The sequence below is a fragment of the Staurois parvus genome, unplaced genomic scaffold (assembly GCF_062004578.1).
Source record: "Staurois parvus isolate SC_StPar_1 unplaced genomic scaffold, SC_StPar_1.0 ptg000572l, whole genome shotgun sequence".
In the NCBI taxonomy this organism is placed as follows: domain Eukaryota; kingdom Metazoa; phylum Chordata; class Amphibia; order Anura; family Ranidae; genus Staurois; species Staurois parvus.
This window is the reverse complement of record NW_028318368.1, coordinates 5,379,022-5,451,110: the sequence shown is the minus strand read 5'-3', so window position 1 is coordinate 5,451,110 and position 72,089 is coordinate 5,379,022. Positions and strand designations below refer to the sequence as shown.

Sequence of the window (72,089 nt, the reverse complement as noted above, 5' to 3'; positions counted from 1 at the left end):
TTGCATCTCCGATCCCTTGGCTACAGAGTAAAAATCAACCAATGAGAAAAATGTTGCCTGTAAATTACTGTAATTTACTGCTAATCCCTGAATTCTGCATTAAGTAGTACTGACTAGACATATGTGGTTTGCTTTGGTCCAAATTGGAATTTGGACACAATTTTCATTACTCTGAGACTCAAATGTATCTGAATTTCCAAACTTAAGTAGTACCGAATTTAAATGAAGCTGAAATAACGAAACAAAATTCCGTCCAAAAGTCAAATTTAAATCAAATAGAATTCAAATTGAATTTGAAATTAAATCGAATCCGAAAATAAATTTGAAATGTAAACATATTGCTGACTATTGCTGATATCCTTCAAAAACTATGTGTATTAGTGTAAGAATATAGCCATCTTCTGACATTTGAATTTTGTGAAGCATAAAATAAAATAGAGTAAAACTGCAGAGAATAGAACAGAAAATAAAAGAATACATTAAATAGAAAATAAAATAAAGGAATGGAATACAAAATAAAAGAATAGAATCGAATAGAAAAAAATATAATAGATTAGAATAGAACAGAATAAAACAGAATATAACCGACTTCCGAAATTCGATTAGCATAGAACCAGCTATTCTTCGCAATGAATTTGAATTGATTCAATATTTTCAATTCAAATTTGATTTGAATACTTCAAATCACTGGAAAAATTTTAATCCAGTGAAAAATTAATAAATGAAACAAATTTCATTACGAATGCAACAAAACAAATTTAGTAGCTAACAAATCAATCCAAAACTAAACAAAACAAATGCTTTTGTTCTGCACATGTCTACTACAGACCTCTGCACTCTGTGCTACTTACTGCTGACCCCTGCACTCCGCATTACTACTGACTTCTGATAACTCCTGAACATTGCGTTACTTACTAATGACCCCTGCACTGTTTGCTCCTTATAACTTCTGAACTCTGCATTTCTTAATATTGATCTCTGCACTCTACTGTACATTAGCTCAATTTGTGGGAAAAAAGGACGTAAATTTAGTTTGGGTGCAGTGTTGCATGACCGCGCAATTGTCAGTTAAAGTAACCAGGGGCAGATTGACAACTCATGGGGCCCCCTGGCAATAGGGGATCATGGGGCCCCTGTTTCCTTGCCCAAACTCAAAAAAGCTTATGAAAAAGGTACCAGGGGCATCTCATGGGGGCCCCCTACTGACCCCGGGCCCTCGGGCAGTGCCCGAGTTTCCAAATGTTCAGTCCGCCCCTAGACATAACACAAACCAGTTCTGTAACCGCTTCCTGACCGCCCTATAGCATAAATACTGCTACAGGGCAGCACAGGTGCGCAAAATCACACACATATATATATATATATATATATATATGATTTGTGCTCCCGTGGTTTTCACGCCCCTCCCAGATAGCATCAGATTGCCCGTCAGTACACCAGTCATCACATTTTACCCCTTGATTGCCAGGAGCACGCTCATACACAATAAATCTCCATTGCTAGTATAGTGTCTGAACGGATCAATATCTTTGATCAGATCAGCACTATACCAGCGTTCACATTAGTATAGAGTCCCCAAAAATGCAGCGTTAACGGGATCAGCCCCAACACCTGCCAGCACCTGCGTTTAGCCCCTACGCTTACCCCCCCCTTCTCCCCCAGCAAGTGCAGTGTCAGTAGGTCCCTGTCACTTGCTATATTACACACAAAACCGCAGTGTTGGCAGAATCAGGCCTGATCTCTGTTAGCACCTGCCGGTAAATTTTGATGACTCTCATATGCAGCCTCTTAGATTGTAAGCTCCCAGGATCAGGCCCTCCTAACCCTCTTGTATTGAACTGTATTGTTGCTATATTGTCTCCCGTTATATTGTAGCGCAACCACCAAGAATTCGCACACAGGCCCGTAGAGCCCCTAATATCCTTCCGGATGTGCTTGCAAATCCCGATTGGCAGTCCACAAATTTTGCAGCACTTGTACTTCCCTCTTTCATTGCCCAACCCGGAATTCAGGTGGAAATAGAAAATTTAACTACTCCCCTTGATTTTTGGAGCTGTTTTTCACGGAATATCTGTATGCGTTGATTGTGGATCAAAGTAATTTATATGCACAACAATTTATCGCCGCCAACCCAAATTCAAACCTTGCCAGACCATTCGCATGGAAACCCATTACGGTTTCCGAATTTACTTTTTTGGGGGGCCTAACCCTCAACATGGGCATTACTAAAAGAAATGAATTGCGGTTGTATTGGTCCACAGACCACCATATGTCGTGTTCTCTGCTGCCATGGCCAGGCATAGATATGAGAGTATAATGTGTTTTATGCATTTCAATGACAATACACTCTGTCATCCTTGGGGTAACCATGAATTTGACTGGCTACAGAAAATTCAGCCCCTCACAAATCACCTTAACCAAACATTTGCAGATGTCTATACTCCCCAGCAAAACATCTGCATTGATGAGTCCCTCATTAATTTTTCTGGCCGCCTTGCATTCAAACAATTTCTCCCCTGCAAGCGTGCCAGATATGGGGTCAAGATGTAGAAGATCTGTGAGAGGGCAACAGGCTATACTTATACGTTTCAGTTTTACTAGGGAAAAGATAGTCACGTGGAGCCCCCCGGATGCTCAGACTACATGGGGAGCAGTGGCAAGATAGTTTGGGACTTGGTGTCATCCTTTTTCCATATGGGGTACCACTTATACATGGAAAATTTTTATTCAAGTGTGCCACTATTTAGACATTTGTACAATCTTGGAACTGGCGTTTGTGGCAAAGTGTGACCTAATGTGTGCCCACCATTAGAAGTGGGTGGATGCAGGGCGGTATATTTTAATGGTGGGCATACCACACACTTTTGTTTGGCAGAGATTTCTTCTCTTTTTTCATTCAGTCCACAGGCTGCATAAAAAAAACCCCAAAAGAACATAGCATATATACCCAACAAGGACCAGCAACGTACTGGTACATCACTGGACTTTGAGTGGTTATACCAGGATAATGCCTACAGCTGCAGGCATCATCCTGGTATCATTTTTTTGAGCTGGCAATCAGCTTTCATGTAAAAGCAATCCTAGTGGAAAATTAACTGCAGGATTGCTTTTACAAGTAGCGGGAGACAATAGCCCCCCCCCCCCCCCCTGCTGCCTTCCACGGCCTTCTCGGGCAGTCCCAAACCATAGGGGGAACCTGAGAATGCAGCCGGTGTTTCTGCCAGCTGACCATAGAGCTGATTGGAGACCAGAATGGTACCAATCATCTCTATAGCCTATGAAATCAGAAGCTACGAGCATTTCATCACTTCAGTTTCGCAGGATATAAGCAGCACCATTTGTAAATTGGGAAAGCATCTGATCACACCGATTTTGGTTTGAGTAGATAATGTAAGGGCAGAGGAGATATCTAGAGTCTGATAGACCCCAGATTTCTCAAAAAAGAATATATGACAATGCCCATTGAAGTTATAGGGGATATTTGAATTCCCTGTGATAGCATTAAAAGTGATAAAAAAAAATGAAAGAGACAGTGTAAAAATAATTAAACAAATCAAAATAAGTTAAAAAAAAAGTACCCTCGCCCCACTGCGTGCATGGGCGTTGACCCTGTGCCAGTATGTAAACAGCGGTTGCACCATGCATGTGAGGTATCACCACGTCAGATCAAGGGCAGTAATTCTAGCACTAGACCTTCTCTGTAAATCTTAAATGGTAGCTTGTAAAGGCTTTTAAAGTGTTTCCTATAGATATTAAAATGTATGTAGCTTATCGCCATTGCACGGGGCATGTGCAGTTTTAAAGCATGTAATGTCTGGTATCTATTTACTCAGCATAGCATCATATTTCATAAGTTACCAAATAATTGGTCAACATATTGTACAAATTTAAAAAAGTGTGTTTTTTTAAAAAAAAATTGCGTTTGAAAAATCGCTGTGTGAGTACTATGTGGCATAAAAAATTGCAGCACCCACCATTTTATTCACTAGGGTGTCTGCTTTAAAAAGTCTCACATGTGATACCCCCATACTTGGTAGAAGTAGCAGAATGTATTTTGGGGTGTAATTCTACATATACCCATGGCTTTTGTGAGCAATATATCATTTAAGTGAGAACTTTGTGTAAAAAAAAAAAATGTTTGTCATATTCCAAAAACTTGTGGAAAAAATAAATCTTCTGTGGACTCAATATGCCTTTCAGCAGATAGCTTAGGGTGTCTACTTTCTGAAAAGGGGTCATTTGGGGGTGTTTGTACTATCCTGGTATTTTAGCACCTCAAGAAATGTGATAGGCAGTCAGAAACTAAAAGCTGTTTAAATTTCATTACCTATACCATAGTTTGTAGACGCTATAACTTTCACACAAAACAATCAATATACACTTATTGGGATTTTTTTTTACCAAAAACATGGAGCAGAATACATTTTGGCCTAAATTTATGACAAAATATTTTGGATTTTTGAGTTTTTTGGATATTTTTTATGACAGAAATGAGGAAATATTGTTTTTTTTTTTTTCCAAAATTTGCGGACTTTGTTTATAGCACAATAACTAAAAAGTGCACAGGTCATCAAATACCACCAAAAGAAAATTCTATTTGTGTGAAAGAAAGGACATCAATTTGGTTTGGGTACAGCTTTGCATGACTGCGCAACCGCCGATAGCCGAATGACGGCTGCTCTGCGGTCAGCCAGTTCTGGGAGGGCATCATATGATGTCCTCCCAGAATGCGCTCTCCTTTGCGCCCCCGGGGGCACGCACCCGGTGATCTCCATGATCGCTGTGTCCTATAGACACAGCTGATCACGTGATGTGGTAAAAGGTCAATCACAGCGACCTTTTACCACGTGATCAGCCATGTCCAATGACACGCTGATCACTGGGAAATGCAATTGCCGGTTCTCGGGTGCACTTTCCTCACGCTGTCAGAGCGTGAGGAAAGTACTGCCGAGAACTGGCAGTTGTCAGAGCAGGGATCGGCACCGATCATCAGTGCCCTGATGATCGGTGCCCAGCAGTGCCACCGACCAGTTCCGCCCACCTATGCCCAGCAGTGCACCCACCTGTGCCCAGCAGTGCGCCCACCTGTGCCCAGCAGTCCCAAACACCTGTGCCCAGAAGTGCCACCTACCTGTTTCCAGCAGTGCCACCCACCTGTGTCCAGCAGTGCCACCCACCAGTGCCACCCACCTGTGCCCACCAGTGCCATCCACCAGTGCCCATCAGTGCAGCCCAGCAGTGCCCATCAGTGCAGCCCAGCAGTGCTGCCAGTCTGTGCCACCAGTCAGTGCCCAGCGGTTGTGCCAGTCATTGCCCAGCAGTTGCGCCAGTCAATGCCTAGCAGTGCCGCCAGTCAGTGCCCAGCAGTGATGCCAGTCAGTGCCACCTATCAGTGCTGTCTATCAGTGCCACCTATCAGTGCCGCCTATCCGTGACACCTCATTAGTGCTGCCTGTCAGTGCCACCTATCCGTGCCACCTAAGTAGTGCTGCCTATCAGTGCTGCCTATCAGTGCTGCCTATCAGTGCCGCCTATCAGTGCTGCCTATCAGTGCCCATCAGTGCTGCTTCATCAACGCACATCAATGAAGGAGAAAAATTACCTGTTTGAAAAATTTTATAATAGAAACACAGAAACTTATTTTTTTTTTAATTTTTTGCACTTTTTTTGTTTATAGCGCAAAAAGTAAAGCGCCCAGTGGCGATTAAATACCACCAAAAGAAAGCTCTATTTGTGAGAAAAAAATTATAAAAATTTCATATGGGTACAATCTTGCATCCGTTAGTGCTGCCTATCAGTGCCACCTATCTGTGCCACCTAAGTAGTGCTGCCTATCAGTGCCGCCTATCAGTGCTGCCTATCAGTGCCCATCAGTGCTGCCTATCAGTGCCCATCAGTGCCGCCTATTAGTGCCCATCAGAGCTGCCTCATCAACGCACATCAGTGAAGGAGAAAAATTACCTGTTTGAAAAATTTTATAATAGAAAGACAGAAACTTTTTTTTTTCCGATTTTTTGCACTTTTTTTGTTTATAGCGCAAAAAGTAAAGTGCCCAGTGGCGATTAAATACCACCAAAAGAAAGCTCTATTTGTGAGAAAAAAATTATAAAAATTTCATATGGGTACAATCTTGCATAACCGCGCAATTGTCAATCAAAGTGCGGCAGCCCTGAAAGCTGAAAATTGGCCAGGTAAAGAAGGGGGTATAAGTGCCCGGTAGGCAAGTGGTTAAACTAGCACAGTGCTGTATAGCAAAAAATGGAGTAAATTGCAGTATCTATGGGTATACCATAGTTTGTAGATGCTATAACTTATTGGGATTTTTTTTTACCAAAGACATGTAGCAAAATACATTTTGGCCTAAATGTATGACTAACTTTGAGTTTAATATATTTTTTTATAGCCAAAAGTAACAAGTATAATTTTTTTTCAAAATTTTCGGTGGTTTTTAGTTTATAGCGCAAAAAAAAGTGCACAGGTAATCAAATACCACAGAAAGAAAGCTCTATTTGTGTGAAAGAAAGGACATACATTTCATTTGTGTACAGCATTGCATGACCGCGCATTTACCAGTTGAAATAGTGCAGCGCCAAATAGCAAAAAAGGCCTGGTCATTAAGGGGAGTAATTCCTCAGGATGGCAAATGGTTAATGTAAAGGAGGCAAGATGCAATATACAAATGTTTCAGCCACTAATGGTTATACAAAATCCCTGGCTGTTCAGATGGACATGACAAACTGGATAAATAGTTTCCAGATCAGATTATACACTGCTGGCAAGATATCATAAAAGTGACAAACATTGGAAAACATTTTGAGAGGTCAACGTCATTGGATAAGTAACAATGTTCACACTGTAATGCCACTAGTTAATAATTTGTTGAATAAGCAGCTCCAGACAATTGACAAAAGCTTTTGGACTTCAGATTTATTGCGACACAGTTCTCTTGGGATAGTTGATGTAATAAAACATAAATGAACATTCCATTATTCATATGTTTCTGAGATAATTTCCCTACCAGAATCAAGATCTTTTAATTTCCACCACAGCAGTCATTGATGGGTTTGCGTTAAATTAGGTTCTGTAAAGAAAGATTATATGTATTTTGGTAATTTTTGATACCTAATAAAAAATGCTTGAATTGTATTTTGAAACATCACTAAAGCAAGCACACATATCTGCACAGTTCCACTCACCCTGTCAAAAAATAAAAGTCAGCAGCTACAAAAGCTGTAACTGCTGACTTTTAAAAAATAGCCACTTACCTGTCCATCAGTCCCGTGGTGTGTCCCCCTCAGCTCGTTTCACCGGCGGTCCTGTATTCCAGGAGGATGGCATCTTCAGTGTGGGCACCCGGCTGTGCAGCTTGCAGCTTCACAGCTGGGTACACACTGCGCATGCGTGAGAAGCGCTGTGCTTCCCGAATGGTCCTGTAGTCTTCTGGGACCTGTCACGTGTCCCAAAAGACTACAGGGAGGGAGGACACCTTCCGTTTCCAATTGCCTTGGCGGAAGTGGGAGCTGGTACCTGTCAAACTTGGGGAGCAGTCCGTAAAGTGGAACTTCCCCTTTTGGGTGGAGCTCCACTTTATGTAAAATCAGGCTTCTCCATCTCTGTGCTAACTTGGGGAGAGCTTGTTTTGAAACTACTTTATGGATCCTGTACAACAGTGGATTACAGTATGCTATATCACTAGCAGGGGCGGACTGACAACTCATGGGGCCCTGGGCAATAGGGAATCATGGGGCCCCTGTGTCCTTGCCCAAACTCAAAAAAGCCTATGAAAAAGGTACCAGGGGCATCTCATGGGGCCCCCTACTGACCCCTGGCCCTCGGGCAGTGCCTGAGTTTCCAAATGTTCAGTCTGCCCCTGATCACTAGCATACTTGATCTTGATAACATAAGGAGTTTCAGGAGGAAATTTACCTTTCTTGTGTGATGTTAGTCAAGGGTTCCTCCAGAGGTTGCTAGGGGTTCCTTGAGTAATTTTTGTCTCTCATATAAGTTCCTGCTGAACCTTTTATCTTTTTAGCTATCTGTAAGAATGTTAATCGTCCCATCTTCCCAAGGACAGCAAACATTATTTCCACTGACTATCACACTAATGTATCATGAGTTGTAGATATAGTCATTTTTATCAGGGGTTCTCTGAGACTAGAAAGTTATTTCAAGGGTTTCTCTGTAATGAAAAGGACCTCTCTTGTCCCATTACTCATAAAATTCAGCTCTGATTAATCAAAGCGGCATTGCCAAGTACACAGAGAAAATTCTGACAGCTGGAGCTGTCCAAAAAAGCAGTCTGGCAATGTTTATCAACAACATTGCTCAAAACAGAAATATACACGGAAACATTGTTTCATTTTATATCTGTTTATTCATCTACAGATTAAAGGGATGAACTTCGATTTGCAGATAAAGTCAATTAAAGCAACCTGACAAGTAAAATAAAATGTTTTTTTTTTTTATTAAATGCTCCTCTATTTAACCCCTTATTTTACTCTAATAAACCCTAATTAACTTCTTATTCTCCTTCTCCATTCAATTATTATTTTCCTGCTGATTCTTTTCTGTTCATTTCTATTTTATTAGCTGATAATATTTAAACTTTTTTGTTTTTGTTTGATTTGTTCGTTAAAATTTTTACACTTTTAACATATATTTACACGTCACATTAAAAAAAGCGCAACAATAAAACAGAACAGTTTACTTCATTTGTAAATAATTTTGCAATGCTTTGTACCAAATGTGACGGAAGCAGTGTCAGACCCCCAGCCCTTCTCACCAACTCGTGACCAAAGGACTAGCCAATCTAAAACCGGGCTGTCAAGTGCGTAACAATACCACGCTCAGCTGCACCCTGCACAAAGATTTTCCAGCTAATGGACCACAATCTATGTACCTGCAGCCTGAGAGCGATTGTTACTGGGTCAGGTTAATTATGCAATTAACCCTTCACACTGCCACCACCGCCTTTTTGTACAGAGAAGGAGGAAACTCGCCAATATTAGCAATAACACTATGATGTTTGAATAATCATCTGTATACACACTGTCACTGCAGGCAGATGTATATAGAGGTTTAAAACACACAGTAGCGCTCTTCAGAGACAGGGATTCTTAGTTTGCATTAAAGAGCTTTAGAAACTGTTCAACACTTTTCAGAAAAAAAGATTTACTACTAAAAAGGTCAAAATGGTGCAATAAAAGTATTTACAGAAAAAGATGAAGCCAATATATATATATAAATACATAGAGCAATATCACAACTAGAGATATCAGAAAGAAGTTTAGAGATAGAATACTTGCCGTCAGCCTTGGTTTAAGCAGCTTTCAAGTGTCAGAGCAAAAGGGTGCCTTTTCTCCCACAGTTGGTTCCTGATGTTAAAAAAGGGGAATTCTTCAACTTACTGCTCCAAGCATAACAGCTTCTTTTCTAGGAACCCAGCAGGATGTCTCCTTAAAGCAGAGAATCAATCGCCTCATTTGGGGAGGGGTGTTTTAGGCGGGGAACTCAGGCTATGACCAAATCCCTCCTAAGTTATACCATGGTCAATAACCTTCCCTAGGCACATGGAGCAGCCTAGCCACTAGAAGATTAATATGCAGAATGATATCCTGAATGTCCAGACAAATATGCCATATCTCACTATTTCAGCTAGAACTATATGGCTTTCTGCTCTCCTGTAGACTTTAACTAGGGTGTAAGATATCAGGCAACTCGCATTAAAGCCTTTTAGAGCTATCCGAATATATGCTTTGTTTCATTGTAATTATTTCCTATCTTAAGATATGAAATTATATGGAAAAGTGGGTTTTAAATGTGATCTCTATTTTACGGCTATCTTGGAATGTCTTTCATGTTCAGTGAAGGACTGGTTTATAGCTTTACGATCACCTCCAAGCGAGAGTCTCACAGACATACTGGGCCCAGCCTAACTGGGGTTTATAACCATAAAGCTATCCCGCTGTACCTGATGCCTGTGATCTCAGCATACATACAGACCACATTTCCGAGGGAGGGGGATTGGAGGGAGAGAGAATGATACAAGATGGAGGATCTGTAGCAAGATGGATGACCGCGTCCATCTCTGTACGTACAATTGCTACACCAAAATCAAAATTTTAGTGTCATTTTAAAAGGAAAAAAATAGAACAGAATAAAATATGCACTTTTTATGTGCACTAACACTATTGATTTTTAAACTAACACTTCTCAAAAAAATAAAATGTGTGTTTTGATATGTTAAATTGTTTAAGGATTGCAAAATTGTTTCAAGACAAGATGAGTAAAGGAAAGATGGCCTACACTCACCTCTATGGCCTAGGAGGACAGGAGTAATGTCATGATATCACTTCCAGCTCCTGTCAAATATCAACAATACCATTTTTTTTAAAGTAAAATCAAAAAAAGTTTTTATATTTTTTTGCTTTTAAAGGTACAGGAGAAATTTGGGGTCTTATAGACCCCAGATCTCTCCATAAAGAGGACCTGTCATTCTGTAATGTTATCACAAGGGATGTTTACATTCCTTGCAATAGCAATAAAAGTGATTAAAAAAAATAACAGGACAGTATAAAAGTACAGAAAAATTAAATAAATAATAGTAATAAAAAAAGTTTTAAAGCACCCCCCCCCCCCATACTCACACGCAGTGGGGAATGCATATGTAGGTCACACCACACATGTGAGGTATCGCTGGGAACATTAGACAAGAGCAATAATTCTAGCATGAGACGTCCTCTTTAACTCTAAACTAGTAAACTAGAATTTTTTAAAGCATCGCCTATGAAGATTTTTAAGTACTGTAGTTTGGCGCCATTCCAACAGTGTGCACAATTTTAAAGCATGACATGTTAGGTAAGTAGAGACGATTTGGTGTGGTGCTTGCAATACTACAGCTTCTTTCTGCTCTGTACAGAGTTTCAGTTAGAGACAGTCTGAATGGAAAAACTTACTTCTGTGCTACACCTTTTGAAAACCCATAGTGCTGTGTGAATGAACGCATCCTTACTAAGAATTGGCGTTTTACCTCTAAGTCACCAAACAGTATCAGTCCTGCCCTGAAAGAGCAATTCCAATAGCTCTGCACTCCGACTGAGCAGTATTATCAGCCCTTTATCCCAACAGAGCAATACTATTAGATTCTCACCCCAACAGAGTAGTACGCTCTTTGCCTCTAGTGCAGTACCCTCATTTCTCCCCCTTCAAAGGGCCATTCCATTAGCTCTCCATATGAGTAAAGCATTCATACGTATCTGAATATGTTTTTGTGAAATATTGAGCCCTATTATATTGAATGAAATGATTCACATTGTATTAGACATTCATACTGGGAAAAAAATATAATTTAACCATGATTTGACCCTATAGTATATGCTTGGTAGATCTTGCCTTTGGAAAAATAATTATTTTGGTTCTTACATTTTGCATGCTAAGGTTGGCCATACATTATACGATTTTTCTTTAGATTTACCAAAACCATATAAAAAGAGGTTGAACCTAGACACTGAAAGAAAATTGAATAAGAAAATTGTATTATGTAGGCCTGCTTAAGAGAAAAAGGAGAAGAGAAGGGGTTAAAAGGGAATTTTATAACACAATGCTGTGCCAACAGCCAACTGATAAAGGCAGGAGATAAGAAAGAACATTCTATCTGATTGCGAACAAGATAATCATAGACTTTAGAAACTGAACCTAAATGATGTTTGTGGGGAAGTGTTGTAGGTTTAAAAGAACAAAGTAACATATAGCAGAGGAGAAACCTTCTAATATTTATATAGACACAACAGTAAAAAAGAGCCTGACAATATGAAGGTAAATTGGAGAGGTTTCAGTATGGAACCCTATCTTAGCGGTAAGTATAGTTGTTTATGCTCAGTTTTATTTACTTAAAAGCTTACACTTCACAAGTTTTTAAGGTGTTATACTGTATATAATTTTATTTAACAAATAAATATTTAGGGGCACTCGTGAGCAGCGTCCGCATATGGCCGCACTGTAAGCTTGCTCCTCGGCTACCGGACACATCGGCTGATCTGCTGGCCCTTGGGGTGGGGGGGGTTCGACCACCTTCCCTCCAGCCTCCCCTGGATTGCTGCCATCCACGCCCCGATGCACTCCTCCAACGCTCGTCAGGCTGTGAGGTTGTATGAAGCCTCTGCCTCAATTTCAGGTCCCCCACCGCTGCTACTTGCAGGTGAATCGGATCCCTCCAGCGAAGAGAACCTGGCATCAGAGGCATCCTTGCAGTCACCCACTCCAGCTAGCTCTGAGGGAAGCTGAGCTCCTGTGGTGCCTTAAGTCCATGCTGAAGTCAGAATTATCCTCTGCTACCTCCAAGCTGGCAGACCATGTCTTGCAAGAAATTCAGGGGTTGGACAACCGGACAAACGATCTCAAAGATAAAATGGACTCTGCAGCCACAGTCATTGCAATCCACAAACAGCAACTGTGGGACCTCAAGAAAGAATTGGCGGACTCACTGCTCCGGCTTGAGGATTTCGACAACAGTTCCCGCCACGCCAATTTACGCTTAAGGGATAACCTGGAAACAGTTACGGATCTCACCTCAACCGCTACTGCCCTGTATCAGGGGCTGACGCCCGCCATTCCCATTGACCGGCTCGAATTTGACCTCATACACCGTGCATTGGACTCAAGATGACCAGATGGGCCTACAAGAGACATTCTCATCAAATGTACTTATTATCTCACTTAAGAAACCATCCTCTTGGTGGCCAGAAACAACCTAGACCTGGGGCATCACTACCAGCTCTTCGCGGACCTCTCCCAGATCACTCTTCAGATGCACCGCCAATTGAAGCCCTTCACTTTGGTCCTGGTGAATCACATAATTTAATATGCATGAGGCTTTCTGTTCCGCCTCACCTAGCCTACCAGGGCTGCAGTCACTTGGTTGCCACGCCGGAGGAGGCCCACTCTCTCCTGGAATCCCTACACCTTCTTCCACTGGGAGGCTCTGCGCATTTATCTGGATCTCCGGTGGGGCCGCTTCCTCTGGTTCGCCTCTGGGAGAAGACATCCAACAGGAAGAGGACCCTACCTCAAACCCCTTTACGATCCAGTTCATCCTGCTCTTCTTCAGACTGATGTAGTTTCCAGGACTACCTTCATTGTGTTTCACCATTGGTTCCTTTTGACGGGACCATGAGTTTGGCCTTTTAGGCTTTCCCAGTTTGCTAGCATTTCCTGATTGGGCTCCACCCGGCCAGCTCCCTTGGGTTCCATCCGTGAGTGAAGGTTCTCCTCCTAGACTTGAGGTCTCTGACTTCTGGTCACTGCATTCCCAGTTTGATAGTGCCCCCTGTCCCCAGTGTTCTGTGTCCTGGCGCTTGAGCCGCTGGCTTTAGCGCTCCGGGCAGATTGTAATATATCGGGTGTTCCATACGTGGGACAGGAATTTAAGTTGAACTTTTTTGCAGATAATGCCCTCTTGACTCTCAATAATCCCCTGATGACGCTCCCAAATTTGCAACAGTTTCTTGCGCGTTTCTCCTTGATTTCTTGGATAAGACTGTTGCTCTCAATATTACTTTGACCTCAGATTTGGTTTCCTGCCTGCAATCCCACTTCCCTTGCAAATGGGCTTCCTCTTCACTTGACTACTTAGGCATTCACTTGACCCACACCTATGGATCTTTGCTGCAAATTATTATCAATTGCTTCACTCTGTGTCCTCTCTTATACACTCCTAGTAATTTCCACACGTCTTGGATAGGACAAGTTAATTCAGTGAAAATGACCATCCTGCCTAAATTGTTGTACTATTTTTGCACCCTCCCAGTGCGGGTTTCTCCTCATTTCCTTCGGTTGATTCAGGTGAGGATTATGCAAATTATCTGGGCCGACAGGCACCCCAGAGTTTCCAGAAATACGCTTTTTATTCATAGACTTCAGGAAGGTTTTGGGGTGCCTAATGTAACTAAGTATTATCAGGTGAGCCATGTTGCCCCACTGTCTATGTTGCACACTTCCTCTGAAGTTCCTCTCTGGGTCCTGCTGGAACTACCTAATTGTGCCCCTATTGCAACATCGACGCTTCTATGGCTCCCCCCTGCCCTACACCCTATGACACAAAGTCTGATTTTGCTCCATGGCCTACAAGTGTGGGACTCGGTATGCTACTCTGTGATGTTACCTTTCCTACCCTTACCCCCAACTAATAACAATCCTCTCTTCCCTTCGGGCTTAGATCAACCAAGGGTGTTCTCTTGGTGGGTGGCCAATGGTTTTTACTTCTCGGTCCTTCCCAGGGCTGACCTCACTGCCGGGCACTTCTGCTTTCCTGTATCAGAAATCTGCCGTTGAACAGCTTTGCAACAGCGCCCAGGCACCCTGGGCCTTATTTCCCTTCTTTATGCATCTTTGTATAGACGCTTGATGTGTCCTTCTCTCGCTCAGTAGGAGCGTGACTTGGGGGCGGTTGTGGATCTGGAGGATGGGAATAGGGCCTGGTCATTTATAGCTAAATGTTCATTTAACACAACCACTCTGGAGGCGGCATTCAAAGTATTGTTTCTTTGATATTGGGTCCCAGCTCGTTTGGCCCAGGCGAACTCTGCCTGCGGTCATTGTGGAGAAATGTTGCATATATGGTGGTCATGCCCGAAACTGATTTGTTTTTGATCTTGTGTATTTGGCCTCCTTTTCACCTTGTTCCATCTCTCCATATGCCAGGATGCTCGGTACGCTTTGTTTCATTGTCCCATACCAGTCCTGTTGGCTCACCAGCAGAAGTTGGCTTCCTATTTGTTCTTGTTGGCAACTAGAACAATTGCTCAGGCATGGGAGAGCCCGTCTGTCTCTCTTCAGGGGGTGCGGGACTGTACGACCACTCTGATGCTCCATGAACAGATGTCAAGTATCTGTAATGACTCCCAATGGAAATTTTTGAAAATATGGGAGCCGTGGTTGACATATGTTTTTCCCACGCTCCCCAAGCTAGTCTGGGTTTGTGATGTTGTTCGGTGTTGGCATTCCCAGAACATTGCTCCTGGTCTTGTCTTCCTTTTCTACTTTTTCATTGCTATTTTTGCATGCCTTTTGTGAGGCGGTGGATATCTGCCTTTGGTTTGAGCTAGTGTCAGTGTTATATCACTGTTGTTATAATTTATGTGCCATTGATAGCCCCTGCGTGGGCGCACCTTTTGGTCTGTTGGTGTTAGAGCACTGTTTTCTTCACTTTTTATGTGCCTTTGATAACCCCTGCGTGGGCGTGTCTTGTTGCTCAAGTCTTGTTGAAATGTTACAAATTAATAAAAACCATTGAAATGCAAATACACTTTTAATGCAGGATTATTCTACACTACAGTTTTGTAATTGAAATACCTGCACTACAGCAACACTTGTTAATTGCTTCTGAACTTGGAAGATCAAGGCAGGCACCACCTCTGTGGGAGAGGGGAAGGGAAGTGTGTCCCTCCCCTGACTCATTTAGCTGTATGTTTTTGTAACCTGATACTGAGCAATTCAGATCTGTGGTTACAACATAGTAGTAATTTAGCCACTTCAAACAGACTTTTGCATTTGCCAGCTAAATTTTGTAAATATGACATATTTATGTAGAATAGTTTATATTTTCATAGTGAAAAGACATTTAAAATAAATAAAATGTTTATTTTTATTTCTGATCAAAAAAAGACTGTATATTTTATTTTTATTTTAGGTACTTATATAGCGCCGCCAATATACATAAGTGCTTTACATATACTTGTACATTCACATCAGTCCCTGCCCTCAAGGAGCTTACAATCTAAGGTCCCTAACTCACATTCTTACATACATATTCTAACCAAAGGATCATATCCACTGCCACTGGAGCTACCGGATATGCTTCTATACTTACCCATAAAAGAGCACTGACAACCCCACAGTAATATGCATTTGTGCTGCTCCATAATAGCTTGTGACCTGCAATATTGCTAGTCCCCAGTGGAGCATGGGCAAAAAAGGATTTCCTTGCCCACACTCAGTTTTGTGTCTGCCAAATGCATTTTATACAAATCTGTTGAATGGATCTCAGAATGTGTGGAGGAACAGAGACCAGTATGGTTCTGAATAGGTATAGCAACTTGAGGACCAGCATCATCTTCAATGCTGATATTCTTCCTAGCCAGGAAATCTGATTTTTTTTTTTTACAGGACCTGTAGTTTGCTGCTGTGCTAGAGTTTAGAAAAGCATGAACTTCTCTCTTGTCCTTCTCTCTACTTCCCAACATTTCATACACAGTGGCTAAATGGTTAGCACATCTGCCTGGCAGTACTAGGGTCATTGGTTCAAACCCCAACCACAGCACCGCCTGCCTGGAGTTTGCATGTTCTCCCTGTGCCTGTGTGGGTTTCCTCTGGGTACCCAAGTTTCCTCCCACACTCCAAAGACATGCTGGTAGGTTAATTGGATCCTGTCTAAATTGGCCCTAGTATGTGTATATATGAATGTAAGTTAGGGACTTTAGATTGTACGCCCCTTGAGGGTTAGGGACTGATGTGAATGTACAATACATACACTGTATATATGTAAAGAGCCACATAATTTGACAGTGCAATATAAGTACCTGTAATAATAAATAATAAAATTTTGCATTGTTCATGCTTCTTGCCCCTCTCTCTCCAGTCCTGGCTCTGTGGCCTAGTTCAGCACTTCAGCCATCAGCACACCATCAGCACACCTTCAGTCTCTCCCCGCACTCTCCACTCTTGGGCTTTCATATTTATATGCCCCCCCACACACACGTTACCTTTCTTGGGAAATGTAGTCCCTGATCGCCCTGCTACCAGCTCAGTCCTGCTGTTCAACATACAAGTTCCAGAGGGCTGTTCGGTCCATGTGAGCAACCCTGAATGGCAGGCCACCACCATCTAATGTCCATCTTAATGTATTGCAAGTAATACCATTTTAGTGGGTTACAAAAGTAAAGAAAGAGATCCTTGGCTACCCTAGGGCCCTTTGTCTGCACACTAGGGTATCACAGAATGCCAGCATCTCATACAGGTGGCACTAACTCTTATACCTCCAAGCTAGAAGGAACATGAGCCTTCATGACCTCTGTGGACTTCACCCACTGATCTCAAAACTTACTGCCAACTTGGAGGTCGACATGGTGGAGTTAGAAGCTTGGCCTCTCCTGTTACCCCTCTTTCTTTACAAGCTCCGGGTACAGGCCTCTAGAAAAAAGGCCCCACTACCACAACGTTGCTGCTGCATATGATCAGCTACATATCTCACTAGAAATGGGAACAGGAGAGCCTCTAGTAAATGATGGCAGGCCAGATAAGTATATTAACTATCTCTCTTTACTGCCAATTACCTTTTTACATTTAACCCAGTGATGTCACCAAGCTTTTTAATTTTCCCCTATTCTTTGTTTATGGAATTGCATTATTGTTATCTATTACAGTATTTAATTTTCAAATGAGACTCCAAGAAACAATTACTTAGTCGATCAGATTAGTTTAGGCCACTGTGGTTCTTGAAGAAAGACATTGGCCTGTGGTTTCCTATTTCATGTTTCGTTTAATATAATGACGTAGTTTATATGATTTTTCATTTGGTGACTTTGCTTCTTCTATTACAAAACCCTGTTATTTCTGCTGTACTTCCTTTGGAATGCAGAGATTACATTGTACTTTGATGTTTGTACACTGTTGCTTTCGATACTGGGACACTCTCCTAGCTGAGAATAACTTTCTCGTTTCTTCTTTTCACTGTTTCACAGCAGGACCTTTTTTGGAAACCTGTCTTGTATACTGGATATGCCCAAAACTCCTGAAGTACTGGCTGGTCTATGCTTTATCATTGACCTCATAGTTTGAATACTTTATTGCATAAACTACATGCATGCCTGACTCTAGGACATGCAATAGATCCATATTTTTGTGTGCTCTGTTGTTTCCACACCCGGAGTACTGCCCCAGTGACTTCATACATCAAATACATGCATATATCTCGACAACTTCAACTGTAATGCCTTCTGTCCTGGGGAGCAGCCAAGTAGTGGATAATGGGGTGCAGCCTTGGACTCTTAGTGCCCATTTTTGGGTGCTGAGTTGATGCTCTGTCTTAATAAAAAAAAGCACTGATATTGCCTTTTAAAGTTTTTTTACTTATATTCAGGCTATGATAATACTCTAAATTTGTCTTTCTTTCTGTGAGCAGTGATAAGAGGAGGGTATGTGTCTTTGGTCACTCTGCAGGTGGCCCTCTTTCCTCCTCTTTCCCCTCCCTCCCCACATGTTCATCACTTACCATTGTGGCACGGTGACCCCGTGCCACTGTTTAAAATGATGATTTACCCCAGATTTTGTTAGAAGCAAGCACACTAATGGCACAGGTGTGTGCTGGCTGCATGAGAGCTAGAGTTAGAGCTCAGAACCTCACCCTCCCGAGGGGGTCAGTGTATGAAGGGAGCCATGAGAGGTGTTGTTACCAGACTGTCCAGGCCAGAACAGACCAAGGCCTAAGACTGAGAGAGAGTCCATGAGAGACAGAGCAGCTAGGGAGCTGCAATGATAGATGCAGAGCTGAGGTGCAGCATCTGTACATGAACACTGGGATGTGTTTGATGGTCAGGAGGACTAAAAAGATACTAAGGGCCAGGAGGACCTAGAGGTACCAATCAGAGCAGTAAAGCTGCAAGAGAGAGCCAGGAGGCTGAATGTCATGTTTTGTTCGTATTGATGGTGAGAACCTTATGTGTGGGAAGACATACCTGTATGAACTTTACATTCTTTTAAATAAAAGTGGGCAGGTAAAACCTGAAAATTATTTCTGGCTTGGAGTAAAATCACTTATTTGGCACTACCATGGAGCTAAGAAACCCCAACATACCACACCATCTAAGATCTGACTCCCTTTTGCCAAGAGCTCTATAGTTTTAGGCAGCCCACACACAACTAAACATGGGCTCCCTTTGTGTGTAGTATCCATTGATGCCGAAGAAGCATTTGATAGGTTGAGCAGTGACTTCCTATAGGCTACACTGGACCCATTTAATTTCCCTTCACAATTTATAGATAAGATTATAGCCTTGTATTGTGAGACCACAGTCTCAGTCTGAGTTAATAGGATAGTGTCAAAAAACATAAATATTTCTAATGGAACGTGTCAGGATCATCTACATACTCTTGATCTCTCCCAAACAGGGACTGACCATTTGGAAACTCGAGCACTGCCCAAAGGCCCGGGGTCAGTAGGGGGCCCCATGAGATGCCCCTGGTACCTTTTTCATAGGCTTTTTGAGTTTGGGCAAGGACACAGGGGCCCCATGATTCCCTATTGCCCGGGGGCCCCAAGAGTTGTTAGTCCGCCCCTGCTCCCAACTATATGAACTTAATGCCTTCCTGTTGTTTTTTTTGTAGCTTTACTTTGGACATTAAAATAAATCTTTGGTAATGCAGTAGGTGCTTGCGTCTTCCTGTTTGTTGTTTTTTTGCTGTTTCTAGTCACCTTACACGATGGACTTCCTTAAAAATATCCATGGTTTTGTAAGATTGCTTTTTGCAAGACAGACTTTTCTTACACTTTTTTATTTAAGTTTCAGACCTTGTCAATTCATGTGCCCCCTCTTACTTAAGCCTCTGAAATCACTGATAATCTGGTATATATGGTTCAGTAAAAGCCCCTGGCTCAAATTTTAGCTATTGACTAAACACAAACAAGCAGTAAGTCTGAGACTCCTACACTATGAACATAATTATAAAGTCACTTTTTTATTATGTACATTTTTATTGGTGTTTTGCGCAAATCCTGAAGCACTAGTAACTCCATCATACTGACGATCCTATTTTTGCTTTCCTGGATACCTTCTGGGAACACACCTCGGGGGTCCCACTTCTCTTTTTGTCCCGCTCCCCCCTGGTAACAAAATTGTTCATGTCCACCACTGTTGGCCCAAAGACTCCTGTTATGGGAAATCCTACCTGGCTGCCAGGTCACAAACTACTGTACCTAAAACAGAACTCCACTAAACCAGTGCTGATAATTCAAGTCCTGAACCCCCAGGGCATCAAGCCCCATTGTAATCTTATTTCTGCTTACCCTTCAGTGTTAGGAGGCTATCTCTATCCAAGAAAAGCTGATCTACACAGACAGCTTATCCCTTTTGAGAATATTTGACTTCAGAATTAAAGCAATATTAAATCCCAAACTAAAAAGTTAATATATTGCAGCTTACCAATCATTACCTGTGGTGGCTGCATCAGTTTTCCATTTATTTGGATTTTTCCTTCTGTTTTCACTTGGTGATCTAGCCAGCAACACACCTCCTGTATTAGCGAGACACCACTCTGGATGAATGAGCACAGGAAGTACATCAGACAACAGCATTGTAAGTCTGAGAGGAGGGGAGTGTTAGATGTACTAGCAGATTTCAAAACAGGAACTATTTGAAGTCAGATTTCAGCTCACATATTATAATCAGTTATAGCAAACAGCTTTTTTCTTTTTGAGATAAATATTTTACATGAATAAATAAAAGCTGATCTTTTTAACCACCCCGGCTAGTATTAAATGGTATGTCTCATCCCTGTAAGCTGATACATTCTGCTAGAAAGTATGACTATTTAAAGTATCACTAAAGGCAAAACGTTTCTTAGTTTTGGATAGAGTACAGATAGATTAGAATACCTATCAGTTTTTATTGCTGTCTGTGTCCCTATTAGGGAGATTCACCTCCCTGTTTGTCCTGTTTACCATTATCACTGAAAGTGAAAGTAAAATACAATCCCAAATTTATGGTTGTCCCCGGAAAAGTAATAGAGGAGAAATCTTCCAATGGGAACACTAGTTCAGGTGACTCGGGGGGGGGGGGGGGGAGGTCCCCAAGGAATTCCATTAATTTGCAGGGCTTTCCTCTCACTGCTTGTTTGGCTATTGGACAGGAAATTAAGGGAAATCTCTGCATTGGGGCAATGGGTTATAACCCTCTCTCTATCCAGAATGGGAAAAAAGGTTTTGCCTATAGTTCTACTTTAAGCTTTTATAAAACCACACACATACTGGCTGGATTGCCAGATGAAAATAGAAGAAAAAAAGAAAAAAAAATTCAGCTATCACATTTATGAATTGTTAAGTCGCAATATAATAAATGTTTGCTTTTTGGTTTAATCCCGCTTTAATGCCCACCGAAGAATACATCTTTCCTCTAGCAATACCTACTATTAAAATCCTTACTTCCCCTGCCTGTATTTTGTAGCCAATTAGAAAAGGTACCTGGGGTGTTCTGCTGAGAAAGTTACATCCTCCTTAACTCTAAAACAGAAAATTAATATATCTAGTCCTGGGTTTAAGGGCGAGGCTTAATGTGCCCAAGTGGGGATCTGGGAGAGCACTTGCTAGTGCTTCCAAAGGTGCGCTGGGGTTCGCATTTAGGCAGTACTCGAACTTAAAAGCGATGCTTCCCCAACAAAACATAATTAGCTCCTTGTAATCTTTGGCACAGTTCATTAGCTCATTACACTCTGTACATTATTGATAACAGTTTCTCATTACACTTCATAACTCTTCTCTCTCTATTGTGCAGCATTTCTGAACTAGTACCGCTGAGCTTGACACCACCAGCCCAGTAACCCATCACCTCACTCTCAGTGACATCGATTTATATGTTTCACTTAAATACCAGTAAGCTGTATTCTTGCACATAATCCATATTCTTCTCCAGAGGTCTCACTCCATCTTCTGTGATTCCATGGCTGGGTTCCTAGGATGCCCCATACCCAGGGCTGGTGCTAGATTATTTTGTGCCCTAGGCAAGACCAGCTACTTGTGCTCCCCTCCCTCCCCCCCAAAAAAAATAAAACAAAAATGGTTAAAACCAGTAGAAAATATTAATTCAACAAAACATGAAACTGCTAAATTTCTTTTAATTTGCAAAAATAAGTGCCATAAGATGCCACCAGCTCCAATATAAAAAACAAAATCAGTGTCATGGATGGACTGTATCGGTGGCTGGCAGTGGCAAGGTCACAGTCACAGTGAGTGGAAGATGATGGATCCACACTGACAGATCCCAGACTGGAATTCCTCACGCAATGGGAGGAGATAAAACACTGTGACAACAGGCAGCCCAGCCCACAAACCAGAGAGAACACCTGAACTGAGCGATTCCACACAGTGACAGATCCTACACAACACACCACAACCAACACTGACAGATCAGCATGCCCAGCAGGCACTAGAAGAGCAGGCTGTGGGATCATGATGATGTCATCACTCACTGACACATTGCACATGTGATGGATGGCTGCCCAGGTCACACTCACACAAACACAAGACATCAGAGTTAGACGTTACTTTCCTCTGCTGGTGCAGCTCCCCCTCCACTGGTGAATGGGAAGAGAAAGGCTGGAACTCCACAGTGATCAGCAGTCATCAGCTGGTTTGCAGTAAGGGACTGAGTCTGAGAGGAACACTGGAAGGAGGGGCATCTCAGCTGCTACACTGGCTTCAAACACCCGGCATCTTCCTCTGTCCTTTCTTCCTCTGCTGCCCCTCCCCTCAGCTGGAGGATCATTCATGATGTGGTGGAATTCCACACAGAGAGAGTGCCGGCCTGTGCTGCGTGCATGTACCCTAGGTGGCAGTGTGCCCTAGGCAGCCACTTAGTTTGCCTAGTGGAAGCACCAGTCCTGCCCGGGTCGTAATGTCGGACGCAGTGTTGTGGTTCCGATTGCTAGGAAAAGAGCCTAAGCACACAAGCTGTTTCACTACCAGGGCCTCCATCACATTTGACAAATCACTGCTTCCGAACCTGCTGGCTGCTTATGCACTCAACATTAGTAAAACAGCAATATAGCCTCCTCCAAACAGCTTCACTGCATGTTAGACATCGGTACTGCATCTTCTCTACCTCATCTTGGCCCCTTGTTAAGCCTTGTTTTTTGTGATATGCCAAACATTGTCCTCAAGTAACTTCAAACCAGGCCAAGTTGAATAACAATAAAGTTTCTTTACTGTTTAAGTATAAGTTGTTAACTTTTAGTTGTTTAAGTATACCAATGGACAGTTTAACAGGTAATCTTCCATTCATGTTTCTTTACATGTTCTCTTAAATGCTCCTTAGTTAATCCATTGGTGCCCCTAATTGCCCCTTGAGGTAGCCGTACCTTATTTAGGAGAGAGTCCTTTTAAGCCCTCAAGTCCATTTAGCAATGGCATAAGTCCATATCTCTGGAACCCTGACTGGACTCCCACAGGGAATGGTTAAGTGCAAGAAGTAGTTCACATCTTTAGCAGCATTCTGTTCCTTACGTGTGGAGACCTGGAACCATACCTCCAGCTGTGTTACTAACTGCGGCACCCCCAAGAGATGGTTCCTTCCTTTTTTATGTGTTTATCCCAGCAAAACATGGTACTTCCCCAAAAAACTTGGGAAAACCTGGCTAGCAGTGTTAACCTTTACCTCCCAGGGAGAACCTGCCTGGGTATAGAAACCTGTTTAGGATAGCATTGTTACAGTGAATCTCAGGTAGCCAGATTAAAAATATGCCTGTATATTGTTCTCATATCTATAATCCCAGGCTCATTATCTAATGGAAAGGATGTCCTGGCCCATTAATTTGTTTCTGAACCAAAACAGTTATACCTAGGCACCAGAAAACTTTCATGGCTTCCACCTGTGGCATAATTATGTGATAAACGGGATCAGTTTCATGCTTTATGGGGTCTTTATGAATTCAAGACTTCCAAGCCTTGTTTCAAAATACACGTTTTAATACTAGCAAGCCCCTATCCTCATGTAACACCACTAGTTATGTTTGCATAAGGGATAATTGGACAATTTCTGTGTAATCACTGTAAACTTTACAAGACCCTTTTGATGGTTCCTGGATAGGTTAGATGGCTTTTAATGGTGCTTTTAATGGTCTGCTGAATAGATGAGGTGAGGTAATGTTAGGTGTGATAAAATGAAAATAGAATTAAAACTTGTTGTTTTATTCATACATTTTCTCTAGCCTCTCTCTACATTAAAAAAAAAAACCTCTTTGTTTTTATCCATTATGACACAAAACTTTACTGTACTTTTACTAAATAAATTATGTTTTGATATCTTACATATGGTTCTGGCTCGAACGGCATAGTTTGAAGCAGTTTCCATTTATATTGTTTAAGATTTTTGATTACTGCTGTTTGCTATAGTTTAAGCTTTAGGGTACTTCTTGAACACTTGGCATTTGATGAATTGATGACATCCAGTTGAATATTTTATTCTTAAGCATAGGCTGAAGTAAAACCTTCTATTTAATGCTAGCAAGCTAAGATAACTAGGCTTGCACCACTTTTTTCAAAATATAAATTATTATTATTATTATACAGTATTTATATAGCACTAAAAGATTTGCTCAGCACTGTACATTATAGTGGGGACAGAACATGAGACAATACAGTAACAAAACAAAACACAAGGGGGTCAAGGGTAAATGCACAAATATACTGTATATACAGCTCTGTATGCATGAAACAATGTATGCATGTATGAGATAACCATCTTCATGTACACAAATATTTATGCCCATTTAATTTAATTCAAGTGAATCTGTCACTGAATAAAACAGATGACAGATAAAAAGTGCAAGCTTACCTACAAGCAGCCTGCAAGAACCTGCTGTTTTCACCAAATGCCAAGCTATTGTGATCCATAAAGCTTGACACTTCCAGGTATTGTCGAAGCTTGACTACTTCAAACAGGCTCTCTCAAATTCCTATTGACTCATTGCATTGCCGGGCTGCCTCACTAGTCAATTGAAATGTGCAAAGTTAGCAAAGGATAGGCAATGTTTGATGCTAACACAAGTTGCTGAAGATTTACTTATCAGAACAACTTGGAACTCTGGAGCCTGGATAATCCTCTAACCTGTGAATAATTGTTTTTTTTACTCAGACTGTGTTGTAGCACAGAACTTGAGTCAAATGTACTTGTGTTTGTTCGGAGATTGGTTTGGTGAACTTCACTAAAATTTAGGTGCCAAATCCAGACCCTTTTGAAATCAATGGGAACCAAATGTTAAAAACCAGTATTGACCATTTTCTAGGACAATAGGCAAGGGATTTTCAATCAAATGACATAGGTTAGGGAAGGGTGAGCACTGCTCTGATGAACAAAGCAAAAATTGACATCCATAAAGAAAAAATGCTGTTGGAATTGCTGGCAAATCACATCTTCTGGCTGTTTACTTCTGTCTGTAAACAAATCAATTCGGCTTATCCCTAATCCCAATTCAACAAGGTTGAAATTGCCTTGGTCCTCTGGGGCTACTATATGCTTTGTGATTAAGACAACTTTATCCATACTAATCTTACTGATAAAACGGATATCACTGGGGACTGTAGCCACACTTAAATCTCCACTGGTCTGAGACCTAACCCATGTTGATTCAGTAGCTAAAGATATTTCGCTGTGGACAATGTAGTAACACTTGAACCTCCACTGGTCTGATGCTACAGTCACTGCATAGTGAAGAAAAAAAAACCACAGGGACCTTTGTTGTATTGGATGTTATTATTTCTGCTGTATACAGAAGAAGGCTGGGCTCTATCCATGGATTGTTAGCTTTGGGGAGATATGCTACTGTTTGGGTATTCCTCTCACCTCTGTCCTCCCTCCCTCAATTTTCTATTGAGTACTATGTGGTGCAAGTGGAACTCGGTAATCCCAATTTCCAAGTTCCACTTGCACCACACAGGGCTCAACTTAGCGGAGGCACTGTACTGAACAACTGGACTGTTGTTCTATGTACCCTGTGGAAGCTCAGCCTCAGTCTCCTACAAAGGTGCATTGTATTTTAGTAGCCTAAAAAAAAAAATTGGTGTGTTTAACAAGGATGTACTATTTGTTCCCTCTGCAAATTTGATATTTGCTGTGCTGTTCTTCATAGCATCCCCTAGGCTCAATTTACAAAGCTAATACAACAGGACCAGGGCCCTCATTTCAATAAAGGTTTAGTTATTTTTAGCTGAGCCCAATTAGATTAGAAAATTACAGTCAAATGGCTAAAATAAATATTTTTATCCTTGTGTTAAAGCTCTGTAAATGGTGTCATAAAGGTATACCATTACTATGAAAAATTTTTACACCAGCCCTTTTTTGGATTGTTGGGCATATGTTGTTTTAAACTGACTGAAAGTAATCAACAAAAAAACTGAAGCACAACTCCAGCTAACATTTTTAAACAGGTAAAGCAGCAGTTTTTTTTCTTGTGGAAAAAAAGGTTTAAATATTATGAATAAATTCTGATTGTTGTCGGTAACCCTGCCACTGTCAACTGTGGTGGAAGGCACAATCCCCATGTTAATGTGGAGGAAAAATGTAAACACAAGCATGTGAAATGAGAAAGGAGTTCACGTAATGTTAACATTACAGATATTAACCTCATAGTTACCAGAATATTTTTTTTGCTTCATTGGTCCTTAAAGTGGACCTAAAGGCAAAAATACTTACCTTAGTTCTAATGATCCGACGCCACCGAAATCCCTCATTGGAACAACTTTCTCTCTGGTTTCTTGCAGGTTCTGGTCTTTGGCTGTCTTGATGGGCCAGTATGCGATTGTGTCACTCCCATTCATGCACAGGAGTGCAGTTACTCTGGCATACGGGTAATGTGCCAGAATTTAAACTGAGCTGTGCATGTGCAGCTCAGTGTTCCTTCTACAGGGGACTGCAAACAGGCAGGTAAGTTTATTTTATTGCAGAAGAGACATTGCATATACAGTAACTTCTGCAAAAAAGAAACTGTCTGGTCGCAATTTTTTATTTTTTAACTTTATTTTGACTTTATTGTAAATGGCAACTGAAAAATATTTGACATTATTGATAATATCTAAATATCATAGCATGCTTTGCATTTAAAGAGTTCATGTACACTTTAAAAAGCCTATAGTAGTAAGAGTGCCTATTGTGCGGTAAGAAATAAATTAAACCAAGTGGAATATAACTAAGGGTTACCGTGTCCAATTACATAGATCACCCTGTTGGCTTCAAATATATTAAATAATTGAAGTATTCCATAAAAGTAATTATCATCTTAGAATTTTACCAGCACTACAACTCCTGGCTCCTTATGTCTCATTTCTCTGTTGAATTTCTCCGGAATCAACATGTTTGCTTAGTGGTTTAATCAGAGTGCTGTACGTCATGTTTATTGGCTGGCAACCAATGCCTTTCCAGATTTTTTTACTTTAATCTTGGCTCCTGGATACAATTTAAGGAAATACAAATGTGCTTGGAAAGACAATAACACCAAACATTTAAAAACAATCTTAGTTTAATTATGTATAATAAAAACAAGTATGTTGATAAATCAATAGGAATATGAGTTTCAAATAAAATATATTGTTTTCTAAGTGGATACAAATATATTACTTTAAAACTGTACAAAGGTATAATTATTCCAGGTTACATACTTAACTGAACCTTATTTGCCTCAATGTGGTGGCCTACAGCCTTCTCATGTTAAAACAATTAAATATTATGGATATCTCTTAGATTGTAAGCTGCAAGGAGCAGGGCCCTCCTAACCCTCTTGTATTGAACTGTATTGTTGCTTATATAACACCAACAGTTTGCTCAGCACTTTACAATATAAAGGGAGACAATACAGTTCAATACAAGAGGGTTAGGAGGGCCCTGCTCCTTGGAGCTTACATTACTAGCATTAGGCAGGATTTTAATTATAGTATTCATGTTAATGAAAAGTCTCATCTGCGTTAAAGTTGAACTTATAAAAATAACATTTGTGTGCTCTTCCTGTATACTAAGGGTATATTATTTGTTTAGTCTAAGGAAATATAACAGAGAAGAATACTTACCTTGCTTCAAATTTTCACAAGATTGTTCCCTGCAGTCCTTATATTTATGCTTGCCTATTCCTAGATTTATATTTTATTTGGAATAATTATATAACAAAATGGGGTTACTAATGGTAGTGCATTCGGTGAGGTGGTAATTGTGCCGGCATTTTACGTGTTGGCATAGATCCTGTCAGGGCTCCCAGGTGTGACCAGAGGTGTGTGACTGACGCAGGGAAACGCAGACTTCAGGTATGTGATAAACAATATAATTTATTAACACTAACCATACAAACATAAACGCAGTGCAATACTAAACATAATACAGTGCAAACAAACCAAACCAAAAAGTCAGCAGCGGTTCAGATCAGGCAGGGTCAGCAAAGGAACAGAAACAGGATGCAGGACAGATACAGGGCCCAGGACAAACACAACACCAAGGCAGAGTCTGCAAGTCTGGCCATCCCTTAAATACACCAGTATCATCAGTTCCAGGTGTTAGCTGGCTGAAAGGTTGAGTCTCTGATTGCTGGGAGCACCCGCTGGCCAGCCCTGGTACTGCAGATCAAAAGGCAGGTGAGTCCCACCATTGCTGGCCAGTCCATTCCTGACAGTACCCCCCCCTCAAGGAGCGGCCTCAGGACACTCCAAACAGTCCTAGCTGGGCAAAATGTTCCACCGCCCGGGTCTGGTAACTGGCGGGATATCAAAGACTGGCACACCGGGCAGGACTCCGGGCAGCGGCACACCGGGCTGGACTCCGGGCAGAGGCACACCGGGCTGGACTCCGGGCAGAGGCACATCGGGCTGGACTCCGGGCAGAGGCACATCGGGCTGGACTCCGGGCAGAGGCACATCGGGCTGGACTCCGGGCAGAGGCACATCGGGCTGGACTCCGGGCAGAGGCACATCGGGCAGAGGCACACCGGGCAGAGGCACATCGGGCTAAACTCCGGGCAGAGGCACATCGGGCTGGACTCCGGGCAGAGGCACATCGGGCAGGACTCCGGGCAGAGGCACATCGGGCAGGACTCCGGGCAGAGGCACATCGGGCAGGACTCCGGGCAGAGGCACATTAGATTACCAGGCGAAGCAGCAGGCAGCGGGCCACCAGGCGGAGCAGCGGGCACCGGGCCCCCGGGCGGAGCAGCGGGCACCGGGCCCCCGGGCGGAGCAGCGGGCAGCGGGCCCCCGGGCTGGGCGGCAGGCACCGGGCCCCCGGGCAGAGCAGCAGGCACCGGGCCCCCGGGCTGGGCGACAGGCACCGGGCCCCCGGGCGGGGCGACAGGCACCGGGCCCCCGGGCGGGGCGACAGGCACCGGGCCCCCGGGCGGGGCGACAGGCACCGGGCCCCCAGGCGGGGGCGACCGGCATCGGGTCCCCGGGCGGGGCGACCGGCATCGGGCCCCCAGGCATGGCGACGGGCATCGGGCCCCCAGGCGGGGCGACGGGCATCGGGCCCCCAGGCAGGGCGACGGGCATCGGGCCCCCAGGCGGGGCGACGGGCATCGGGCCCCCAGGCGGAGCGGCGGGCGCCGGACCCCCAGGTGGAGCGACAGGTCTCGGGCCCTCAGGCGGAGCGGCGGGCGCCAGACCCCCAGGTGGAGCGACAGGTCTTGGGCCCTCAGGCGGAGCGGCGGGCGCCGGACCCCCAGGTGGAGCGACAGGTCTCGGGCCCTCAGGCGGAGCGGCGGGCACAGAGTCACCAGGCACGACAGTGGGCTCCGAGTCAACTGGCATGACCGCTGGCACTGGGTCAGACATTGGATCGTCTGGCTGGACAGCGGGCATCGGGTCACCAGGCATCAGGTCATTTGGCTCGACAGCGGGCACCGCGTCATCTGGCAAGGCAGTGGGCTCCGAGTCAACTGGTATGACCGCGGGCACTGGGTCAGACATTGGATCGTCTGACTGGACAGCGGGCATCGGGTCACCAGGCATCAAGTCATTTGGCTCGACAGCGAGCACCGCGTCATCTGGCAAGGCAGTGGGCTCCGAGTCAACAGGCACGACAGTGGGCACCGGGTCATCAGGTACCGGATTGTCTGGCTCGACAGCGGGCATCGGGTCACCAGGTATGACAGCGGGCACTGGGTCACCAGGCATCAGGTCATTTGGCTCGACAGTGGGCACCGCGTCATCTGGCAAGGCAGTGGGCTCCGAGTCAACTGGTATGACCGCGGGCACTGGGTCAGACATTGGATCGTCTGACAGGACAGAGGGCATCGGGTCACCAGGCATCAGGTCATTTGGCTCGACAGCGGGCACCGCGTCATCTGGCAAGGCAGTGGGCTCCGAGTCAACAGGCACGACAGTGGGCACCGGGTCACCAGGCATTGGATCGTCTGGCTCGACAGCGGGCATCGAGTCACCAGGTATGACAGCGGGCCCTGGGTCACCAGGCATCAGGTCATGTGGCTCGCCAGCGGGCACCGCGTCATCTGGCAAGGCAGTGGGCACCGAGTCACCAGGTACGACAGCGGGCTCTGAGTCAATTGGCACGATAGCGGGCACCGGATCAGGTACCGGATCATCTGGATCAACAGCGGGCTACGAGTCAACTGGCCTAATAGGATCGTCAGGCTGGATCAGTTCATCATGCTGGGTAGAGGCATCAGGCTGAATGCCGGCGTCCGGCTGAGTAGAGGCTTCAGGCTGAGTAGAGGCTTCAGGCCGAGTAGAGGCTCCAGGCCGAGTAGAGGCTCCAGGCCGAGTAGAGGCTTCAGGCCGAGTAGAGGCATCAGGCCGAGTAGAGGCATCAGGCCGAGTAGAGGCTCCAGGCCGAGTAGAGGCATCAGGCCGAGTAGAGGCTTCAGGCCGAGTAGAGGCTTCAGGCCGAGTAGAGGCTTCAGGCAGAAGAGAGGCATCAGGCTGAGTACAGGCATCAGGCTGAGTACAGGCATCAGGCTGAGTAGAGGCTTCAGGCTGAACCACGGAAGGCAGGTTCACCGGTTTGGATACTGGCAGGATGGTATTGGTTGGAAAGAATTTTCGCTTTTTTCTGGTTTTAACTACTGGAGCACTGCAAGTAAACGCAGGTCTGCAAACAAATGGAGCAGCTGGAGACAGAGAAGAACTGGAGGATGGAACAGGAGAGGGAGCAGTTGCTACAGAGGGCTTTTTTACAGGGTTAAAGGCAGGATAGGTGCAGCGAGTGGGAACAGAGTACTGACATGCGGTAGATAGCCAAGTATACTGGGCTGTAACTGGGGGAGCTGTTGGGAATACAGGAGTAGAGTTTGAGGAAATAGATTAGAAGCAGGACTGGGTCTTTGTAAGCTGACTGAGGCTGGGTGCAACAAGTCTGTCCATGTCTGCAGTATGGGTTGAACAAAGCTGAGCTTACACAAAGCGTGTTTGGTCAATGACTGCACTGCGTTTATACAATCTCTTAGTATCTGTGGTGAACATGTGGAATAACGCTCCAGAAAGTAACCCACATCATCCTCTAATAACCACACCAGGGACTCTACCTGGTCTGCACTAAATGGTGGCAAAAATTCATCCCTGCATTCGGGGAAACCAGATGAAACCAACTCAACACATTCCTTAATCAATGGCTGCACCATAGAGAAATCTGTGCCCTGATCTACTAGAACATGAGCGAGCCGTATACATTCTAGCAGTTCATCCCGGGGATACTCCTTCAGAGTCTGATAAGCATATTTTCTGTCATCAAGCACTAGCAGAGATAAATACTCAACCTCATCCAGATCCATCCTTCCCAGCAACAAGCCAAGATGGCTTCCCTGTGCAGCCACTTCTGGTCAGGATTGGCCTTGGTGTAATGTCAGGGCTCCCAGGTGTGACCAGAGGTGTGTGACTGACGCAGGGAAACGCAGACTTCAGATATGTGATAAACAATATAATTTATTAACACTAACCATACAAACATAAACGCAGTGCAATACTAAAACATAATACAGTGCAAACAAACCAAACCAACCACCCACAGATAACAGTACATACAAGCAAGCGTCGTCAGGCAGGCCGGGTCAATATCAATAGGGCAGGTAGGTACAGGGGGAGCAAGCGGAGATGGGTCGGGGTCACAGGCCAGGTTCAGCAGGTAGCTAGCAGCGTAGTACAGAGGGTCAGGCAGAGGGATGGTCAGGGTCACAAGCCAGGGATCAGAACAGGTAGCAAGCAGCGTGGTACAGAGGGTCAGGCAGAGGGATGGTCAGGAGCGAGCCGGGGTCAGAGCAGGAGAAGTCAGCAGCGGTTCAGATCAGGCAGGGTCAGCAAAGGAACAGAAACAGGATGCAGGACAGATACAGGGCCCAGGACAAACACAACACCAAGGCAGAGTCTGCAAGTCTGGCCATCCCTTAAATACACCAGTATCATCAGTTCCAGGTGTTAGCTGGCTGAAAGGTTGAGTCTCTGATTGCTGGGAGCACCCGCTGGCCAGCCCTGGTACTGCAGATCACAAGGAAGCTGAGTCCCACCATTATTGGTGAATTCATTCCTGAGAGAGGGTGTGTTGCACTTGTCTGCTGAGCTCCAGAAAGGCCCGAGAAGCCTGGGGCTAAAGTGCCCTGCCCAGCCCAGGCAGGATGGCGGATCCTGGGCCTGGGTCCAGCGAGGAGAAGGCCCTGGAGGGGCCTAGTACCGGCCTCTCTTTTCCACCAGTAGAGGACGTGGGAATGGTCCCTAGGAAGGGGGAAGTTTATTCTGCCTACCGGGACCGTGTGGCCGCTCGGGCCAGGTTAATAGACAAGGCGGAAGCCAAGCTCCAGAAGCTGACTCTGGAGCTAAAGAAGTTCCGGTCATCCTACGACCGTGTATGGTCTACTAAGCGGCAGGCCATGAAACCGGACCTGGAGGCGCTGGAACTTCATGTGTCACAGCAGGGGAGGTATGTGGCGGCGCTGCAGCGCCAGAGCGGCGTCCTAAGCGAGAAGTATCTGAATGAAGCGAGATTTAACGCTGCAAGAAGCCGCAGTGTTGCGGCGATGCGGGGTCCGGTGGAGGAGGCCTCTTCGGTGGAGGAATTGTCGGGGGAGTTGCTGGTGGAAGGCGAGCAGGGGCAGGTTGAGCCCACAGCACCCTCAGAGGAAATGGCGTCTAAAATGGAAGACAGCGTGGTGGCAGGATCATCAGAGTCCCTCCCCCCTGGGCAGCTGCCTGTGGATTGGGGGACCCAGGTGGAGGAGGAGGAGGAGATAGTGGGCGGATTGCAGTTCCTGGCAGAGGCGGTTGCAGAGCTGCGTGGCGCCGACTTCAGGTTTACGTCCGAGGAAGAAGCTGAAAGTGATGTCATCCCCCGCAAGCCGGCTAAGCCGGTGGTGAAGGAGCATGCTGCCTTTGTCATGCTGCAACGCATCCCCAAGGACGTGTTGGCAAAGGCAGGGGAGCCACTGGAAGGGGAGAAGGACTCTGCTGATTGTGTTGGTGAGATGGTTCTGGACACTGGGGTAGCGGGTATAATGCCTGCAAAATTGTCTGAGGTGCAGGTTAGCCCTACAGTCCTGGCTAAGGGTGTTTCCCCTCCGGTGGTGGTCCCACTGGGCCCCGCCCCTTTGGGGGGCATGGTGGCCTCTGGTGTGCAACCAGCAGGTCCCCCGGTTTCTCCTCAGGGGGCTCCAGGTTCTCAGGTCCAGGCTCCTGCGGGTCCGGCTCAGGTGGGTTCTCCTGCTGGTATGGGTGGTCCCCAGCCCCGGGCTCCCCCAGGTCATGGCTCATCAGCATCTGCCCCTTCAGTTGCTCCTGCTGGTGTGGCGGCTTCCCCTGGTCATGCCCCCTTGATGTTGAGTGCCCCTGGGGCTAGATCGGGGCTCAGTTACTCTGCTGCAGTTAGGGGAGGTCAGGGGTCAGTGGGATCGGCCCGGGCAAGGGCAGGTAACCTACCCACTTCCGCCGCAAGGCGAAATGTTGTTCAGCTGAAATGGTCAGGGGAGGGCCCCCCCCTTAGCAGGAGAGAGGTCATAGACCGCATATTAGAAATGGGCTTCCGTGCTGCGGATATTTTTGCGTTTATTGCTCCAGTTGGTACTGGAGAATCTGACGTGTCCTTCATGCGGCCAGAATTGTTGGACCTCTTTTGGCAGAGGTATGAGGCCACCTTTGTCACCAGCCCTAGGTGGGTGGGCCTAACCCCGAGGCTCGTCTCTCGCCAGTCCCTGATTAAAAAAATAACGGTGCTGGTGAGAAATGAATCCATCCCAGCATCAGATATTGTGGTCTGGCTAAGTAGATATGGGGATGTGATGGGGCCCCTTGGGAAGATCAAGGATGAGAGGGGAATATGGACAGGTGGGTGGACGACCACCGTCCGCTTAAAGGTGGTTGGAAATGTGCTCCAGCACATTCCCTCTTCCGCTTTTCTAGGGAAGGACCGCCTGATAATTTTTTATGCGGGTCAGCCGAGGGTCTGCCACCGGTGTGGGGGTAAGGGGCATTTTGCGGCCACCTGCCCCGTCATTAGATGTTCCCTGTGTCAGGAAATAGGACACCTGGCCAGGGACTGCAATGTTGTCCGATGCAATCTCTGCGGGGAGCTCGGGCATTCATACAACCAGTGCCCGGAGGCCCTCCACAACCTTCCGGTGGGGGAGCTTGAAGCAGAGTTGGATCGGATAGATGCTGAAGAGGCGGAGGCGGCATTGAGCGGCTTCGGTTGCTGTGGCGGCCCTTGTGAGGGAAGGGGAGGTTTCTGTGGCCCCTCCTGTCTCTGTCCCCCCTGTTTCGTCTACCCCTTTGGAGTCCCCTGTTGTTCCCCCTTGTGTGCCGGTTCCTCCTCCCAGGACTAAGAAACAGCTGAGGGAGGCTGCTAAAGGGGCCGGGATGGTTGAGGCTAGGTCTAGTCCCTCAGTGTCTGCTCCCCCCTTGCTCTTGCCGCTGCGGCGGAGTAGGAGGCCCGGTAGGGAGTCCCGGGAGTCCCAAGGTTCTGCTCCAGTAGGGGCTCAGGTGGAGGAGGGGTGGTCCCTGGTGGGTAGGCGGAGTAAGCCAGTTTTGTCCTCAGCAGGGTCGGTGTCCTCTTTAGAGGCGGGGGAGGTGGCCCTGGGGAATAGGTTTGGGGCTTTGTCGGGGGAGGAGGGGTCAGGTGATCCCGCTTCCCCGATGGAGGACGAGGATGCTGGGGGGTCTCTTAAGAGAGTGAGGGACCCTGCCAAGAAAGTCAAGAGGAGGATTAAGAAACGTCCCTCTCAATTATCTTAATGGCAGTTCCCGCTCCGATAAAGGTACAGCCTTATTTTTGATCAGTGGGATGGAAGCTGATATTTTCTTTTTGCAGGAGACCAGGTTGCCCACCTTGGCTGATGTCCATCTCGCCAAGCGTGAGTGGAGGCGTGGGCCCTCCTACTGGTCTCTTGCGGCTGAGCTTTACAGCGGAGTTGCGGTGCTTTTTACCGGCATGGTAACATGTCGGCGGATAATTGAGGTAGAGATCGGAAGATGTCTGATTCTGGATGTTCTCGTAAGGGGGCATGAGCTCCGTCTCATTAATATCTATGGCCCACAGTCCAAGTGGGACAGGAAGAACCTGTTTGCGAGGATTAAACCTTACCTCTTTACATCCCGGCTGGTAGTCTTTGGAGGTGATTTTAACACCATTACTAGGCCCAAGGACAGGAGAGGCTTCACTGACGGGCTGGGATATGATAGCAATTTTCTAAATGCTATAGTCAGGGAGGCAGGTCTGGTTGACGCTTGGATTCAAAGTGTCCCAGACGGCACGGGTTTCACCTTTAGGAGAGGTAATAGCCAGAGTAGGATAGACAGGTTTTTTTTGAGGGAGAACTCTGCCTTCTCGGCACCTGAGTGTCAGGCGGTGGAGTTTTCCGATCACCTTATGCTATCTGTCACCTTGAATATTTCAGACACGCCGCTGAGAGGAAAGGGCATCTGGAGGATGAATTCATCTCTGCTGGAGGACGAGGAGGTGAGACGATCTTTCGAGGAGTTCTTTCAGGCACAGGAGACGGTGCTGGATTTCTGCGGCAGTAAGTCTGAGTGGTGGGAGCTCACCAAAGTGCGGATCAGCAGGTTTTTCAAGGCCGTTGGTAAGAGACGGCAGTTTAAACAGTATAACGCCTACCAGCGGTTGCGGAGGAAGCTCGACCGCCTTGTTTCTAGCGGTGGAGATTCGGGGGCAATCTCGGAGGTGAAGCTTCTCCTTAGGAAACTCCAGTATGATCGGCGTGCCTCTTTGGTTCTGGAGAGGGATTATGGGAAATACCACTCGCCTGACCCTTTCCAGAATTGCAAACAGAGTGCAGCAGTTAAGACAATCTCTGCTCTGAGGGATAGTACAGGGTCCCTGACTAAATCCAGGTCAGGGATTCTGGAGGTCTCCAGGTCCTTTTATGCGGATTTACTGAGTGAGAAACACCTTGACCGGACAGGGATGTCAAGCTTTTTGGAATCCACGCCTGGTCTGGACAGTGATGTCCCTCTGGCGAGTTTGACTGGGGAGATTACTGCAGAAGAGGTGTCCAGAGCGATTGATAGTCTGGCCATTAAAAAGACTCCTGGGCCAGACGGTCTGACTGCCGAATTTCTTAAGGCTTTTAAATCCCGCCTGGCACCTCGTCTCGCGGAAGTGTATAACAGCTGTCTGGATGAGGGATCTCTCCCTCCTTCCATGAGACAGTCTGCAGTTATTCTCCTGTCAAAGGGTAAAGATCCTTCGGCTATTGAGAACTGGCGCCCCATCAGCCTCCTCAATGTCGATAGAAAGGTTCTGGCGAAGATCTTGTTCTGGCGCTTGTCGTCAGTGGCAGACAGTTTGCTTTCTCGTCAGCAGCATTGCTCGGTCCAGGGCAGGAGTACCTTTACAGCGGTGTTAGCTGTCCGGGAGGCTCTGGAGCGATGTAAGGCTGAAGGATGGGGAAAGTACTTGCTGGCGGTGGATCAGGCAAAGGCCTTTGATCGAGTTGATCACAAGTACCTCTGGCATCTCCTGGACCGGTATGGTTTGGAGGGGAGGTTCATCGGCTGGTTGAAGACATTGTACCAAGGGGCGGAGAGCTTCATGTTGGTGAATGGTTGGGTTGGGCAGCCCTTTGAGGTTGGATCTGGGGTGCGCCAGGGGTGCCCGCTGAGTCCCTTGCTCTATGCCTTTGCCATCGACCCCTTCGTCAGGAGGCTAGATGGCGGGGCGGTGAGTGGGGTGCTGGTGGGTGCCACTGGAGATCCGCCTTTGAGAGCTGTGGCTTATGCTGATGACGTTTCTGTTTTCATTTCTGGACCGGAGGAGGCGCAGGAGGTGGTTTCAGTAATGGATCAGTATGCCGAGGCATCAGGTTCCAAGGTCAATCAGGACAAATGTGAAGTTCTCTGGATGGGTAGGGAGGGTGAGAGCTTCTCACTCCCGGACACCTTCCCGGTGCCTCAGCCGAACATCAAAGTGTTGGGCATCAATTTTGGCTCTGCTGATTACAGCAAGCAAAATTGGGAATCCAAGCTGTCGGATGCCGAGGTCAAAGTGAGATGCTGGAAGGGGTGGCGGCTCTCCTTGAGGGAAAGGGTTGATTTGATCAAGACTTTCCTGCTCCCAGTCTTTTTGTACATCAGCTTCGTTTGCCTCTTGCCAGAATCGCTCTATACGAGGATCTATAGCTGTTTCTTCCAGATGTTATGGGGGAATCGGCTGAACCTCGTCAAGAGGGACGTGACTTACTCATCCAGGCGGGAGGGTGGCCTAGGTATGGTCAACCCGGTGGTCTTTTTCTCTCTGATGTTCTTGAAACATAACTTTGGTAACATGCTGGCAGAGAGACCGCCTGCATGGGTAGGACTGTTCCGGATCTGGTTTGGACCCTTTCTGCACAGTTGGGAGAGTGGCGGGCCAGTGAGAAGCCTGCGGGTCAAGCATGGTAAGCTCCCGGCTTATGTGGCCCTGTGCCTGAAGTTACTCCGGCGGTGGCATGTGACTGCGGAGGAGGTCCGGTCCCTCCCCAGGAGGCTCCTGGGTGAGAGGATTGTGGCATCTGCTTTCCATGCGCCGCTGGCCTTGAGAGATTGCCCGGGCCATGTTATGAGGGAGGGTTTGCGGTTGATAAATCTGGAGCGGATCCCCCTGAAGTTGCGGGACCAGGCCTGGCTCGCCTTCCATGGCAGGCTCTACGTGAGGGGTAACCTGAAGTACCGTCCTGCGGATGACCGTGGTTGTCCGAGGTCGGAGTGTGGGGGTGAAGTGGAGACTATGGACCACTTCTTGCTTCAGTGCCCCTTTAACGTAGAGGTGTATAAACAGGTGGGAGGGGCTCTGGGTGTTCCTTTCCTCCATCGCATGTCGTATGCGGAGTGGGTGTACGGAGCATTCGAGAGTCGCATGGGTTTTAATTTGGACACCCTGTTTTTAGTCAGCTTAGTTGTCCGTTATCACACTTGGATGGCACGGTGTCAGGTCTCCATTCGGCAGAAGGTCCTCCCTGTTCAGGTGGTGGCGAGTGACATCCTTGGTGAGGTGGGGAAAATTCGGGGTCTTGAGAAAGACAGGCTGCGACGCAGAGCTTGGATGGAGGCGTGGAGGAACATCAAGCCTGTTGCTGCGGTCTGTTGATCTCGGGTGGTGGGATCTGTCCCTAGTTTCTGCCTTCAGCACTCCCTAGATTTTTGCGTTCGGATCTTTTTGGTAGCCTTTTGCATGGTAGGTTGTAGGGGTCAGACGTGGAAGATCTGCGGGTTCCTTAGCCCTCCCCTGTGGTGTATATAATGGTATGGTTAGGTCCTTTGTATATAGTTTATGCCATATAGGCCGTAAGCAGCAGGTTTGAATATGGAAATTGCATATGGTTTATGTTTTTGTCTGAGCCATAAAGGCTCTTAGTCATGTGGTCTCGGCCATAAAGGCCTTGTACTGTAAATATTGTATATAGTTTCCGTTTTTTCCTTTCAGGTTATGGACTTTTATTTATGAGCCGTTCAGGCTATGTTTGAGTTTTTTTTTATTTTTTTTTATTTATTTTTTTTTCCCCAGGGACTGTTGGGACATTTTAGTTTCCTTTCTGTTGAGTTTTGTATTTATTTATTTATATTTATACTTTTATACATAAGTCTGATGGATATGTATGACATCAATACATAATAAAAAATCTCCATTCCTGACAGATCCATTACCATATGGCATATCATATGATAAAGAAAATATTTTAGTAATCACTAAAATTTTTTGCAGTACCATGTAGGAGGATAGTATGGCTTAGTAGGAAGTCCTGGTACATATACCATATAATTTCTTACAGGTGTTCTGAATATTAGCTGATTAACATCCCCTTGGCAGGAAAAAACAGGATGCTGCCACATGTACTGCAGTATGGAGACTTATGCAGGCCATAGATGGGTCGAAAATCGGCCGATTTTTCGGCCGAAAATAAAATCGGCCGATTTTCGGATCGTTAGTGGGCGATTTGGTCGGCCGTTTTTCGGTATTTTGGCCGTTTTTTTTTTTCGGTAAAGTTGGAAAAAAATCGTCCGATTTTGCCGATCGGCCGATTTTCGCGGCAATTAGTGGGCAAATCGGCCGATTTTTTACCGATAAAAAATCTGCGCATGAGCAGTGACCTGCAAGAGGAAGACAAAAAGAAGAAAAAGAAGAAGAGGAAGACGATGAAGAAGAGGATGAAGAAGAAGAAGAGGAAGAAGAAGAGGATGAAGAAGAAGAAGAGGATGAGGAAGAAGAAGAGGATGAGGAAGAAGAAGAGGATGAGGATGAAGAAGAAGAAGATGAAGAAGAGGATGAGGATGAAGAAGAAGAAGAAGAAGAGGATGAGGATGATGATGATGAAGAAGAAGAAGAAGAGGATGAGGATGAAGAAGAGGATGAGGATGAAGAAGAAGAAGAAGAAGAAGAAGAGGAGGATGAGGATGAGGATGAAGAAGAAGAAGAAGAGGATGAGGATGAAGAAGAAGAAGAAGAGGATGAGGATGAGGATGAAGAAGAAGAAGAAGAAGAAGAAGAAGTAGGATGAAAATAAGAAGAATTCCAGTCCAGCAAAAAGTGTCTCTGCAGAGAGCTCCGCTATTTCTGACAGTTCTCTGACAGTTCCTTGACATTTACAGCGGTTGAAACATTGTATCTATTTGTTTCCGAATAAAAACATCTGTATCCTAAATGGAAACAAATAGATACATTGTTGCAACTTCTATAAATGTCAAGGAACTGTCAGAGAACTGTCAAAGAAATAGCAGAGCTCTCTGCAGGGACACTTTTTGCCGGCTCTAGACGGGTAGAAAATCGGCCCATTTTTTTTACCATTGATGGTAACGTCGGCCACTTGAACAACCGATTTTTCGTTTTTTAAAAGAAAAATCTGCAGTTTTTCTCCCCATCTATGGCCTGCATTATGTTGGCACCTGAAGAAGGTCTCTCCTACCCTGCGGTCCAGGCGAAGTAATATTTGGGAACCAGGGCATCTCAAAATTACATTTGGGTAAGTATTTGGGCATTTAGTTCAGGTTTTTTTTAAATTAATATGGCATATTAAATCAGAGAGGGTAATAAAGGTTATGACATATTTAATTTCTCATTTACAAACACCATGGTAAGGCTGCATTCACACCTGAGAGTTTTGTAGCGTGAAGCACGAAGCTCCAAAATGCTCTGGGGGAAAAAAAAAATCAATATTACTCTAGCGAGATGGTTCACATCTCCACTCCAAGTTGCCTGAAGCAGAACACCTGTAGCTCAAAAAAGTGTTGGAGCTACTTTTGTAGCTCAAATTGGACAGATTTGCACATTTGTGGTGCATTTTTATTCTCATAAAAAAGAATAGAAATGTGCAATTGGCGCATTTGTGCACGTTCACATCTTTTAACGCGTGTTTTATGTGATTGTCTGCTCAAATGAAAAAAAAAAAAGTAATAATATATGAATAAATAAATGTAAAATAAATCAAATAAATACACATATAAATAAAAATAAATCATGATAAATAACTCACAATTAATCCCTAACCTTAAAAAAAAAAACATATTATTTTCATTAATAATAATAATAATAATAATAATAATAATACAAATAAATTATTATTTTTTTACTACTTTTAGGTTTTAATTTATTATTACTTTATTATTTATTTTGATTATTTTAATATATTTGTTTATTATTATCACCCTAACCCTAGCAAAAGAAAAAAAATAGAAAGAAAAAAAGAAAATAATAAATAAAACACTATAAATAAATAATAATAAATAAAATTCTAACCCAACTCAAACCGTTACCCCTAATCCTAACCCTAACCTAACCTTAACTCTAGCCCCTTACCCTAACAAAAAACAAAATAATAAATGAATAATAATAATAAAGCTAAAAGCTGATGGAAAAGCTAAAAAAACCTGAAAAACCTAGCAACAAATGATGTAATATATGATACTTTCTATTTCTCTTTTGGCTAAGTCAAAATCACAGTGAAAAATGCTACGCTCAGATGTGAATTGAATCTAAAGGTTGCAAAATCACATGCGCTTTTATTTTTAAGTAATTTCCAGAAATAAATGTTCAGGGACTGGAAATTCCATCATCTACCTTCCTGGAATAGGTTTCAACAATATAGAGCTAGACATTTGAAGCCTTTCCACCAGAGAAAGAGTTAAAAAAAAGCTGGACACAGAAGCAAAAATCCCTTGTCTTTTTGACTATTTCTCTGTCCAGACAGGCACTGTATGAGGCCAGACTGGATAGTTTTGCGCAGCCCTTTGCAAAAATCCTTGGGTAGTATTGATAGTATAGTTTGGCCACTTCTGGACATTCGACTGATCCCCACAACTACATTCCTTCACACCAACATTACTTCACCTCAGAAAGTGGAAGTGTTGATGCATTACCTATCAAGGTTGCAAAAACAATTATTCCACATTGTTGCTAGTTAGGAGAAACTCCGGTGACTGGCTGCCAATGATAGACTTAAAATGTAAGGTGTACCACCTGTATCACTGGTAAGGTGATGTTCCTAGTAGCAATATCTTCTGGCAGAAGAGTGTCTAAATTGCAAGATTTACAGTAGAAGCAAAATAACCAGGCATCAAATACTTTCCAGATAGAGTGGAACTACATCCATTGGAACCCTTTGTTCTTAAAGTGGCTTTGTCATTCAATATGTTCTATAATTGGACTTTGCCTACTTTGCTGACTCACAAACAGATGGTTCACATGAGGTTGATGTGTCTAAAATACTGAGGACATACTTCTCTGCTATAGCTTTATTCAGGTCCTCAGATAGGTTGTTTGTTATACAGAACACAAGTACAGAGGACAAAAAGCCACCTGTAAGATTTTGGCATCATGGGTATTACAACTAATCCAGAAAGCAAATAGGGTGGTCGGGCTATGTTCTACTTCTTTGGTGAGGGTCCAATCCACACTCAATTTTCAAGGAAGCCAGCTGGACTTCAGACCTTCAGACATTATAGATTTGATCCTTGTGCCTTGACCATGGTGGGATTCAGCAGAATGGCCATCCAAAGTTCAGTTGTTCTGTCCAACATCAAATATTTTTTTGCATTCTCCTTCTCTGTTAGCTAGCTATATCACTTGTATTCTGTCCTTCACTTAAGCTACTGGTCCTGAGGAAGGGGTTAGAGGTATGCTCTATCATTGGTATGTGGCTATGGATAGGCACCAGAAAAGGGAAATACCGGGATTTTATATCATTTTCTGTCTTTTGTGTTTGGATAAAATGAGAATGCATAAGAATTTCGGTCAGATTTTGTTTGCAGGCTGTATCCCTGTTGGGAAGATTTTCTTGCACTTCCCATGTGGTTATCAGAACAGGAAGTGAGATTAAATTTCAGTGGGGGCATAACTAGCTTTATAATCCTGACAGAGGTGACAACCTTTCCCTCCTCTTACAAAAACTTTAATTCAAATTAAAATATTGAAAGTCTAGCAACTCTTTTTCTTTATATAAGCCTGTCTTATAAAAAAATGATAATGTGAGTGTGGATTCTGTCTAGTTTGTAAATGGCCCCTTATGTCTGGTATTCCAATAATTTAATATGGAAGCATTACCTATGTCATTTACATTTATATTGTCTGCATTACATGAGCAGGATGTTTAATGAAATATTCCATCTGGAACCCATTTTGTTATTATGCACTCAATGAAAGATGCTGTAAATGAATTACTGGTGTCACTAAATAAAAATGACACAGTTCTGTCTCTTATGGTCACGTTTGTTGTGAGCTAGGAAGATTTAGTTGAATATTAAGTAAGCACAGTTCATGTAATAATGATGCAGTGACAAATTGTGTCCCAAGCTGCAAGACATTCTAAGAGATGAATAATTTAAAACAAACTTTAAACAGCTGTGCTAAAAGACAGATAATATATTAAGGAGACTCTTTGGGCCCATTACACTATTGCAGTGCCTTAGCGCTTGCACATTTATGTGTGTTGCATTAGGGAACCCATTTAGTTGAATAGGCTGCTTAACGCACCTAAAAAGTGCATGCCTCATTTCTGGCATATTTTTCTCATACTTAGAGAAAGACCTAGTTATCTTTATCTTAACAGAAAAGATGAACTGTATAGCAAGTCATAGAAATCTATGAACAGTACACTTTATTTGTTCTAACAGCTGAAAACTGACAAAAGGTAAACTGTGAATAAATGCACGCCTGCACGCCACTGCTCCTCACTGGGAAAGTGTATTCTCACAACGTATGAGAGAAATCTTTTCAACAAGGGCACAGAAACCAATAAAAGTATTTTTAAAACTGTCCATTATGCCCTGTCCATGCTTGGCTAAAATGGAAAACTGAGCATGTGGTTTTGACCTCTGTCAAAGGACGCTCTTACACAGATCTGCTGCCTCACAGATTTGCTGCCTCAAAAGCACCAGGCTTAGCTGCTCTTTTTCACCTGACACAGTGTTAGGGAGCCCTTATATTTTTATACTTCTTCAGCCTGTCATCAGAATTAGAAAAGGACAAGACACAACTATAAGTACCCTTATACCTCAAGAAGTATGTTTGTTCTGCCTCTCAAATCTAAGCACTGCAAGTGTGATCTCTATAGCTAAACCAGTTGTGGAAAGATAGCTGTAACTTACAGTCTCAGTAGAATTAGAAGACAGTAACTCAATCCAAATGACATCTTGCAGATCGTAGAAAGCGTTAATCCAAAAACTTGTGCAGATCTTCACAGTTGAAGATCTGCACAAGTAAACAAATCATAGTATGTCTAGATCCAGCAATTACATGTGCTCAGAACATAAACTAAAGCCACACTGAAAAGAGGGTGGGACTAGCTATACAGAGCATCTCCTAGCTACAGAGGGAGGAAGGGACAACATTATTTAAAGGCAAACAAACAGCAATGCATGTGTATCATTTTTGAGTCTTTCCCGAAACCATGGTCTCCTTGTCTGTGGTATTTTCCCTTATCATAGACTCCTATCCCTACTTATTCAGCAGTTTGAGACCACATAAATGATATGTGATGCTACTGTGACTGACCTTCAATAGCTGTATATGTAATTGTACATGTATATTGATCTTCAGCTGCATAGCAGCTACAACGAGAATGTCTTAAGTCCATTTGCTTGCAGTAAAGTCCTAGAAACATTCAACCTGAGGATGTACACAAATAGATGACAGTCACTTTAGTATATTTAAAAGCAGAAAACAAGTTTTATGCACATGATGCCATGGTAAGCTGGGCAAGGTCTGAATCAGGATACCCCCAAAGTACACTGGATCTCAAACATCAGGCTAGGCCTTCATTTTATCTAGATCTTTCTCTTAAAATCTCTCATGATTCCCTCTAAATCACAGGCAGTGATGAATAGACTCTTGCAGAGCTCTGACTCCTTGGCATTTGAGGTTTAAGCAGACACTTTAAAGTCCAGACACTTTTACCCCCTTCCTGTCCAGGCCAATTTTCAGCTTTCAGCGCTATCACACTTTGAATGACAATTGTGCAGTCATGCAACACTGTACCCATATGAATTTTTTAGCATTTTTTTGAGACAGATAAAACTTTATTTTGGTGGTATTTATTCACCACTGGGATTTTTATTTATTTTTTGCTGTATAATTGAAAAAGTTCAACAATTTTTAAAAAAAGTGTTTTTCTTATAAAATTTTGCAAATAAATAATCTTGCTTCATAAATCTTGGCTAAATTTATTCAGTTATCTTTTTAGTAAAAAATATCAGAAGCTATCACAGCGATCATGTAACCCGAAATCGGGAATCCCAGGTCCTGACCCGGGGCTCTCAGTGACACCGCGGGCTTTGTGCTGGGAGCGCACTGTGCAGCACGCTCTCAGCAGAAAGACAGGTATGCAAATATGCAACCCCATGGAAAAAAGCCCAGTTCTGAGAGGCCGCATATTTGTGTTACGTCGGCATCAAGGAGTTAAAGTGGCTATAAACCTCAGACATGAAAATTAACAAAACACACCCCACTATAGTGTATTCTAACCTGAACCCAAAACACAGAGCATGGCTCCTCTCTGATCTCTATAGTCTCTCTGCTATCTGCATGACTCACTCCAAATAGATTAAAGTAGTTCTAAAGTCTTACAGTTTTTCACCGTAATGCATTCTGTGCATTAAAGTGAAAAACATTCTGTGCTGCAAAATCTTCCCCAATCCCCCTTTATTCTTACCTTAGCCTCAATGAATGAAGACAGAGCGGCTCAGGAGCTAGCCAGCACGGGTGCCTCCATGGAGGCACTCGCCAAAGAGGAGGAGGCTGGAGCACCGGCAGGGGACCCAAGAAGATCAGGGTCAGGGCTGTTCTGTGAAAAACCATTGCACAGAGCAGGTAAGTATGATATGTTTGTTATTCTAATTAAAAAAAAAGTAAACTGTTATGTCGCTTTAATCCAACACTTCAACCTACTGGGAAATGCCCCCCCAGCACACAACAGATGACTCATACTATTAGCTTAATATTTCCCTGAGCCTGAGAAGCGGTGTGTATGTCCTTTCCCTCCAATCAGATTTCACAAAGCTCTGTGCTCAAGCTCTGCATTGTGTGTGATGTCAGATGCCTGTCCCCTGGTCTCTCCTGCTGAGAAATACTGTGTAAATTGTGTTTTGGAAGACTGTAATGCATTTATGGCTGCAGATAAACAGGTACAAATTATGTAGGGGGATTTGATTCATCTCTGTGTCACCTGAGACCATTTTAAGAGCTGGTTTATACCATAAAAGGTGCATCTGAGCATGTATGTTTCTGCATGTTCGTGTGCAGCACATTTTCAGAAGATCATTGGTTTCAATGAGAAGCCCAACTTGCTGGAATGTGCAAAAAAGTACATTAGGCATGATCTGTAAAATCACAACACACAAAACCGCATAGTGCTGTGGTTCCATGCATTTTGGTGGCTGCAAGCACATCCACATTTGCTAGATGCATGTGTATACAGATGGTAATGCATTTCTGTGCAGTGAGGGAAATATTCATGGAAATTTGCATTTTCTGCATGGCAAATGTTTGAGTCGGCTCTAATGCAAAAATTTAACACACAGTAGTTAGTAAATTCGTCAAATAGAAAAAAATAGCCAGTGTAATCATGATGTTTTAGGCTCACATGTGATGATTATTCCTGCATGCCTGATCCTTATGTTACTAGTACTAGAGTCAGTGATAATATCTCTTGCAGAGTATGCTTGGAAAAGTCAGAACATCTTTTCCCTCAATTTAGCACAGAGCAGAATAAAAAAATGTGTTGCTGATCACTGGTATATATTGCACAATACACGTTCTGTACAGCAGGTGGTGAACTCGCCTCATGTGAACAAGCCCCTTAAAAAAAAGAGACATATGGGCATCTGCAAAGAGTTGGATGAAATTCAAATCCCACGCCTTTCTGTCTTGTATATATATATTGGTAGAGCAGGTTTCTGTACTCCCTACGAAATGTAAACAAAAGCAGTGGAGCTTTGCAGCACCTCAAGTTTGGCACATTTGAGAAATACTGCCTAATATTTCTAATGTGCTGAGAATATAGCTCCAATCACAAAAAAATCAGACTTGTGAAAGGTGCAAATCTTCATACTGTCAGTACCAGAGCTGCCTTAAATAAAGTGCTCCTGGCATTGACTCTTGATTGATAGAAATATGTTTAGAAAAGCAGATTTCTTTCTATCAGATGTCATTTGGGTACCTTATATGAGAATTTGTTGTTGTATGGCATCCCCTGAGCTCTGGCACATGGACACCTGCAATATCAAAATAAATATCCCCCTAATTTATTCTGCAATCTAGCTTAGGGCCTCAACATTCTTTTTTTGCATATATAATATATTTTTATTTATTTTCTTTATATAGGCATATACAAAATTATTTAAAAAAAGAAAAAAACAAAAAGATAAAAAACAAGGAAAAAAAAAAAGAAAAAATACAGGAAAGATACAAAAACTATTAAATATATATATCCTGACAACTGAACTAAGGGAAGGTAAACGCATTTAGCGTGAGAAAAGCAGGCTCCTAATATCCCTATCATGTCAATATTATACATTTTATTGAAAAAACAAAAGGGGGGGGGGCGGGAAGAGGGTGGGAATAAATACTACTAAGCATCCCGAATGTTAAAAATAAGAAGACATACTGTGACATATTCATTGGGGTATAAAATTCTAATTATTCCTAAATTCCACTCTCTGCCTGGAGAAGGGTACAAAGCAGTCAAGAAAAGGGGCTGTCCAGATCGCAGCAGCTGGTATTAGTGAGGTATAGGAGTCATCATATAATGACTCACAAATATAAATCTGTGTGTAATAGATCCACGCAACCCAAATTTTATGAAATTTGTTATATTTCTCTTGACTAGGGCACTAGAGATAGGCTAATCAAGACCCCCTCCAACCATTTCACTCTTCCACACCAACCCCCTTTATGCATTACCTTAAATAAAAACATAACACCAAATTGGACTAAAATGGCCAACACGGCCTTTTATTAACACTTCAAATACACAAAACATTCCTTAAAACAGAAACACCTAATTCGAGTTGTTGGTCTTCGAAGGCACCAAAGCCAAACCAAAATCCACCTGCGGAAACCATGTTACACTATGCCTCCAGCCGCAACACACCGGCTCGGAGACAACCATACCATTCGCAGTGTAGAACCACCACCTTCCAGTTAAACCTCGGATAACTGGAATGCCCCCAGGCACACCATACCACCGATGGGTCCCATACCATTATTTTTACCTTCCAAAATCAGTACCACCTCCAAAGACCAACAACCCTTACCCATGCGTGCCACGCCACACCCAAACGGCCGGCTGTACTCCATCCTGTAGACCCAGGGACCATAAATCAGTTCCTACTGCATTCAAGTGAACCCCATCACTCCGAAGATACTGCCAAGTATAAACCTCCAACTCCAAATGCCGGACCACCAGTCCCCCATTGCAGATGAAGAAGTGTCCCACCTCCTTGTTGACCTTTTATACGGGCCTTGTTAATCTGCTCCACCAACCACGCCAAACGCCAAGAAGTGCGGGCGACCATGTCAGACCACACAACCACCATATCCGGAAATTCCCTGCGCAACTGAAGAAAGTCCAACTTAACATCCCGTACCAGCTCCTGCATGGACCTAACCTCCAAATCGTTACCGCCCGCATGGAGCAAAAGATCCTCCGGTGGCCTATCCAAGCGAACAAAATGCTGCACCTCAGGGAGCACACAACCCCACAACATGCCCGGCATGCCAATCCAGCGGGCACAGGCCAACTGCCTAGACAACCCCAACTGTCTACCATTAGGCGCACATCCGCCCGCCTGGCCCCCCAAAACACATATGATACTACAACCCAACCCAACCTAGTCCCCCAACAAATGCGGACGAATGTACAGACGAAATCTATGCGAATCCCACCTACCAATACGTTTTACCACGTCATCTGACAAACCCCACCGAGCAGAGCAGCTTCCATAGCAGCCCCAATCCGAAAAGAATGCGAGGCATACAAGGACACATCCAATCCCTCCGCCACTAAACACCTTCTAAAAACTGACACAAATTGAAAACACGACAAGGGGGACCCATCAGCATGTACTAAAAAGGACCCCTTCCCCGCCGGACGGCGGGCTAAAAATTCCTGAACCGCACGCACCAGGCACACAGGTGAAGCTGGAAGAGAAAAGAACCGCAGCCTCGAACCACGACCCAACTGGTCTGTCTTAGACCGGCGGACGAGCACCTCCACCCATTCTACCGAGCACTTGACCTCGTCCAGAAATAACCCACCAAGAACGGATTTGGACGGACTAACAAGCTCGCCGATCCGCAACGCCGCAAAAAAGGCCACCGCAAAGGCCGCCTGAAATAAGCACACCTCATAGTCTGAAGAACACAACGACCGCAGGTGCACGAACAACTTCCTAAATAACTCAAAAGACACCGGACGTCCTATGACCCTTACGATAACCCGGAAGGGCCTGTTGAACCCAGAAATCCTTCACGAAATCCTGACACCCCTGTAACTTAAAGAAAAAGGCCAAACAAGCCAACCGGCGATCCACTGTCGCCGCCGACACCCCCCGCTCAACAAAACTCTTCGCCAAAAAATACAACACCACCAAGCCCACCTCAGGACCCCACGGATCAATGCCGACCTGGTGCAGCAGTTCCAGCCACTGCCGCCATACCTTGGAGTACGCAGACCACGTCGCCTCACTTACCGAACGCCGGATCCAGCCTGCGAGGACCCCAAGGCAATCTCCCACAGCCAGTCAGGACAAGGATCCCCGTGTTGCTCCGCCGCCGGCACCAACTCTCGGAATTTGTCCCACTGAAAACGAGACAAAGCATCAGCCAGAGCGTTATCGACACCAGGGAGATGCACGGCATAGAGAAAAACATTCAGCTGAAGGCACCGCAACACTAAATGGCGAAGCAAGCCAATTACTGGTCGTGAAGAAGCAGAAACCCGATTGATGACCTGAACCACCCCCAAATTATCACAGTGCAAATGAACCTTAACATCCCGAAAACACTCCCCCCAAACTTCCACCGCCAACAGCACCAGATTGCGAAGAAAACCCGTCTCACGCCAGGAAGCAGACCAAGGAGCTGCACTCCACTGACCCCAGAAAAAGGCCTCATATCCCGTGGAACCCGCCGCATCCGTGAACTCCAAATCAAAATTACTCACCGGGCCAGCCATCCACAGAGCCCGCCCATTAAAGGAATTCAAAAACCCGTGCCAAATCCGCAAGTCCTCCCGATGTTCGCGATTCAAGCTTATAAAATGTAAAGGGAAGGCAACCCCCGACATTGCCGCCGACAACCGGTAGCAGAACACCGACCCATCAGCAGGATACAACAAGCGAAGTTAAGCTTGCCCAGCAATGACTGCAGGGCCCGCAAATGAATCTTCCGCTTACCCAAGACCCCACGAATTTCCACCTGGAGGGCCAACAGCTTATCTTCCGGCAGACGGCACTCCATCGCGCCGGAATCAAAAACAATGCCCAAGAAAGTCATCACCGATGCCCTCCGTCTTCTCCAAAGCCAATGGAATCCCAAAACGCTCCACAATGTGTTGCAAAGTGGCCAGCAGAACCGCACACACGTTGGAGGCTGGCTGTTGTGGACCTTTTGAATTATGTCTCAAAAACATGACTTTATCAAGACATAACATTATATGACAAGCAGCTCAGTATAGCCGGATGCTAAGAGTTAATTTTGTCTTGGTTGAACCCTCGAAGGATTCTAGTTAAGAAATGGATAGAATGGGGGAAGTGAGACTTTTCCAAGACAATAAGACTGTTTGGACTGTCAAGTACTATTTGTATATTGAGGTTGAGAAGAATGCATACACAAAAAGTCAAACAGATAGCCAGATAGGACTTCGACTTTCAAACATTTTAACAATAATGAGACGGGAACTCAACTGGTTGAAAGTTTACCCAAACCTTGCAGAGTGTGATAAACCAACAGAACTCTCAAACTATCACAATATGCTATTGTCCACCAAGGGTGAAAGTATTAATAGTTGTTTACTGTGACTCCAATACAAGAGCCAGGCAAACAGAGAGTTTTTCCCTACACATAGAAAATGTTGGTTCTAAAACAAAGAAGTTAAATTCAGGACATTTAAGACTAAAAATTGAATGTATCTAACTACAAAACATAGTATCTAGAGATGTTATGAAGAATAGGTTTCACACACCACCAAATATTCAGCAATGGGAACTATATATCACTAACTTGAGTATTGAGATGATGGAAAGTAAGATGTATTATAAACTAGCAGTAGTTATATGTCTTATCAGGAAACAGACAGGATGGTATTTCAAGAAGGAATAACTGAATATACACCAATATTCCATGGTCCCTATTTAGAATATTATAGGTATGATCACTCATATATCTGGAAAGACGTATATTTAATCCCTGTAATTACCTTAAAATTCCACCCGAGGTATGAGTCATCTCAAATACTCAAATTGTTCTATGATACATGACTGCCATCTGGCGGGCAGGTGAGAAATAGCTTATGTACACACATTTCTCAACTAGCCAATCAGGAAGCCTGGTGGGAAGGTATCTTAGAACAATGGATTAGTTGGTATAAAAGCCCTTGTACCTTTAAGAAAAAAAAACTCATCAAAAGGAAAAGCTCATCAAAAGAAAACTGATCAAAAGAAAGAAAACCTGACTGAAGAAAGACCTGATTCTGAAGACATCTGAAAAGACCTCTCTATAACCCCTCTTCAATCCTTTTAAACTTCCAAACTTTACTAAATTGCTAAACCTCTGTCCTTCTAACTTCCTACATTCTCCCACACTATTGAACTCTATCTCACTTTCCCCTGTGGTCATCATTCTGAAGGCGTTCCATTGCCAGCTAAATCCACGGGAGAGTTTCCTAGTCTGAATGCCGGGTGTGGTGAGATTGTTTATTTGATTTTGCATTACCTATTTTCTGTTGTGTAGAGTTGTAGAATTACCTTAGCGTATTACAACTATATTGGGTAGTTATATATATGTAAAGAGATCCTGTTTTACTGTCAAAATTGTTTGGTGCCATATTATAATTTTTTGTTCATATTTCATAATTTATTAAATATTAATAATCAGAGTATAATTTATCAAGGAATAGCTTCTTACAATCCTATGGCCACGGCTTGTGAGAATATAACCTTTGAGATACTCGAAATTATTAGTTATTAATAAATTTAATTTTTAATCAGATCATTTAGAAATTGTGATATTGATTTAATTATTTGGAAACATTAGTATTGTGTATTACATTGGTAGGATATATCTTTGATTGTGTGTATCAATATTCATCTATCACCAGTCTTTTGCGTTTTGTGTTAATATATATATAATTTTTGTACATAAATAAATTTTTATATTTATCTATTATAAGGCAAATTTTGTGTGTATGGTACGAAATCATATTGGCTAAAAGAATTCAAGGTATAATAATAAGTGGTGATCAATCAAGGTGTCCAAATTATTGGTTTACTAAATATTTGCCGTATTTTAACGGCTGGAGGCACTGTAATATTTCATCTAAGGGAAAGGGACACGCCCTTTATAAGTAAAATATATCCTTACATAAACCACCACATGGCGGACCCACACAGAGAAAATCATCCAAATAATGGATGACGGAATCCACCCCCGAGACATCCCGCACCACCCACTCAACAAAAGAACTAAACGTCTCGAACAACACGCAGGAGATAGAACACCCCATGGGAAGGCACCGATCAACATAAAATAAGCCCTGCCAATGACAGCCCAAGAAACGAAAGCTGTCAGGATGCACCAGCAACAGCCAAAACGCTGATTCGATATCCAATTTGGCCATGAGAGCCCCACGACCATACCGGCGAACCCAGAAAACCTCTGCATCAAAAGACGTATACGACACAGTACATTACTCTGGAGCAATAGCATTGTTCACCGACCCCCCCTTTCGGGAAGGAAAGGTGATGAATCAAAGAAAACGCATTGGGCTCCTTTTTGGGCACAACTCCCAAGGGAGAAACCACCAGGTCCGAAAACGGAGCGCAAGAAAACGGGCCTCCCATGCGGCCTAACCCCACTTCCTTACGCAACTTAGCCGAAACCACCTCTGCATGCTGCGATGCAGACAGCAAGTTCGACGCTACTGGAGGAATCGAAGACAAAGTACGAGGGATACGAAAACCCTCAGAAAATCCCACCGCCAGCAGCGAGGCAGCCGCCTGGTCAGGGTATCTATTTAGGAAAGCCCGCATCCTTTCCACCCTCACCGGCGTCGTCCCTCTTCCCGCATGCTCTCCAGAAAGAACTCTACCCTGCTTGAAACAGCGTGACAAGGAATGGGAACCACCGCAACTGGAACATTCGTGTTTAAAACGGCAGGGCCCTCCAAAATGACAGGCGCCCTCTTGGAACTGCCAGCAGAAACCTCTATGCTTTGCGGCCGATTGCCCTGGGAAGAATGAACCACCGGCCCCGCCTTGAAAAAACTGACTAGGGGCCTGCGCTGGCGTCATAAGTCGCATCCGAAGGCCAATGTCCTTGTGGTCCTCATCACATTGACGGCCGGAAGGCCTCCCAGTCCCAGGAGCCATGTGTCCCTCAGGTCTGTGCCCCTCTTGACTCCGCCTCCCGGCACCAGACACTCCCACAGTCATCCCGGAGCTCTAACTCGCAGCACTCCGCCCAGCGCTGTTCTTCCCTCTGCTCCTCTTTGTGGCAGCCTCTCCAGGCCTCACAGAGGGACCGCCGGCCGCAGTAGGAGATAGTCCGGCGGCCGCAGCGGTGCGCCTCCCACGCTGGGCCCCCTCCCTGACAGGCACCTCGTCAGAAGAGGAGCCGTTTCCATGGAAACCTCTCTGCCATGCGGGCGGGGGGGAGGGACTGCCTCCACATGTGGCCCCGTCCACCGAGCTCCGCCGTAGATGGGGATTCCTCCCGGCCTCCCTGTGAGCAGAGGCAGGAGAGCGCCCTGCCAGCAGGGCTGGAGGGTCCAGATCGTGGTTCCCAATGTGGCGCCGAGCTCTGGGGGAGGAGCCCGGGCTAAAGTGCTCCGGAGGCAGAGACCTCCGAGCACGTGGGCACTCCCCCCCCGCTGCAGAAGACGAGCCCGAGTCCTGCAGCACCGCAGAGACCCGCCTCCGCACCCAATCAACCCCCCGTGAGGCAGCAGCCTCACGCAGCTGTGCCAGCAGAGCTTCCATCCCCAGCAGCCCCTGACAGACTCATGTAGCCCAGGAAAAGGCAGGCACAGGTCACGCTGCTGCAGCTCCACACACAGCGTCCCGAGGGAAGCTCTCTCCTCACACGTCGTAACTTCCAGAGTGAGGACCCTCCCCAAACTCCCCATCCCAAAGTGTAGAAAACCCCACCTACACCCCCCAGCTACCAATCAAGAAATATCCATCCCTACAACCCCGCCTATAACTATCTTAACCCTATCCTGTCTTTTCTCAACCACTCTAGACCCAGTCATGTCTGCCCTGCGCTATTTCTTTCCTTCTCTTTCCGCTATGGGCATTTCTTTACTGTTATAAGCCCAGCATTCTGCCTTCATAATCCTGTCCACCTCCAACCTCCAGTTGGCATTTGTCACTCTTTCAGAAACAAGGTATAAGACCTTCAGCTGCATTTAAAAGAAAAGGTAAAACACTGTTCTTGTACATTTTAACTGAAACTGAGCTGTTATAAAACAATATATAGAGAATATCTTTAATAATTGGAAAGGGAATTATTCTGTTTACCCATTGCAGGATATCATCCTGGTATTTTTGAACAATGCCACTATAAATGCAGAAATTATCCTGACTGAGCACAGCCCTCCAAAAGCTTGGGGTGGAACCTGGACACATACGAGCAAATTTAACAAGAGGTTTATACCACCTAGAAAGAAATTTATAACATGACTCTTGTATTTTCATGCTTATTATTATTATTATACAGTATTTATAAAGCGCCAACAGTTCACTCAGCGCTGTACATTACAAAGGGGGACAGAACATGCGACAGTACAGTAACAATACAATGCAAAACACGTGGGGTTTGATGAAGTTACAGTGGGTAAGGGTGAGAATTTTCGACTTATGACATAATGGAATTCTTTGATTCAATTCATTCTCCCACTCTCTCCAAAAGGATGCTTTTTCTAGAGTATTAATCAGCAAATGTTAGTATATAGTTGACAAAAGATGTGAGTCTTTTGGTTTTTTCACACACATTTTTTCCCAGGTAATCAGTAAGTCTGTCAAGCCAGGGAATCAAGAGTTCTAAAAAAGTGTAATAGCTGGTGGTGTCTCCAAAAGTCCATTGTGAAGGAACTGAACTGCTGTTGTAACATGGATTTCAACCAATTGTGAACATTGGATTTCAACCAACCCTTTGCAAATGCCCATACGTCTTTTTTTAGGGCTTGTTTACATTAAAGCCAGCCTGTGCTTAAAGCGGAGTTCCACTCACTCTGTAAAAAAATAAAACTCAGGGTCTGAGGAAGTCATGTGATGACGGGACATAACGCGTAGGACCGTGGTGATGTATTTCCGGTGTGGACGCCATCTTGCTACACCTAAACCCATGCAAGTACACCCATAGCATGTGGTTTTAATGCTTGAGTTTGTTTTATGAAACGTGAGTGGGCAATTGGCTAAAATTGATGTCTATATTTAATTAAGCGGTTTTACACTATGGAGGATCTCTTTTATGTTTTTACAATGTGAGTTGGCTGTATCACATCTATACTTACCTGGAGGGGATCCTGCTGTCGTAAACGTTCATAATTGAAGGGGATATCACCGCTTTGGGAGGATATCATCCACAGAGGAGATTCTTATCGTGGAGGATCCTTTTGTGATCCTACAAGCGTTTTGGCCCGCTTGGGTTGCTGCAAGGAGGTGAGGGGGCATTTCAGCCGTTTTAGCCATTTTTTTCCACTGGTTGTTACGCACATCCACCATATCGCCTGCACGTTTGAAAAAATCGTTGGACCACTTGGTGTTTATGCACCTTTGAACTTTTTTTTATATATATGTGTTTATTATATTTTTTTTTTTATTTTATTTTTTATTTTATATATTTGCTATATTTCATGTTTGGTATATATTTATATCATTATCCAAAATTGAGGGATGGTGATGTTTTATGATTATTTTGTTAACAGAGTATTTTTGATGGTTTAACACAACACGTACCTCTATAGAGGAGTTATTCCCTATTAGAGATTCACTTATTTTTCACTTTGGACGTTTACTTTTTATTTTTAATTTTATTTTTTTAGACAAGCATCAGTCACTGTGATTGGGTTTTGGTTGAGGGATATTAATCCCAAATTAAGGGATCTGTGACACATTATTATATTCGTTGTTTTCACTTTTTATCCAGTCCCATTTGGACTGTTTGGATTCATAGTATATTTCTTTTCATATCACTATGTTCAATTACTTTTTGGATGTCACATTGAATCCCTGAGTGGATCAATTCACTTTGTATACTTTATCTCAGTCCCATTTGGACCTGTTTGATTTCAATCACTTTTTGGATGTCACATTGGATCCCTGAGTGGATCAGTTCACCTTGTACACTTTATTTCAGTCCCATTTGGACTTGTTTGATTTTGCTTTCTAATTATTATGTTTAACTACTTATTTTCACTAAAAGATCCCAGAAGGGATCAAGTTCACGTTTTTTCGTCATGTATGTAATTATATTAATTTTGGATAATAGTTTACTTATAGGTAAGCGCTGCACCATTTGATTTAATATTGTAGAATTTTCATATGGTATATGATTGGGTGTTAGCAGCACCCCACAGTCAGTAGTTATTTAATTAGGAGTGCATGAGGATCATACCACAACAGTCTATCATTTACTGCTCAAAGGACGGTACTAGGCAGCTTAAGAAGGAGACAAGTGTCCTCAAATTACTACTTAACTTTGCTGGAATATCCCACAGTTGCTCTGCACCCATCCAAGTTAAAGTTTAATAAAGCTTCAGAAAAAGTGTTTCCCTAGACAAAGTATTGAGCTAGAAGAATGACTGAAGCTGTGTGCCTGGCTGCTAGTGCACTTACCGGGGAAAGAACCTTATTTTTTAATATTAACTGGAAGTAGGTTTTACTTCTAACATGTAGAAGTGGGATTAAACACCTCAACTAACATCGCAAAAACAAGAAGATAAAGAAAAAATGAGAAAGTTAAGGTCAGAGGAACAGCAAATGAATAGGAAAGAACAAGAAAGACTAAGCTGGACGGCTGTGGAAAGGTTACACATGAGAACAAGCAAGGGAAATTCATTACAGTTCAGCTGAGAGATTCTATAAAAAATTAAATTTTTCATCCTCAAGACCAGCATTTTATTTTAGAGGCATGATTATTAATAACAAGCTTAGTGACAAGCTTTTTTGTTAATACATGTCAATTTGTTTTACCTGCTGCAACCATGCCATAGTTGCTGTCATTCATCTAAGTGTTATGGGCCATAACACTTCCTATCAGGACCTATCATGTATCCATCCTCCCTTACCTCAAAAGATGGGTATGTTGTATATGAATACCAACATTTGGCCATAGATAAAATCATCTTTCATACAAACCAAGATGAATGATAATGAAGTCTATGAATGGGGTGTCATAATCAAAATTCATACTCAGCCATCAAATTCTTTTACTTGACAGGAATGAACTCAGGCATGTTTTGATACTAGACCCAACCTGCTTAAGGTTTCCCACTAAGAAGCTGTCACAGTGAACTGCCAATCTTAAACAGCTGAGGCATTCCCGCCCAGCAGCTGCGCATATACACTCCCCATGTGTGGCTGCGTGGCAGGGAACGCCTTGGACTCTTATGATTGGTGGTCCACAGTGACAGCTTCCTGGAAAAATAGCTCAGCCGGGTTCAGACCAATATCTGAACATGTCTGAACATATCTCTAATACCAAACAATCAACTGGAAGCCACAGAACAGACTTCTATTAACACAGCCAGTCAGTGACCCCCTTGCCAAGACACAGCACACACCCAGGAATGCATTTCCTAGGACTATAATTATAATAATTTCAGCAAGACGATAAATCCTGCCTAGCCAGAACCTACCAATTGCTAGATCTTTACACAGCTAATTGAACGTCTTAACCTGATATCTGGAAACAGAGTACTGCAACCCATTTAATAATTAAAGCAGTATTACACATATATATCTATATCTATCTCTATATATATATATATATATATATATATATATAAAAAATATGCTGTCTCTTCTGCCTAAATGCTTCCTCCTGCCTGTGAGAGGTAATGCACACTGTGCCATGCATAGGCAGATCAGAATACATTACGTCACCCATGTGGCAATGTGACTCCATGTGCATGCACGAGAGTAACATCATTGCAGCTCGGTCATTCAAGCATGTGAACAAAGTGAACCTCGAGGGAAAGCCGAGTGAAGATGGACAGCACAATATGGGGGGGCTTCCTTTGGCAGGTAAGTAACATTCCCACACCCCTCAGCCTCTCCTCAGACAGCTTGATTGGTCACATCATGTCAGTAAATTCCCTCCTCAGGGACCAGAAAAAAGGACTGCATCTACACCTTGACAGCTCTCTTTTACCATCAAAACAAAGAACTACTGCAAGGAGTCATATTTCTTGAGGGCCAAGGACTCTGAAATCTCAAAACAATTTTATGCTACATTGACTGAACTAAAAGAATCCAGGACTTTGTTAACCACTTGCCGACCGCGCATAGCCGAAAGACGGCTTCACCGCGGCCGGCCAGTTCTGAGTGGACGTCATATGAAGTCCTCCCAGAACGCGCTCTCCTGCGCGCCCCAGGGGGCGCGCACCCGGCGATCTCCGTGATCGCTGTGTCCTACGGACACAGCTGATCACGTGATGTGGTGAAAGGCCGATCCCACCGGCCTTTTACCACGTGATCAGCGGTGTCCAATGACACGCTGATCACAGGAAAATGCAAGTGCCGGTTCTCGGCTGCACTTTCCTCACGCTGTCAGATCGTGAGGAAAGTACTGCCGAGAACCGGCAGTTGTCAGAGCGGGGATCGGCACCGATCATCAGGGCACTGATGATCAGTGCCCTGATGATCGATGCCCAGCAGTGACCCCCGCAAGTTCCGATCAGCAGTGCGCCCACTAGCCCCGCCCACCCATTCCCAGCAGTGCCCCCACCTGTGCCCAGCAGTGCCCCCACCTGTGCCCAGCAGTGCCCCCACCTGTGCCACTCTGCAGTGCCACCTACCTGTGCCCAGAAGTGCCACCTACATGTGCCCAGCAGTGCCATTCACCTGTGCCCACCCACCTGTGCCCACCAGTGCCACCCACCTGTGCCCACCAGTGCCACCCACCTGTGCCCACCCACCAGTGCTGTCCACCAGTGCCACCCACCAGTGCCACCCACCAGTGCTGCCAGTCAGTGCCACCAGTCAGTGCCCAGGGGTTGTGCCAGTCAGTGCCGCCAGTCAGTGCCCAGAAGTGATGCCAGTCAGTGCCGTCTATCAGTACCCATCATCAGTGTCACCTATCAGTGCCGCCTATCAGTGCTGCATATCAGTGCCGCCTATCCGTGACCCCTAATTAGTGCTGTCTATCAGTGCCGCCTATCCGTGCCACCTCATTAGTACTGCCTATCAGTGCCCTTTAGTGCTGCCTATCAGTGCCCATCAGTGCCGCCTATCAGTGCCCATCAGTGCCGCCTCATCAACGCAAATCAGTGAAGGAGAAAAAATACCTGTTTGAAAAATTTTATAAAAGAAACAAATAAACTTTTTTTTTTTTTCAAATTTTTTGCACTTTTTTTAATTTATAGCGCAAAAAGTAAAGCGCCCAGTGGCAATTAAATACCACCAAAAGAAAGCTCTATTTGTGAGAAAAAAATGATCAAAATTTCATATGGGTACAATGTTGCATGACCGCGCAATTGTCAATCAAAGTGCGGCAGCGCTGAAAGCTGAAAATTGGCCTGGTAAGGAAGGGGGTATAAGTGCCCGGTAGGCAAGTGGTTAAGTACTTTTCATTCTTGTTTCCTTTTGTTTTGCTGTTGTATTACTATTATTTTAAAGTTGTTTGGGCTATCTGTAATAGACTAAACCAGTACACAAACAATTTCTGTCTCTTTGCAGGGTCCTACTATAATGTAAATCTCTGAGATTGTCCTCTCATTGTAACAGCAGGTAATGCAGACATTTCCTAATGGTCAGACTTGTTATAGTGATTATTGTGAATGGGTTGTGTTTCTGCTAAACACTTGGTGACAGTGATTTGTGTATGTGAGGGGTTACTGTTGAGTTACCTTGAGTGTCAATCATACTCAGTCTGCTGGCACTTAGATTGTGGTCCCACAAGCTGGAAACTCTCTGTGCAGAGTGAGGCTGAAAAAGCCATTGCCCCCTATTGGTGGTAGTGCTGTGTGAGGTTAACCTGCATTCTTCATACTCACCTCCATCCATGTGATGCCTACACTCACCTCCCCATTGCTTTCTTGCCTCCACTGACTTCTCCCATTTTTATTCTATGTCAGGGGTCTTCAGTCTTCTGCATTACTTTACTTTCTCAATGTTCAGGTATTATGCCAGATACAGATGCTAAAATTGTCCCTTGTCTTTTGCAGTGTCTTTAAAGTATGCCTATTTGAACCAAGTTTACATGCACCATTTATGTGCATTATTGTGTGTTCAAGAATAAGTTCAGTTAATATCTCCTCATAGCTGAGGTCTTCCATGCTACTTATTAATTTGGCTGCCCTTCTACACTCCAGTTCAGTTACATCCAATTTGTGAATTCTTGCCCAAAACTGAACTATATATTTAGGATAATGTCTCACTAGTGCCTTGTACAGGGGCAAGATCATGCCTCTTTAAATACATGAATGTATCCTGCTCACTCTAGAATCTTCAGCTGAACATCCTGATTTTTCTCCATCACTTACTCATCCAGTTGTTTTCCCTCTACATTGTATAGTGCATGTGTTGGCAGGTGTTAGTGTTTAATTTAATTGTTGCCTCTCCTGTAATGATGTAATGAGTAGAGCTAGTTCTCCTTTATAGGCCAGCTGTTGGTGGGGCCCTGAGCAATTGGGGTATGGGAGCAGGACACTACTGATCAGCAAGGTCGTAGTGCTGTACTGGAGCTGAGCTTGAGAGCCTTTAGATATTTAGGACACATTGAGGGATCTTGCCAGACCTGACCTTCAACTGCATGTCTTTGGCTTAGTTTAGAGTGGCCCCTAAGGCTATGGAGGATCTCCTTTGTGTGTGAGGAAGGACACATTGTGTGAGTACAACCTTGCTAAATAGACTGTAACAACTAGGGAAGATGGCTTTACTGACTTGGGAGGCTTTGAATTGTTCTTCACTTGTATAACCACAGCATAGCAAGTTATGAGAAAGAGGAGAGTGCTCTCTGAATGTGGTGTAATGTGCCTGAAATCGAAGAATTGTGCTGGAGCGTCGTTTGTGTTTTAAAGCAGTGAAAACGCAGCTTGTCTTGTCTGTCTGGACATTTGTGTATTCTATATAGCAGGCCCTAGGCTGGGAATATTTGTGTGAGCAGGCTTCAGGCCAGGAGAAGATGACACAATATGGCGGAGTTTCTCTAAACAACAGGTGGGTGACTGTGCTACTCAAGGCTTCAGGCCAGGAGAAGATGACACAATATGGTGGAGTTTCTCTAAAAACAGGTGGGTAACTGTCCTATTCAAGGCTTCAGGCCAGTAGAATATGAAACAATATGGCGGAGTGTCTCTAATTAACAGATGGGTGACTGTCTTATGTTAGGCTTCAGGCCAGGAGAAGATGACACAATATGGTGGAGCTTCTCTAAACAACAGGTGGGTGATTGTCCTATGCAAGAAGAAGTGGGGGCGGGTCCAGGGTCCACATGGTGCCAACAGCCAACCAATGTGGACCCACCTTACACATGCATGTTTTTAGACCCCACATACTTGACTTTACATATATCAAAATTAATTTAATGTATACTTCAATAGCACTTTTCTCCCAGGGGACTCAAAGTGTTTAGGATCTGATGTAGCCAATATGGACACACTCATTCCAGCTATTTAACCCACCAGCACCTCATTTGCCATATAGATGGCTGAAAAAACAGCACATAAAAGTACACTTTTTTCCACTACATAGCTTTTTGTCATCTGCAAACACAGTTTTATTTATAAAAATTATTTATAAAAAGATTAAAATGTACACAATATAGAATATACAGTACAACTAAGCAAAAATGATGTGCCCTCCATCCTGCTCAGAGCCTCCTGCTAAAGCCATATTATGCATCCCATCATGCTTCAGGACTGTGTTGAACACACTGCAAATAATAATAATAATAATAATAATAATAATAATATGCACAATATGAGTAGCATCATTAGAAGGTTGACTGCTAGGACCTGGAAGAGAGTTGGAGCTGTGACAAAGAAGATGGTGGCATGAGGCCCAGAATGTGGTGACTTTCGGCAGGTTACAGAGGGAAAACACTGGATTTTCTGGAAGGGTGAGCGTGTTATTTCAGCTCAACCCATCTGTCAAGGTAAAAGGGGGTTAGACGTTCCACTTTAACATTGTGAGCATTGTTAACGTTTACAATCATCTGCACCGTGTTTGTTTAGTTGAAGGTTTGTCAGATCAGAAATAAAATTGTCCTGTCTATGGCCAGTCAGAGTCTCAGTCACGTTTGAAAAGGATCAGTAACCTTTTAAAATCCTTACCGTGGTTATTGCATATTTTCTCCAGTGTTTTCAGACAAAAGCTTTATTCTGTATGCATCCAACAGCTTGTAAATATGTTTATCTGCACCTCTTGAGAAATCGTCCCTGTAGTACAAATAACCACAAACAGAAGAAAACAAGCACAGAAAAAAAATAAACAATGCTGCCTGATTGCCTGTAGACTGCAAGACTGCACTGATTAATTACTATAAAAGAGTGGGAACTTTTCACCAACGACCAGTTAACTAAAATATTAATTATATAGCAACTAAGCAGAAAGAGCAGCAGAGCACTAACTATAGCAACCAGATTTTTTAAAGTTATTAGTTTATTGTACTGATGTGAATTTTTCCTGCTCATAGCACCATATTATTAAAGTGTATACAAGCCCTAACAATGAGCTCTAGCTATTGGATGTCAACAGGATGGCTGACTACACAAGCTCAGGGTGTGGGTGGTGCAACAAGTAGGAGAGACACCTCCAAAATAATGGAGTGAAATATTTGTTGAACCTGTTTTTAGCCTGATTACTGAGGTGTAAGCTATTGTGATGTGACTGTTAGAATTAAAGTTTATCAATATGATTGGGTATCTGGAGTGAAACTTTGGCAGCACTGCTACAGAGAGGATCAGCAGTATCAGAATGACCTTGACCTAGTAGCAGGCATAAAGCATTGAAAGCTTGTTCTAAAAAAATGCAAATGCAAAGTACAAATGAAAAAAGTATCATGTACAGTATTGTGCACCAATATGGCTACAATCATCTTACACATCAAACATTACATCAAGCTTGCCCTCTTACTACACACAGAATCAGGCCCTGACCCCATACAGCCCTGGAAAACAGACGACATCAGAAGTCTCAAAAAAACACAGTCACACTCTTGAGCATCTGTGGCATAAGACTAAGGGGCTTATTTACTAAAGCTGGAGAGTATAAAATCAGTCTCATTTCTGCATAGAAAAAAATCAGCTTCTAACCTCAGCCTGTTCAATTAAGATTTGGCAATATAACCTGGTAGCTGATTGGTTTCTATGAAGAAGTGAGTCGGATTTTGCACTCTCCAGCTTTAGTAAATAAACCCCTAAGTCTCAAAAAGACTTCAATCAATATAAAACTGCCCTCCAAAAATACAATTCTTGCCTCCACACTGCCAAGCAGAACTATTTTATCACTCTCATTAACACCTTCTCATACAGTCCCTGTCAACTCTTCTCTACCTTTAACTCTCTAATTCATCCTCCACCACCTCCACCCACTAACTCACTGCCTAGGAGATCGACAATCACTTCAAATATAAGATTGGTACAATTCGTGATGAAATTTCCACTCTACAGATTTCAACCACACTTAACATTCCATGTCCACAGGTACACTCAACACTTGCCCTATTCAACCCTGCTACTATAGACGAGGTTGTTAAAACGTTTTTCTAATGCCCCTAGCCACCTGTCCCCTGGACCCTATTCCCTCTCAAATACTGTGGTCACCCTCTATCTCTATCTTACACTCTCTAACACACATCTTCAATCTCTCCCTCTCTTTTGGCATCTTCCCTAACTCTAAAACATGCACTAGGCACCCTTATACTTAAAAAGCTTTTCCTGGACCCTGCCAATCTTAAAAACCTACACCCCATCTTCTTTCCTCCAAATTCCTTGAATGCCTGGTCTACAACCAACTGGGTGACCACCTCATCAAAAATGACCTCCTTGATCCCCTTCAGTCTGGATTTCGCCCTCAACACTGCACAGAAACTACTTTCCTAAAACTCTTAAATGATTTAGTACCAGCTAAAACCAATTGACACTTTTCTGTGCTCCTACTTCTGGACCTTTCAGCTGCCTTTAATTTGGTTGACCACCATCTCCTCCTCAAAACCTTTACTCCTTTGGTCTCTGTGACTGTGCTCTTTGTTGGTTCTCATCCTACATATCCCACCACACCTTCATTGTCACTTACAATTCTATTTCCTCCTTTCTTCTTCCTTTCTCCATCAGGGTCCTCCAAGGTTCTGTTCTTGGATCTCTCCTATTTTCAATCTACACCTCCTCCCTGGGTCAGCTGATAGCCCAAATCAATATCATTTCTACGCTGATGACATCCAAATCTATATCTTTACCCCTCAGTTCACAATATCAGTCTCCTCGCGCATCACTAACTTATTGACCAACATATTAGTCTGGATATCACACCACTTCCTCAAAAACAATCTATCCAAAACTGAGCTCGTAATATTTCCTTCCCCACGTGTCTCTTCCCCTGACTTCTTTGTCAAGATGAATGACACAACCATCAACCCGTCCCCCCACATGTCAGGGTGCTAGGTGTAATCCTGAACTCTTAACTCTCCTTTTGACCCCACATCCAATCACTTTCCAAAGCTTGCCATCTTAACCTCCGCAACATCTCCAAAATATGCTCCTTCCTAACCAATGACACCATAAAGCTCCTAATTCCCAGGTTATCTCTCACCTTGACTACAGCAACTCCCTCTTCTTTGGCTTACCTTTACATAGGCTATCCCCTCTCCAGTCCATCATGAATGATGCTACCAGGCTCATCCACCTTGCCAACCGTTCAGTGTCTGCCACCCCTCTCTGCAAATCCCTCCACTGGCTTTCACTCACCCAACAAATTCAATTAAAAATATTAAGAACAATTTACAAAGTCATCCACAATTTGGCCCCCAGCTACATCACTAACCTAGTCTCAAAATACCAACCAAATCGCTCTCTTCATTCCTCTCAAGACCTCCTGCTCTCTAGTTCCCTTGTCACCTCCTCCTATGCTCCCCTCCAGGACTTTTCCTGAGCCTCTCCCATCCTATGGAATTCCCTACACCAATCTGTCTGACTATCTCCTACTCTGTCCATTTTTAGGCAATCTATGAAAACGTTTCTCTTCAGAGAAGCCCATCCTGCCTCCACCTAACAACTACACTTTTATTTTCACCATCAGCTCATCCCCCACAGTTTTTACCCTTTGTATCACTTGACCCTCCCCTTTTATATAGTAAGCTCTAACAAGCAGGGCCCTCTTATTCCCCCTGTATTGAATTGTATTTTAACTGTACTGTTTGCCCTCATGTTGTAAAGTGCTGCACAAACTGTTGGCGCTATATAAATCTTGTATAATAATAATGATAAATAACAGAGCCCAATTCTGAAATGTAAGGTGACGTAAGATGACTATACATATGAAAAAGCTTATTCTCAACAGAGTAAGCTTATGTTTTATTAGACTCTTGGGTTGATTTGCTAAGACTGGAGAGCGCAAAATCTGGTGCGGCGCTGAATAAAAACCAACCAGTTTCCATTTTTTTTTTTTAAAGCTTAAATGAACAAGCTGAAGTTAGAAGCTGATTGGCTACCATGCACAGCTGCACCAGATTTTGCACTCTCCGGTTTTAGTAAATCAACCCCTTAGTGTGTAAATCAAATAACATGTAAATGTCTCTAATTACTAAATTACATTTTAAAATAATCAGTGTTCTCCTTGCTGTAATAGAGAATTCACTGGCTGTTCATTATTACTCTAAATTTCACTGCTCTGGTTAGTTTACTTGAATTACTCACTGTGCTCTGTGTGAACTAGCTTTAAAATCGGTATGATTGTAACTGTCAATTCTGTTCCCTTGGTATGAATAAAGTCGTGTCTGAAATGCAAAAGCATCCTCATTGGTGTCATGGTTTAACTAAATGAATGCAAATGTTCTACACGGGTACTATCAGCACAATTATACACAAACATCTTTATGCTAATTTGGGGTAATTACTGATACCTTATGCTCAGTTAATCTGTGATTTACTATTGAATTTAGTTGTTATATTGCATATTGGCCTTTTACAGAGATATATAATATGTACAAGGAAAGAAAGGTTCTTAATCAGCTTCCATTTACAACGTAGGTAAAGATAAGCAATGGGTGTGCAGATAAATAAAAGTATACCAAAAACATTTTGTAGCACTAACTTTTTTAGCTAAAGGGTCTATTTGTTAACCATCCTCTTTATTCTTGTTAAAAGCCAAGGTTTGTTTAATCACAGATGCTTTTAAGGTGCCTCTACAGGCAAAGTTCCTACTTAAAGGGTAAAAGTGGCCTGGCTATACACATTTAAATATTTACATATTTCTAACAAGCAGTAAATGATTTTTAGAATGTTAGAAGAGAAGACTGAATACCCACCTCTCTGCCAGGGCGTTAATCTGAATTCAGCTTTAATTGGTACAGCCTCTGGCAGAGGCATTTGGCACTTCCAGGAACTTTGAATGCCTGCGTAGCCTATTGCGCTCATAGGTTTTTTTCACAGCCCCTACATCAGTGGTTCTCAACCTGTGGGTCACGACCCCTCTGGGGGTAGAATGACCCTTTCACAGGGGTCGCCTAAGATCATTGGAAAACACATATTTCCGATGGTCTTAAGAACTGAGACACCATTCCTCTATCTGTCTCCAGGCGGGTCCGCCCACATGCAGATACGCCCACATTTCCCTGGACCATGATGTGTAGGCTGGATGACATGCCGCCCCTGTCATCTGGCCACACCCCCAGGGATCACTCAACAGCTCCACCTCCTCGCCTTGATTGGCCGCTGGAACTGTAGCTCAGCAGAGGCACACAGGCGGCCAATCACCGGCGAGGAGGTGGAGCTTGGAGAGGAGGAGCCGAGCGAGTGTAGAGGAGGAGAGCGGCCGGAGAAGGAAGACAGCTGACTGGTAAGTGTCTGTACCGTGCAGATGGTGCTGCCGCAGCCAGGTATGCTGGCTGTAGATGGGAGAGGGAGGGAGCGAGCCCAGGCTGGAGCAGGGGTCAGCAAGGTAAATATTATTGGTGTCACTAATACCAATGATGGGGCACTATTCCTCCCCCCACTGACACCAACAATGGGACACTATTCCCCCCCCTCCCACTGAGACCAACGATGGGGCACTATTCCTCCCCCCACTGACACCAATGATGGGGAACTATTCCCCCCCACACACTGACATCAATGATGGGCCACTATGCCCCCCAATGACACCAATGATGGGGCACTATTCCTCCCACACTGACACTGATGATGGGGCACTATTCCTCCCACTGATACTAATGATGGGGCACAATTCCTCCCACTGACACCAACGATGTGGCACTATTCCTGCCACTGATACCAACGATGGCACACTATTCCTCCCACTGACATTAGTGATGTGGCATTACTCCTCCCACTGACACCAATGATGTGACACTACTCCTCCCACTGCAAAATTACAGTTTTGAAGTAGCAACAAAAATAATTTTATGGTTGGGGGTCACCACAACATGAGAAATTGTATTAATGGGTCGTGGCATTAGGAAGGCTGAGAACCACTGCTCTACATCATTACTTTGTCTTGTAGTGATGAAGAAGACAATGGGGGTTATTTACTTAAACTACATGGTGCAAATTCTGGTGCAGCTGTGCAGAGAAACCAATCAGCTTCTAGGTTTTATTGTCAAAGCTTAATTGATTAAGCTGAAGTTTGAAGCTAATTGGCTACCATGCAAAGCTGTACCAGATTTTGAGTGCTTCAGTTTTAGCAAATCTTCCCTAATTTGTGGAACCATCGAGTGGTGTAGTAGACAAAATAGATCGACAATCCTGTCAGTGTTTGTTTCTGAACAAACTCTGTAGGATGATTTATCCTCATCAAAGCTGTGTTACATAGCATGGTCAACAGGAAAGGTATGTATTCTGGTCAGCTCAGTGGATTGCTTTAAAAAAGGTCTGTATTTTTTCTTAGATACACAGAATCTAACTGGATACTATCATTTATAGGTAAAGTTGATCCAGAGAATATCCAATTGCCTCTCAGGGGATCAGGAAGGAATTTTTTTTCCCCTGCAGGAGCAAATTAGATCATGCTTTGCTGGGTTTTTTTTGCCTTCCTCTGGATCAAGTGTGGGTATAGGATTATAACTTTTTTTTTTTAATGGTTGAACTGGATGGACTTTTGTCTTTTTACAGCCAGACTGAGTTTGTAACTATGTATTTCCAGACTTTTTTTAAGGTCATTCTTTGCAGGGACTTTTATTTAAAGCAGAACTCCAGGATATTATTTTTGAGAACAGCTACAAGTAAAACGTATTTAATCCCATGCCTATGTTTAGGTTTAGGAGTTGTCTGAGCCTGAGAGGTTTTCAATCTCAGCAACATTTTATGCAGATTCACCAAGGAAAATTCTTTTTAAAATAGAATCTACTGCCAGTGCCTGGTCTTTCAAATTTGACCAGCAGGCTTAAAATAGCTAATAAAGAAGATTTTGAAATAGCCAGCCCCCTTTCTATAATGAAGGCAGGGCATTGAATAATGATAGTGCCAGTGCATTGGAAGCTGTTGTAAGTAACACATAGGAACAGCTGAAAAACTGCATAGAGAGAGATTAGATTGAATTAAGAAGCTATGTTAATTCTGATAGATAGCTATCTGGGCAATCAACCCCTTTGCTGCTTTTTTTTTTCTCATGTTGTTGTTTTTTTTTGTCTTTCCTTTTATTTTGTTGTAGGTCTGTGATCAGCAGTCACTATTAGCTGCTGTCCCATACATAGCATTTTTGTGCTCCTAAGCTTCCCTTTAAAAAATGTTTCAGGGGGTAATTTGGGGTTTTCATTTCTTTTGTTATGTTGATGAGACCTTTATTCTAGGTTAAACAGTTTTTTTTTCTTTCTTTTTCTTCTTTCCTTTAAATAAAAAGTGGGCTTTCATTTCAGGGTGTGTTATTCAGGGTTTTTACCTTGTTTTGTGGGATTTTACTGTTATATTGATTCTTCTATTAAGTTTCAAAGCAAAAAATTCACTTATTAGTGTCTGTTAGTGTTCATTTGTTCTTTAAATTATCTTTTGTTCGCAGCAAGCTGCTGTATTGTTTGAAAGGAAAAGAAAATAGGTGCAAGAACAATGTGCTCCTAAACCACCTCACATAATTTTCACATTCAACACTCCAGTCCAACCTATCCCCATAAATAAAATAAATGTTAGGCATACACCAGTGGCCTATTATCCATGATTAAAATTGCTGCTAGCCTGTTTTGCACTGCTGTGTCCCCGACAGTATCTGAAAGTGAATGTAAAGTTTAACTTTTCTTAATTAAAATAATAAACTTACCAGTTCTGTGCATTGGTATTGCACACAAGCTCCCTTACCTCCGCTTCTGTGGCCCCCCACTGGCTCTGTTTGCTCTTCCTACCTGCTGGCTCTTGATATGAGGAAAGACATGAGACTCACCCTAGAGCCGAGCTGTGTGTGTGCTCTCTGCCCACTGGATTTGACTGACAGCAGCAGGAGCAAATGGCTTCCACTGTTCTCAGCAAAGCTTGTGAGACTAGGAAGAGAGGGAGAGAAGACCTACAGCTGGGCACGACACCAGATCAATGCAGGACTCAGGTAAGTGTTAGGGAGGTGGAGGTGGGGTGGGGGCACATTCAAAGGTTTTTTTATCTTAATGTAGAGAATGCATTAAGGTAAAAACCTTTGGCTTAAGAAACACTTTACTTCTTGTAGCAAAGCCCCAATCTGTGATCTTTTTCTTTAGTGAATTTGGGCCTAGCCTTGCAAAATTGTCCTGCTGCTAAGCAATTTTACACTGCTGTGTCATCTGCAGTCTCTTCATGCTTTTAATAAAGCACTCCCCTGTACTCTTTTATTCTAACATTGCTTGATAATTTTATACTGCTGTATTATCGGTGATCTCTTAATTCCTATTGTGAGCTTGATAGAAATTGTCAAGCGCCAGGAAAGTTTTGCATCAGCAAGAACAAGGACATCCACACCAATTACTGGCTAATATCTATCTGCCAGCCAAAGAAGGCTTATTACCATTTACTGAAAAACACGTGTTTCTGATTAAGACTTTTATTCAAAATTAAATTAATGAGATTGGGGTGCTGCTGTTGAGACAATCCTTAAAAATCATACTACCATAATACCATCTGCAGTTTTAAGGCATTCACCAAGCATCTTGTTTATATGATTTGTGTATTTTCAATATTGCCCTCAAAGCCACATAAAAGGACCTTTTCACAGCTGTATAATATTTCTTTTCTTTTTGCATTTTCCCGCACGGCAATTCCCAGCTTCCCATGCCTTACAGTAATTTGCCTGTCAGTCCTAGATATGACCAGAATTTAACAACAAAATTCATCACCCCATAGACTTCTGTAGAATTTTGGGTTCACCAGATTTTGAGCAAAATTCTCCAAACCCATGGCAAATTGAATCTAAGCAAATTTGCCCTACAGTGGCCACGAACTGGCATGAGTTTCATTAGCAGCTTGGACAAGCAGATGTTTTGTTTGTTTTCTGCAATATAATGTACTTGCTGAACAAAGCCCTCCTGCATGGAAACAGTGTTTGTTTACTGCCTTGCTGAGAAAAAGTGCAGGACAAACTTGTGTGGACTGGTATTGGATGTTCCTTTCTTGGTTATGGTATACCGCTGCTAATAGCAGTTGAGTTTGTCTCCCTTACAACTTGGTGCTCAGATATGGGCAGCACATTAAAGAGACTGATACCTATTGCTAAATAAAATGGAAAAGCTTGTAAAACAGTTTATTGGCAAACACTAGCCTGCAGCAGACTAATCAGCTATTGATTAGTCTGGCCAGTGTCTGGCCATAAAGTGTTCACTAGAGTCATTGATGTATAACCTTTTAGGCAGGCAGTTCCAATTGATTACAGACCATTCTCAATTACAGTGGATGGCTCAGATGGTTGCAAGATGGTTTCTGGCTCTGCAAGACTTTAAAGTTTGTGTAGAACACAGGCCAGGGATCTAGCAAGGGAATACTACTGGACAGTCTATAGGAGATTTACTAAAACTGGTTGACTCAGAATCTTGGGCACCTGTGCATGGTAGCCAATCAGCTTCTAACCTCATCATGTTCAGTTAAGCTTCAGCAATAAAACCTGGAAGCTGATTGGTTTTTATGCAGAAGTGGACAAGATTCTGAGTCAACCAGGTTTAGTAAATAAACCCCTTTGTGTCTACTGTCTGTTGATAAAATGTGCTACTTCCTACAGGTCTGAGTAAAGGTGGAGTGTATGTGAGGCAGTGGGTGGCAGGAATGTGTATATGTGTCAACTAGATTTCTCAAATACACATGGTGAGGGGCTTGAGAGTTTTGTGTGACATGGAAAAAACAAACTTTTTCTCAGAATCTTATTAAGTCCTCTAGGTCCTCAAGTCCAGAGGCTTTGTAGAGCTTTAGTGAGAAAAGTGTCAGTTCCTAGGTCCACAAATGAACTTCAGCTGATGCTCATGGCTCCCTCTCTTTCTCACTGCCTTTGCTGTGAACTCCTACTGCTAAATGAAAAGGCTGAGTGCTGACAGAACACTAAAACTGTACAAGAGCTGCCTGTTTATTTTGGGGAAGCCATTAGTCAGGAACTGGCATGAGTTTAGTTCGTAACCCAGATGAGCATTTGTTTATTTGTTTTATGCTATAACCTTGCTGAATAAAAGTGCAGGGAAAACCTTCTGGGACTATTCTTAGGTGTGCCTGTTTCATGCATGGTTTAACACAGTCAGTACACAGTGTGCTGTAACTTCCAATAGATTTTATATATATTACACACTCTCCAGGGAGTATATGCCAGGGTGCACTGCAGTAAAATAGCATCAGTAGATAAACAGAAAGTAGTA

At 43.7% G+C, this 72,089-nt stretch overlaps 1 protein-coding gene across 1 annotated transcript; it reads left to right on the top strand.

The window, feature by feature from the left end:
- The first annotated feature begins 33,744 nt into the window (after positions 1 to 33,744).
- On the top strand, positions 33,745 to 44,342 carry LOC149450536 (zinc finger CCHC domain-containing protein 3-like). Its single transcript, XM_089691771.1, has 2 exons — positions 33,745 to 34,347; positions 44,250 to 44,342. The coding sequence occupies exons 1-2, from the start codon at positions 33,745 to 33,747 to the stop codon at positions 44,340 to 44,342; spliced, it is 696 nt and encodes a 231-aa protein (XP_089547897.1).
- Positions 44,343 to 72,089: the final 27,747 nt, after the last annotated feature.

Excerpts from the sequence above, each read along its gene's own strand:
- LOC149450536 (XM_089691771.1), top strand. The coding sequence starts at position 33,745 with ATGGGCTTCCGTGCTGCGGATATTTTTGCGTTTATTGCTCCAGTTGGT. Across the intron at positions 34,348-44,249 it reads AGGCCCTCCACAACCTTCCG|CTGCATAGCAGCTACAACGA; the intron begins GTGGGGGAGCTT and ends ATTGATCTTCAG.